Source organism: Mauremys mutica, unplaced genomic scaffold (genome assembly GCF_020497125.1).
Source record: "Mauremys mutica isolate MM-2020 ecotype Southern unplaced genomic scaffold, ASM2049712v1 Super-Scaffold_100113, whole genome shotgun sequence".
NCBI lineage: Eukaryota > Metazoa > Chordata > Testudines > Geoemydidae > Mauremys > Mauremys mutica.
Window position 1 is genome coordinate 105,986 of NW_025423271.1, and position 72,089 is coordinate 178,074.

Below are 72,089 nucleotides of genomic sequence, written 5' to 3' on the forward strand. Positions count from 1 at the left end.
GATGTTGATATTTTATCACATATATTTTAGTTACTACTGCGAAGTAAATAACCAGTAGCTTGGCATCTAAAGCATGTACCCTCTCTTCTGCTGAAGGTGAGATATTGTCAATCTTTAAGTGAAGAAGAGAAGAAGGAACTACAAATGTTTAGCACTCAGCGTAAGAAGGAGGCATTGGGACGAGGAACTATTAAACTGCTCTCAAGAGCAGTAATGCATGCAGTCTGTGAACAGGTAACCTTGTGGCAATAGCGATGAAACTAGCTGTACCAACACTGTAGACCTTATACGTTTGTTGATGCTACCTATAGGCTCTTGTCTGTCTGTGCTTGTACTCAGTAATACTGATAAAATTCCACATAAGAAGAGAGAAGATAATGGTTTATTTTTTAAAAAGTTAGATTTAATTCTTTCACATGGTGTGGATATACCAAACAATTTTCAGAGTAGGCAATAAGTCACATTGTAGCTATCTGGCTGTTGTACTAAATCCATACCTATTTAATACACAGAAGATTTAAGTGTTTTTAAAACACCAAGTAAGTGCATAGGAGTAAAATTTACTTCTGCATCAGAATTGTGTACAATCCAGGATTATTAGAATTGCCCCTTTTGCTATATAAAATAGAATAAGCACTTTAACAATGTATTGGGCTTGGTGTTTTGATTTAACTAAACTAACACCAAAGGCTGGTATTCCTTCAGTGGAAGCTTATTAACTTTTTTTGGTTGTTTCTAGTGTGGTACAAAAGTAAATGGAGGTGAAGTTGCAGTGTTTGCTTCAAGAGCTGGACCTGGAGTGTACTGGCATCCATCATGTTTTGTGTGCTCTACATGTAATGAGCTTCTTGTTGACCTAATCTACTTCTACCAAGATGGAAAAATTCACTGTGGTAGACACCATGCTGAACTTCTCAAACCCCGTTGTTCAGCATGTGATGAGGTAAATACCACTTTTGTACTAAACCCATGTTTCCACAGAAGCCACCATTAATAGGATAAAATTGTCATGTCCCTTGCTCAATTAAACAAACAACTTTTGAATACTAATATGTACCCTTTGGCAACAAAGACTGTATTCTAGTATCACATATGTAGATGTGAACAACCTCTCCAGTCTCCAAACAGATCTTGTAAAATCAGATACTGGACAAGGGTGATACACAGCTGTGTATCTGAGATTAGAATTGAAACCTAAAGACTGAGTTACAAGGAAAACTTGTACACATTCCAGAATAATGGTTTTCTTATTGCTGACCTTATCAGTCATACCTCAAATACTTGGAAACATCTGTCTTATGCACTAATTTTAGTTACTTTTAAAAAATATATATTCATTTTACTTAGCAAATGTGACAGCCTTCTGTCTACCTGTAGCAGCATAGCTAAAGCTTGTATTTTTAACTATTGAAACTGATCAGTTAATACTTCAGATTGACAGTACTGCTGAATTAATATATAGTTCTTTAAATGTAATCGGTGGTCTGTTAACTTTATTCCTTTGGTACAGTTCCTTTTTTACATGCAGTTTTCATGAATCCAACAAACATTATTAATGCCTGCCTAAAAATTTACTTTTATTTTTTAAGATCATCTTTGCTGATGAGTGCACAGAAGCTGAGGGTCGCCATTGGCATATGAAGCATTTCTGTTGCCTTGAGTGTGAAACTATCCTTGGTGGACAGAGATACATTATGAAGGATGGGTGTCCATTCTGCTGTGGGTGTTTTGAATCTCTTTATGCTGAGTACTGTGAGACCTGTGGGGAACACATAGGTAAATATATCCTTCTTAAGTATTAACATTTTACAAGGGTGGTGAGTATTTTATTGAATAAACATGATAATTCACAAGCCAAAAAAGCTTCAGGTTTTGCATGTGTAACTTCTTATACTATTTTAGCCATAAACTAAACAGTCCCTCTTTGACTCTCTTTACTAGGTGTTGACCATGCTCAGATGACCTATGATGGACAGCACTGGCATGCCACGGAGACTTGTTTTTCTTGTGCTCAGTGCAAGGCCTCTCTGCTGGGTTGTCCTTTTCTTCCCAAGCAAGGACAAATTTACTGTTCAAAAACTTGTAGTTTGGGAGAAGACGTTCATGCCTCTGACTCATCTGATTCTGCATTTCAGTCTGCACGATCAAGAGACTCCAGAAGAAGTGTTCGTATGGGAAAGAGCAGCCGATCAGCTGACCAGTGTAGACAGTCTCTTCTACTGTCACCAGCACTGAATTACAAATTCCCTGGTCTTTCTAGCAATGCTGATGATACTCTTTCTCGCAAGATGGATGACTTAAGCCTTTCAAGGCAAGGAGCAGGCTTTGTGAATGAAGATTTTTGGAAAGGAAGAGTAGAGCAGGAAGTGACCGAAGACCCTGAAGAGTGGGCTGAGCATGAAGACTACATGACTCAACTCCTCCTAAAATTTGGTGATAAAGGCCTCTTTCAGCAGCCTGCTGAAGTAGATGTTACATCAAATGAACACTGGATTTCTGATAATGTTAAAAGCAAGTCAGATTTGAAAAAAAATAATCAAAGCCTGGCAAGTAAAAAATATCAGGTAGACATGTATTGGGCTCAGTCACAAGATGGTTTAGGGGATTCTGCATATGGCAGCCATCCAGGGCCTGCCAGTAGTAGAAAAATTCAAGAGTTAGATATGGAACATGTGGCTTCAGGATACAAACATGACCAGACACAATGGTATGAAGGTTCATTGGAATGTTTGTCTGATCTGAAACAACAAGAACAAAGTGTTCGAGATTCAATGGATTCCTTGGCTTTGTCTAACATCACAGGTAATTGATTATAGGGAAAAGTAAGCATTTTCCTAGGATTTTTTTTTTTTTTTTTTTTTTTTTTTTTTAGAATTCCGAATTAGTAGTAATGTATGTGAAGACTTCAGGGAAGAATTTGACCCTTAACTATCTTTTTTTAATTGAAGTATACACCTCCAACCTCCCCTTAAGAAAGAGATGCATAGGTATCTGAGGGCAGGATCTGGCTATGTTATTTCCTCCGTTACTCACAAGAGAAACACAGACCACTTGAGGTGTTAGAGCTGACATCAACTTTTGCTGGAGGAACTGTTTTTCACTCTATACTTATTAGGTACACAACCTGCCAATTCAAATAATTTTTGTATCAATATATAACAAATTCATAACACTAAAGAAAAATATAAAAAACCACTTTTCAGTCTATAATGATGGTATTAAAGGTTAACTGCAAATAATATTTTTAAATGGGTTTATTTCATGTTTTGCTTTTATATGTATTGAGAATGTTTGAATGGATGATGGCCTTTTAAAAAAATAAAATTTCTGAATGTTAGTTTTACACTGTAGATGTTTTGAACAGACTAATTAAAAATTCCTTTCACTCTTGATGTCCTAATGTCACTAGTTTTCTACTAATCATAGTTAAGACCTGAACTGCTAATGTAAATAATTTAAAAGACTTTTCAGGCTGCCTTTATATATCTCAAAGAAACAAATTGGCACAAGAACATTTTTTTTACTTTTAAGTTCACCTTTTAAGGCAAAGTCACAAAGAATCAGTGATAAGTCATGTTTACTCCATAAACCTTTATTAGAAGTTTAATATTTTGAGTCAACACCACTTCATTACAAGTTCACAGATTACAGTTAACTGATTTTTTTTCCCCCTTCTTAGGGGCCTCAGTGGACGGAGAAAGCAAATCAAGGCCATCTTTTTATTCTTTGCTAACTTTCCAGGAGCTGGAGGCAGAGGACTGTGAGAAAATGAGCAATATGGGAACTCTAAATTCTTCAATGCTCCACCGGAGTGCAGAGTCTTTAAAGAGTTTAAGCTCAGAGTTATGTCAAGAAAAGGTGTTGCCAGAAGAAAAGCCAGCACACATGCCTGTACTTAGAAGATCCAAATCCCAGTCTAGACCACAACAAGTAAAGTTTTCAGATGATGTTATTGACAATGGAGATTATGAGAGTGTTGAAATTCGCCAACCTCCAATGAGTGAAAGGACTCGTAGGCGTGTTTTTCATTTTGAAGAACGTGGGAATCGGCATCAGCATCGTCGCAGGAGAAGTAGGAAGTCTCGTTCAGATAATACACTTTATTTAACTACAGAAAGAAGATGTTCTCCAAAAGAAAGACTTCACTTTTACTCACCTCAGGATTATGGCAAATTTATCCAAAATAAAAGCCCTCATGAGGTTCAAGCTTACATTCAAAACACAGAACTCTATGGACAGTATGCCCATGCTATGTCTGATTATGCACTGCGGAACCAGGCAGTTGATAAATTTTTTGGACTGTATGGTGAGGAAGAAGACTCTTGGTGTTCAACTTCATCATCATTATCATCTGATTCTGAAGAGGAAGGATATTTTCTTGGACAGCCAATTCCACAGCCACGATCACTGAGATACCCATACTATACAGATGACCTTTCCAGTCCAAGCACTGCACTCGCCAGTTCTCAGTTTGGGCAAAGGACAACCAAATCGAAGAAGAAAAAAGGACAAAAAGGCAAAAACTGCATAATTTCTTAACTCATTAAGACTAACAGCCGAGACGACACATTCATATAAACTTTGTAGTTATAATCTGTAAATGATAACCTTACTGGTGTTTACAGTGTAAAACTAACATTCAGACATGTCATTTCTTCCAATTATCAGATATTGCCAGGTTTTCATAATATATGCTGTGGTTATCAAAACATCACAGTTTTACTTCCTTATTACAGTTTACAGTCTTTCATACAGACTTTGTGTAGACATAAACATTGTTTTGGAAATTCATTCCTGTTTAAACATATGAGAGAGGGTGCAATAAGAGTGAACTGAAGTTAAAAGAAATGCTTGTTCTTCACTGTTGCTTTACGTATTCAGATGGCCGCAATATCTTTGTTTTTACCTTTTGAGAGGAAAAGAGAGGGTTCTGTGGTGTGTTCCTTTTCTGCAACCTCCCAGTTTCATTAGAACAATCACAGCCTGGCTTGCCTTTCTTTACACATCAAACTGGAGTTTTAACCTGTTGCTTTTATTTTATTGAACCCTGATCTGCAGCTTTCCCATTCTTCATTTGTGTGTGCGCCAGCCCTTTAAAGGAATGGAACCTCCAGTAAAAAGAGGCAAATCAGAAAATGACATTTCAAATATCTGCGGCCATCGTCCTATCGTACAGAAGCAGTAAATGGCCCAGACTTCTTTAAAAGATTAAGAATTCCAGGCACCCTTTCAATGCAATTTTTTATTAACTAAGGTAATCCAAGGTTCAGCTGGTTTAGAACTTGACTGGCATTGTTTCACTGTAGGACATGCACGTAGCTATAACTGACATTTTAATACAAAGTATGGTTTTCCTTAAAAACCCCTTTTAAAAAAAAAAAAGGGGTGGTGAGGGGAGAAACACAGTATCCTAACACTGGAAACCCTTACACATGCAAGTAACTTCTTTTAAGTCAATGAAACTACTTCATGTAAAGAATACTTGCAAAAGGGTTGAAAGGATTAGGACCATATTGTATCTTTTGGAACTCATTATTCCAGATTTTAAATGTATTATTAGCTGCAATTAGAAATTGAAAACACATTGATATTTATAATGTAGTATTCCATAGACTAAAATGTATTCATAATTTAACAGTGAAAATATTAATGTACATATTGTACAGTTAAGATTTAAAAACTGACTATTTTTATATCCCTGAATTCCAAGAAGTTTGTTATAATACAAAACTAGATTTATTAGGTGTTTTAACAGCAACAGTATGGATGAAAAGATTGTTTGTATTTTAGTCAGGGGTTTACATTTAGAAACATTCAAAATTTTATTACTTAGTGAGCCAAAGCTTAATTTTCTCTTCTAGATATTAAAAGCTCTGTATGCACGGCAGGGCTGTGTAAATGCTCTCTAAACTATGGCCCTTGTAATCTTACAAATGTCTGTCTATGGGTCAAGCAAAATGTAAACTGTATAAATGTAAAAAACCACACAAACCTGGAATATATTAGTACAACAAATATGCAACTTCTGTGGATTTTTTTTTATAACCTTTGTTATTGCCCTGCATTAGAGAACAGTTAATGTTGGGGTTGTGTATGGAACAGGATTGGCACAAAACTTTTAAAAGCTGCTTCTTTCCATCAGTGAATTTTAAATGTACTGTATGTAGGAAGTCTCCATTTCTGCCCTTCAGCTAGCGTGTATATCAAGAGCAATTTTGATTTAGTTATAATAAACATATATACCTCTTACAATGCTGCATGCCTTAACAGGCAGAAGTTTTTGTTGTTGTTGTTACATGAAACATAAAAGGGTAACAAGAAAACATTCTACAAATACCTTAGAAGCAAGAGAAAGACCAAGGATAGGGTAAGGTCTGTTACTCAATGCGGGGGGCGGGGGGGGAACAGAAAATGTGGAACTGGCAGAGGTGCTTAATGACTTTCTTGTTTCAGTTTTCACCAAGAAGGTCGGTGGTGGATGTCTAACATAGTGAATGCCAGTGAAAATGAGGTAGGATCAGAAGAGGCTAAAATAGGGAAAGAACAAGTTAAAAATTACACGGACAAATTCATCATGTTACCAGGGCCTGATGAAATGCATCCTAGAATACTCAAAGAGCTGACTGAGGAGATATCTGAGCCATTAGCAATTATCTTTGGGAGAGATTCCAGAAGACTGGAAAAGGGCAAATCTAGTGCCCATCTATAAAAAGGGAAATAAGGACAACCCAGGGAATTACAGACTAGTCAGCTTAACTTCTGTACCCGGAAAGATAATGGAGCAAATAATTAAGCAATCAATTTACAAACATCTAGACGATAATAAGATAAGTAATAGCATGGATTTGTCAAAAACAAATCATGTCAAACCAACCTGATAGCTTTCTTTGACAGGGTAACAAACCTGATTCTCTAATTCTGTGTGAAAATTAATATTTTACTAGCAAATTTCAATAAAAAAACATTATACATAAAATGCCAATGCCTATAGGTTTGACCACCTAAACAATAAAATAGGGCAGGTGCTCCTAATACCCCTAAAAATGTGGCATGTTGAAAACTAGAACCAGTCTTGCATTTCTTCTGAGGATATGGAAGAATGTTGATTTTCAAATCAGTTAAGCAAATTATTTGACAATTAGTATGCTAGAGTGGTCATCTAGGCAACCATTTGTGTTGCATGAGTCTAAGACTACCACACTGCAAGCAAATGCATTGCTACTTTAACCAAGCAGTGAACATTTTTGGTTTAAATCTTTTGCAGAACAAAACAAAAAGACACTAACAGAGCTACAAAATACATAGGAATGACAGAGTAGGTCGTGGTGGGGAAGTAGCACTATATGTGGAAAAATATAGTTAAATGTAGTAAAAATCTTAAATGACTCAAACTGTACCATAGAATCTCTCTGAAGAGAAATTCCATGCTTTAAGAGTCTAGCTAAGGGGTAGGCAACCTATGGCACGCGTGCCGAAGGCGGCACGCGAGCTGATTTTCAGTGGCACTCAGACTGCCTGGGTCCTGGCCACCGGTCCGGGGGGGCTCTGCATTTTAATTTAATTTTAAATGAAGCTTCTTAAAACATTTTAAAAACCTTATTTACTTTACATACAACAACAGTTTAGTTATATATTATAGACTTATAGAAAGAGACCACCTAAAAACATTCAAATATATTACTGGCACGCAAAACCTTAAATTAGAGTGAATGAATGAAAACTCGGCACACCACTTCTGAAAGGTTGCCGACCCCTGGTCTAGCTGTAGGAATGTACTGGCAATTACAGGCCAGTAAGCCTAACTTCAGTTCTAAGCAAATTTGTTGAAACTCCTGTAAAGAACTTTTGTAAAGAGAAATCATGCCTCAATCTAATAGAATTCTCTGAAGGTGTCAACAAGCGTGTGTACAAAGGTGATCCAGTGGCTATAGTGAACTTGGACTTTCAAAAAACTTTTGAGAGGGTCCCATGCCAAAGGCTCTTAAGCACAGTAAGCAGCCATAGAATGAGAAGAAGGTCCTCTCATGGATCAGTAAGTGATTAAAAGACAGGAAACAAAGAGTAGGAATAAATGATCAGTTTTCACAATGGAATGTGGTAAATAGCAAGGTCCTGCAAGGAGCTGTGCTATTCAACATTCATAAATGATCTGGAAAGACTGGTAAACAGTAAGATAGCAAAGTCTGCAGATGATACTAAATTACTCAAGACAGTTGAGTCCAAAGCTAACTGAAGAGTTACAAAGGGATGTCACTAGATGACAAAAGGGCAGATGAAAGTTAATGTTAAGTGCAAAGTAATGCATATTAGAAAACATAATCCCAACTATACATGCTGTTACCACTCAATATTCACTCAATAGGCTGCAGCAGTCAAAAAAGCTAACTATGTTAGGCACCATTAGGAAAGGGAAAGATAAGACGAAATATCATAATGCCACTATATAAATTCATGGTATTCCCACACCTTGAATATGGTGTGCAGTTCTGGTCACCCTGTCTCAAAAAACATACATTGGAAAAGGCACAGAGAAGGCAACAAATATGCTCAGCTTCCATCAGAAGAGACATTAAAAAGACAGACTGTTCATCTTAGAAAAGAGATGACTAATGGGGAATATGATAGTGGTCTATAAAATCATGATGGGTGTTGAGAAAGTGAATAAAGAATTATTTACCCCTGCCCAAAGTAGGAAGATGGGGTCATCCAATTAAATTAATAGGCAGCAGGTTTAAAACAAACATTAAGTACATCACACAACACCCAGTCAACATGTGAAACTTGTTGCCAAGGCCAAAACTATAACTGGGTTCAAAAAATAATTAAATAAGTTAATGAAGAATAGGTCTGTCAATGACTATTAGCCAAAATGGTGAGGGTTGCAACCCCATGCTCTAGGTATCCCTAAACCTCTGACTGCCAGAAGCTAGGACTGGATGACAAGGGATGGCTCACTTAATAATTGCCATGTTCTGCCACTGGCCACTTTTGAAAAACAATTGATGTTACTCCATTCAAAGGTTAATTGAGACTTTTTTCTAGTTGGTTTGGAAATACTTTAAGGGCAGCCTGGCTGTTGCAGTGTCACAAGCATTAGCAGTTCAGCGTCTGAGTGCTGTGTTCAAGATATGTCTTAAATTTTTGCATTGAAACAAGACTTTCAGCTTTGTTCCAGGGGGTAAAATCTTTGTAAAACCAGATAACTTTGTAAAATCAGTGTTTCTTCTTTCAGGAGTGGAATTGTACTTAGGGCTTGTCATGCTGACAGTGTCCTCTTTGAGCAAGTGTCTACATAAAAAAATGGAAAGATATATTTTAAAATCTCTGCAATCATGTTGCTTAGAAAATGGTGTAAACCAAAATGGAGAGAACAATTTTACTTGGTGTAGTATCACTCTGTGCGCATATGTCTCCTGGGGAAATTCTGTGCCACTGCAAAATGCAGAATTTGAACAAAAATTAATGTTCTGCATAAAATTTCCTTTCCCCCTCCCCACAGAAATGGGCTGCAGAGCTGCTATCTGCCACTAGGGGCCGCTGGGCCCAGCTCACAAATAGAAAACACTGCCAGGGAGAGGGGGGCCAGAACTGGAGGGTTTTGGGCAGCTGCAGTTCCCAGCATGCCCTGAATGAAGGAGGTGTCATACAGGCCCGGGACCCAACATCAGACTGTTTCTCCCTCTGGATCCCTAGGCTCTGGAAGAGTAGGGGGTTGCGAGTATCTGTGCTGGGGGAGACCCTGCAGCTGGACTCTCGGGAGCAGGAGGTGTGTGTGTCTGGGCTGGGGGTGCCCTGCCTATGGGCTCTTGGGGCAATGAGTTCGGGTGTCTGGCTGCGCAGCTGGGCTCTGGGGGAGGGGAAAGAGAAACAGGAATTGGGTTGTTTGTAGGAGTTTCTTTAACTCTCTACTCCTGTGAGAATTTTTTTTTACATAAGTATTTTGATATAAATTACCAAAATAATTGAAACTGACATGATTATATAGTGTTATTTTGACAAATAAAATATGCAGAATTTTAAAATATTGTGTGCAGAATTTTTATTTTTTTGGCACAGAATTCCCCCAGGAGTAATATACTAATGTAAGACTTCCTAGAGGGCCAAAGCAATCTTTGGAGCATAAGGAGACATAAAGCCTGTGGAGGATGTTGCAGAAGTTTGCCAAAACTCTCTTCCTTTGTTTTTTCATTAAAGCTAGGGCTTAATTTCTGGAGATTTTGAACTACTTTCTACTACAGGGGTAGGCAATCTATGGCATGGGTGCCAAAGGCGGCATGCACGCTGATTTTCAGTGGCACTCACACTGCCCGGGTCCTTGCCACCGGTCCGGGGGGCTTGGCCTTTTAATTTAATTTTAAATGAAGCTTCTCAAACATTTAAAAAACCTTATTTACTTTACATACAATAATAGTTTAGATATATATCATAGACTTACAGAAAGAGACCTTCTAAAAATATTAAAATGTATTACTGGCATACGAAACCTTAAATTAGAGTGAATAAATGAAGACTCGGCACACCACTTTTGAAAGGTTGCTGACCCCTGTTCTACTAAATACTACATGTGCTGAGGTCAGCCACTCAATCTGGACAATGATTAAGATAATCCTACATGGAGACAAGGCCCCATATCCACAAAGAAACTTGGCATTGCAGCACCTTACTTTTTAGAAGCTAGAAAATAACTGGAACAACAATGGTATCCATAACGCGCATGGGAAGAAAAGGTGCATAAGAATGCAGTCCATAAAAGCACACCTCAGCTAGCCAAGGAGAGGGGTATATTCTAAACCCTTCCTCCCTGAGTTAGGCACGTAAGTGTGGGCTGCATTGAGGTATCTAGCTCTACTTGAGATCCACACCCAGAAACTCCTCTCCTGGAGTCAGGTGGCTTAGGCACCTAAGATGTTTCTTGCGAGACTGAGTCACTTGTCTTACTCCACACAAAATTGCCAGGGTGAGTAGAGAACTCACTTGGGATGTGGGAGTACTGGCTTCAATCTCCCCCTCTGATGGGGAAGAAAAGGTTGAACGGGGGTCTCCCACCTCTTGAGTGTTTTAAAGCAGGGTTTCTCAGCCTGAGGGTCAGGACCCAAAATTGGCTTACCACAATGATTCAAAGGATCACGTGACAGCTCCTGTGGTTCCTGTCCCCTGGGACTGCCTGATCTCGCTTCCCTGCTCCAGGCCCTGCAACCGCTGGGGTCCCAGCACCACTCAGGTTTGGCCCAGCTGTCATGATGACGAGCTTGGGTAGGCCCATGAGCCAGGTCACAACTCCACTCACAAATTTGGTCCAGTCTGAGGGGGCGGAGTCAAACCCAAGTGGTGCTGCAACCCTGGAGGTTGCAACACCTGGAGTGGAGAGCCAAGCCCAGCCAGCCCCACAGCACAGGAACTGCAGGAGCCGCTACTCTGGGTTGAGTGCCAGGCAGGACCCAACAACCCCTGGAGGCTGGCTACAACCGAAACCACCCCAGGGCCTCCATACCCTACACTATTTCCTGGGTCGTGACAGGGTTCACAATGGAAATTCACAATGGGTCCTGAGCCCAAAAAAGTTGAGAACCACTGACCTAAAGGAAAGTTACTTACCTTTAGTAATTGGAGTTCTCTGAGTCATGGTGTTTGCATGTATTCCACTTCTAGCATGCATGCACCCCACGCACTGGAGATTGGAATGATTCAGCCAGCAGTATCCATTGGTGGAATCTGCTCCCCTGCTGACCTTGAGCCACAGCTCCCTTGTGGGTGTAAGGGAGGGGGCGGAGCAACCAGCCGACCCTCATTTCTGATGCCACTATCAAGGCTAGGTTATCGGACTCGACAGATGGGAAAAGAGAGTGGGTTGTAGAAGACATGTAAATACCACATATCGAAGAACTCCATTTACTAAAGGTAACTTACTTTCCTTTCTTCAAGTGCTTTTTTACATGTCTTTCATTTCTGGTGAGTCACAAGTAGTATGTCATGGTTGGGGGATAGTACTGCGAGCCTAATTAAATCATAGAATATCAGGTTGGAAGGGACCTCAGGAGGTCATCTAGTCCAACTCCCTGCTCAAGGCAGGACCAATACCCAGACAGATTTTTACCCTAGTTCCCTAAATGGCTCCCTTAAGGATTGAACTCACAACCCTAGGTTTAGCAGGCCTATGCTCAAACCACTGAGCTATCCCAGTGCAACACAGCCCTCCAAAACTTGGCACCTGAATGAGATGCCTGAACTAAAGAGTAATAGCTAATAAAAGTCTGTATACTACTCCAAGTAGCATGCTCCCCACCCTGCAGGTGTTCCCGGCCAATGAGAGCTGGGGGGGGGGCAGCGCTTGGGGCAGCGTGCAGAGCCCCCTGCCTATGCCTAGGGGCAGGAGCCGGAGGGGGCACATGCTGCTGCTTCCAGGAACCGCGCAGAGAGCCCCTGACCCTGCTCCCCAGCAAGAACTGAAGGGTCCGATTAAATGTTCTGATGGGCTGGACGTGGCCCACAGGCCGTAGTCTACTCACCCCTGCCCTAACAGATACTACAGAAGTAAAGTGACCATACATACTGGTTTTACCAGTACAGTACTGGTTTTTTGGACATTGGTCTGGTTAGTTGTGAGATGTAACCAGTACAGTTTAGGACTACAAAATCAAAAATGATTAATTTATCAAAAGATTGAGTACATCAAATCAATCCTTGATAAACCAGCCTAAATCAGTTTTATTAATTTATCCTAGTTTTAGTTTTATTTTACACAACAGTTCTCGTCGTTGGATCTCGGCAATACTCGGCATTCAGCACACGCACTCTCACTATATTGTGTCCGCGGCGACTCTTCGATAATACTCCCGCGCATTACATACAGCCCGACCGTGGGAACTCGATGATGACGTCATCACACAGAGCCCGCCAAAATCGACCAATTCGGTGTTAGCTTCGGACTATAAAAGGCCCTCCGCAGCACAGGACAGGCACCAGTGATCTGGCATCTTCGGACCGTGACACTGGCCCTCAGAGCTCCGCGCTCTCTCGGTTACTCGAGCTTTTCGCTCCACCGTTTTCACGGCGTACCTCGCTGCTTCGCCAGGACCCGATGACTTCGCCCCCTTGGACCAGGACCGGCGTCTTCGCCCCTCTCGATCCTGGACTGGTGACTTCGCCCCCTTGGACCAAGACCGACATCCGACGAAGTTTGTAATAATTGTTTATTTTTGGACACCCATGGTGCCAAAACGACGAAAGTGCGTCTTCAATGACGAGTTAAAATCGAAATATACATTCATCAAAGCAAGTACTAATAATGACAATAGTGAGGTGGAATGTGTAAAATGCAGAAGTATATTTTCTATTGCAAACAGTGGAAAAACCAATATTGAAAACCACATACAAACAGTCAAACATAAACGGGCCGTGTCTGCAGCAATTGCAAGTACGAGTGTGACATCATATTTTAAGAAAAAACAATTTGAAGATGCTGAAAGAAAACTAGCTGCAGCTGAAGGTTTATGGGCGTACCACACAGTAATGCATAATCACTCATTCCGATCAATGGATTGTACCTGCAAACTGATTAAAACATGTTTTGATGCCAGGTTCACATGTTCTAGAACAAAATGCGAGGCAATAGTTACCGATGTGCTGGTGCCTTATGCGAAACAGTTATTGGAAGAGGATTTAGATGCTGCAAATTTTATTTCTATTTATTCGGATGCATCAAACCACAAGGAAGTAAAGTTGATTCCCATAATAATAAGATATTTTTCATACCAGTCTGGAATACACGTCAAAATTTTGGAAATAAGAGATTTGCCAGGCGAAACATCTGACATAGTTACTGATTATATTTTGGAAGTGTTAAAAAAGTATCGTTTAGATACCAAGGTACTTGGATTTTGTGCTGACAACACCAATACTAACTTTGGAGGAATGTGAAGAAGTGGGAAAAATAACATTTTTACCAAGCTGAAATCAAATTTGGGTGGCAGAGAGCTTGTGGGAATTGGTTGTGCCGCTCATATTTTGAACAATGCTATACAAACTGCAGCCGACTGTGTACCAATTGATGTGCAAACTTTCATCACCAAGATTTATTCATACTTTTATATATATATATATATATACAGTGCGCGTTAATGAATTGAAAGAATTTTGTGAATTCGTGGACATCGAATATAAGAAAGTCTTGGGATACAGTGCCACACGATGGTTGGCGTTATAACCCGCGATTGAGCGCGTCCTACAAATATATCCTGCCTTAAAATCATATTTTGCCTCAAACGAGAAGAGCCCCACAATTATCACAAATTATTTTGATAATTCAGAGACAGTCTTGGCTTTACTTTTTGCATAACAAGTCATCAATGCTCCACAATGCTATTTTGAAAATAGGACAGGAGATTTCTATTATAGAAACTAGCAATATTTACAGTGACTTAAAAACAAAATTAGCTGACAGAAAAGCAAACGTTTTCTTGCCGTTACAGGTGCGGCAAAATTTGAAGCAGCTTGAGGAAGAAGGCATATTAAAACCTGCTATTTTCAAAGAAAAAGTGGTAGAATTTTATGACACATGTATTCAATATCTAGAGGAATGGGAAGGACCTATTAAGCATACCGAAAAATTCAATTGGGTTTTGTTAAACACTAAACTCACCCATGACAACATTCAAGTTTGCAGTGATTACATTCTTCAGTATTTTTCTGAAATCAATTTAGTAGAAGATGAACTGTTTGATGAAACCTGCTTTCTCCTGCGCTACATTACAGATGAAAAAATTACTCACTGGAGACAAAATTCTGTACCAGTATCGAACAGATGGATTGAAATATTCAAAGCCTTCAGTGAAAATGATGTTTCCCACAAAAATATTGGCAAATTGGTAGAATATTGTCTCTGTTTACCAGGAACCAATGCACCTGCCAAACGTCTTTTTTCTTTGATGAACAATATCTGGTCCAGTGATAAAACTCAATTACATGTTGAAACTTTGAAATGTTTGCTAATTACTAAATATAATTTTAACCAAACTTGCATGGAATTTTATAAAAACATCCAGGAAAACAAATTATTATTAAAATCAATCCACTCTTCACAAAAATATAAGAAGTAAAATTAGGAATGTAGATTAAGTACTTTTGTACCATTTTTTATTAAAACCATTTTGTTTTACTGCTACACTTGTTTCTTTATTACTTGGATCCCAAAATCCTAAGTATACAATTATGTACTAATCTACCCATATCAAATATTTGTGGGTTTTTTTTTGCAAAATTACTTTCATAATATATAATATAAATAAAAGAAGTACATTTTATTGTATTCTTTCACTTAAAGAAAAAAAGAGACAAGCATACTCCGCAATATTTTTTCAACTTATATTCTACGACAGCGACTATTACTCATGCTGGCTGAGCTATTTTAAATGTCCTGGTTTTAAATTTGAAAAAAATGGTCACCTTACTTTATGCAGAACACGAAGGTCACGAAAAGAGAGGTTTTAAAAACTCACCTTAGACTTTTATTCCCCCCCCTCCCCCAGAAACAGAAATGCGCTTTTCATTAATGGTCCAAAGTCGCTCTTTCTTCTCTCCAATTTGTGCCTTGTCAGCACTGCTGGAACATTAGTAGCGCTCGGGGCTAGGAGGAGAGTCAGCCTTCTCACCCGAATAGTCACACGCTTAAAGAGAAACCCAACGACACTACTTTGCTTTCAGACAGTGACTAATCCTGATAGAATTTCAGGCAGACACAAGCTGATCATTGCCCCCACGCAGAGAGTTGGGGAATGTCTGTGGAGGGGGCTGCGCCTTCCACACTCTGCAACCACAGGTTCATATATCAGCTCAGCCATTTATCTTTTCTTTTAAGTACGTAATTGAAGGTCCATGCAACGTTTGGCTGGTTGACTTTTGCACAAGACTTTAAAAACCATGGTCCTATATGGACATTCATGACCCCATGGCAGTTCTGTAGGGATAGTGGGTTTGTCTAGGTGTCCATCCACGTTTCCTATCCTGCCATCCCTACTATAGTGTGCTGTCCATCTGGGTGCTCTCCCTAGCTCCAGAGGTGGCTGAACACAAGCAGCATTCTAGGTATATCATTTCTGTAGGGTTTTGAGATCCTTGCATTTGAAAGGTGCTGTATAAGTATAAAATACTATTGCAACCCTTGAATTTACCACCTGCAAAATTTAGTAGTACTCTACTCACCGCTTCTTTTGAGATGGCTAAATCAGATGGTTTGGGAAATTCTTATCAGATGATTTGCACCACTCTACAATCAATACCAGACTTCTTAAGTGTATACACTTAATCTGGGGACCTGTCTGCTGAATTTGTTGCTCTGATAGCTTCATATCTGGTGAAATTAGGAATCTACAGAAACATTACATTTGTCTTAAGAAAATAGGATACACTGTACTGGCGATAAGAGAGAAATGTAGGCAAAGTTGTTCCAACCCTCGTCTACTTGGTTCAAAGTTCTTTGTTATCAAACTTTTGAACATCAGCAATTAGTAACCACAGCACCTTCTCCTAGTTGCTTTTCCTCCAACTATGTATGGTTTGAACTTTTGAAAGAGTGCTCTACTATCCTGAATAAACCACGTCCAACAATTCTTACCTCAGATATAGCTCTTATTATTGCAGGAGAATAACTAACCCTTTTGTGGTGTGAAGGCTGACTCCAGTCCTTCCGGTGCCTGCTCATGTCCATTGCACATTGTGTGAGTGCTCCCCACAAGCACCGGTGCGGGACGTTTTTCCACCAGCAGTATCCATAGGGGAGCTGCTCCGGCCCCCTCTGGAGTGGCGCCCGCATGGCATGGTATAGGGGGTGCTGCCGGCTCCCCCCACCTTCAGTTCCTTCTTGCAGCCAGTGGCGGTGCATGGGACGTTTGCCGCTCTTACTAGCGTTGCTTAGGCTTTATTCGTGTGAACTAGAGTTCTTGTAAACGGAGTGTTTTATGAGGACAAGGTCCAGCTACGGCCCCACCCAGCCTTCCTACCAAAGGTGGTATCTTCCTTCCACATGAGCCAGGACGTATTCCTGCCTGTGCTCTGTCCCGGGCCACACAAGACTGGACGTCCAGGGGGCCTTGGCTTGGCAGAGCTGTATTACAGTCTGTGTATCTGTGCACTCCTACCTGCCTCCACAGGAACTGCTGGGTCACCTAATGTGGAATGGACATGAGCAAGCGCTGGACGAAGAAAAGACGGTTACCTGTTCCGTAACTGGTGTTCCTGGAGATGTGTTGCTCATGTCCATTCCACGACCCACCCTCCTTCCCCTCTGTCAGTGTTTCCGGCAAGAAGGAACTGAGGGTGGGGGCAGCTTCCAAGTTTACACAGATCCCTGTGTGGGCAGTCAGGCCATGCTCCTGTCTCAGGGATCCACTCCGGCTTGGGATCCTTGCTGCCCTGCTGTTGTCCTCCCCATGAGGTGATCAACTGAGGTCTGTGTGGTGACAGAATCAGTTTGTAACAGGCTTGTCTTTCACATTCTCCTCTCAGGCTTGCTGGCAGACTTGTCTGAGGATCTGACAGAGGTGAAGCACAGGGACTACCCAGAAGAACACAGGCAAATCAGAATCAGTCCTCTTCTGCAGCAATGGGTTGGCTGGAAGCATCAAACTGGCAGCTTCACGTTTCCTTGATCTTGCTACTCTCCATGCACACAAAGGGTAAGGAGAAAAAAGTGTTCCGCAATGTAATTCTGACAGGGTGGTGAGCTGAAAGATAACCGCTAACTGTTCAATTTTATTAGGAAAGGAAAAGTTCAGTGTGGAGAATCGCAGCTTAAGAATCTCCAAACCACAGTGCAGTCTGGGAAAGTACAGCATTTTAGCTGTCAGTACGGCGCTCCTGCAGCGCACCCCGAAGGATCCTCTTGCGCACCCCACTTTGGAGACCGCTGTATTAAACAGTTCAACATTCTGTGACTCACCTACAATCCTTCAGTACTGGACATGTGGTTTGTTTTGCAGGATTTTTTTTTTTTTTTGGTGCTTTAGGGAATCGTACTCTGGCTCCCTAATAAGACATGATACAGTTAAACCAAATGGCCAGAAGAAACAGCAGTAGTACCTTTGTATAGTCAGTTTGCTCTCAATGATTTAATGTGTGGTAGGAAGGTAGTAATCAGTAGGAGAAAATTAACTTCATGAGTCTGCTCTGTGCACTGAGCCCCAATAAAACTTTGGATCCCAACACCCTGAACAGCTCAAGGTCCCACCTTCCCTATTGACAACTATCTTGGAATATGGTTCTTAACTTAGTGATTCGGACCCATCTCTCAACTAACATAACATTTCTTTGGTTTTAGGTGCCTTGGCTGGACCAGTTGTTGATTCACATGTAACAGCAGTTTGGGGGAAGAATGTCACCCTGAAATGCATAATTGAAATAACACAAATCTCATGGGAGAAGATGCATGGTAAAAGTAAACAGCCCATTGCTGTTTGGGGGAGGGATAGCTCAGTGGTTTGAGCATTGGCCTGCTAAACCCAGAGTTGAGTTCAATCCTTGAGGAGGCCACTTAGGGATCTGGGGCAAAAATTGGTCCTGCTAGAGAAGGCAGGGGGCTGGACTCAATGACCTTTCAAGGTCCCTTCCAGTTCTAGGAGATTGGTATATCTCCAATTATTACCTATGCTCCGGGTGGCCCATATGCAGGGGCGGCAGGGATCCAGCATGGGAGCTGAGAATGAACAGGGGGCCTGGGAGCTGTAGTTCCTTCGTTAGCTCCCTACCTATAGAGCCAGCCCTGGAGCAGGGAAAGAACTACATTTCCCAGCATTCCCTTGGCTGCTATCAACAGGAAAGGGAGGGGGGAGTGAGGTACTGAGACCTCATGCTGCAGCTTGGTGTGAATGGAGAGCTACACTGGGAAGGGCAGGGAGACCCCAATTCCCACCCCCTGACTGCCCCCCCCCAAACCATCCAACCCCCTGAAACCCTGCCCCTGACTGCCCCCCCGGGACCCCACCCCTTATCTAAGCCTCCCTTCTCCCTGTCCCTGACTGTCCCCTCCTGAGACCCCCCCACCTTAACTGTCCCCTGACTGCCCTGGCCCCCATCCACACCCCTGCCCCCTAACAGACCCCTGGGACTCCCACACCTATCCAACCACTGCCTGTCCCCTGACCCATCCAACCCCCCAGCTACCTGTCCCTTGACTGCCCCCGGGACCCCCTACCCCTTCTCCAACCCCCCGGTCCCCTTACTGTGCCGCTCAGACCAGTGTGTCTGGCTCTGTGCAGAGCCCACCACTCTGCCGCAGACACGCTGCTGCGCTCCCCTGTGGAGTGCACAGCCCCGCCCTCCCCAGAGCGCTGCTGGCGTGGTGTGCTGAGGCTTCAGGAGTGGGGGAGCAGAGGAGGGGCACTGGATGCTGCAGACCCCGATGCAAGCGGCTCAATCTGGCTGAGCCACCATGTCAGCCGTGCTGCGCTCTGCATTGGGAGGAAAATCCCGGACCTTCTGAGAGTTTGATCACTATTTAAAACCCCCAAAGCCAGACATGTCCATGAAAATACGGACGTATGATAACCCTAGTCATATGCTCAAGGAGTAGGCTTTGGCCCAGATATCCCCTTCAGAAGACGTCACCAGACTGGATTAGGGATACTGGTGTGACCTCGCCTTGCAGCCCCCAAAGAAGGAATTGGGGGGACTAAATGGACAGTGCCCCTCTCTATCTGAAGCCTGGCAAGGGAGGTACATGGATCCCACTAGAATTTAAAATGAAAAGTAGGGGACGGGAGGCTCTGGACCTGGGCAGCTTTAGATACAGTACCAAGCACTTAGAAAGCAGCTGCTCTACCCCATGTTATGCTCTGCAGAAATAAGCCCATTTGTTTTGTGTCTTTCACTTCTCAGGTGCTCCTTATTGGACCCATTTAAAAAGGATGGAGAAGAAGCTGCTAGCTGTGCCGGCAGCAAGTACTGTTCGCTTCCGTTGCCCTGCAGCAGGCAACCCCACCCCATCCATATACTGGGTGAAAAATGGCAAAGAATTCAAGGGAGAACATCGAATTGGGGGCATCAAAGTAAGGCATTGTGGGTCTAATCTTGGCTATGCTGTGTTCATTCATCTCTGGAGCTATTATTGATGGCTCGATCGGAGCCAGCGTTCACTGAGCAATCCTGATAGGGGCAAGCAAGCATGAGATCCCTGGCTTTACATAGTAAATATTTCCATGACCATTAGGGCTTGTGACATTTTTCTGCTCAAGATGTTTTTTCTATGATATGTACAAATTGCATTTCCCGTAGTACTGCCCATAATCCTGGCAACTTTATCATAAGTGAGAGAGAAGGATATCAGTGTGTATCTTCATAAACCACAGTCACTGTGGTTCAGAATGGGGGTATTTTTGATAACCATACTAATTGTTCAAATAACTCTTAAAATTAGCTGCTGCCCGTTCTGGTGGAATTCCAACTCTGAGCATTTGCTCATGTTGCTAGTCTCTTTTAAAAGTAACCTTGAAAAAAATAGATCAGGTGTATTGCTGTGCTCGCTGCAATAACTAGATGCAACAAGGTACAAAGAGACTGGGTTTACATTTTTGTAACTTGCATAAAAACCTGAGTGATACCACTGAAATCAGTGAAGTGATTCCTGACTTACACCCATGTAACAGAGATCAGCATCTGATCTAAGCTCTTAAGCAGACCTCTCTCTGTCATCATTCAGACGTGTAACACGAGCCCGGCAGAAATACTGAGACTCGGTTCAGTAACATTCTTGTGGTGAAATGCTGGAAGCCCCTTTGCCCTGGATAATACCAAAGAGGGACCGGTTGGCAGTGTGATTTTGATGTCTACAAACAGAGCCCACAGACACCGAAAACCAGTAAATGAATGCCTAACCAGGCGACTTATCTGACCACAATTTCTGTGCCACCTTGTAATTGTACATCAAAATAAGGCAGTAACTTAGCAGGAAAATCAGTTGCTCTTGATTTTTTTCCCCCTCTTGTACTATACAAATGCCTTCCTGTTTACCATTTTGGGGAACAGAATAGTTGGTGGGATGGTTATAAACACAGCAGAGTCATAAGAAAGAAAAATCTCTCTCTTTCCAGACTGTTTCCTCCTCCTTCACTCAGGCTCCTCCTGGAAGAGCTGAATATGTTTGTTTCACTTAAACCTTTGAAGCTTCCTAATCAGCACATTGTGGTTTGTTGACAAGGTTGAGGGCACACAGGCAGTTCTAGATCTTTGGAGAAGTTAAGGAGAGGAGAATCAGGGAGGTAACTCCTCTCTGCAACTGATCTGATAATAGATAACATTTCCAAGTCACCCAGTGCAGCACAAACATTTTGTACTAATTACATGTAAATACTAATGTACTAATTACATGCTCTTTCAGGCTTGCATGTGCATTTATACAAAAATGTGTGACGACAGCTGCACTAAATTATGCTTGCAGAATTAAACCTAAAGGTAAAAGTAATTCCACTTCCCACTTTCCTGTGGTGTGAATCTACCCTTGAGTTCAGATAGAAAAGTTTCATCCTCTGCATCACAGTCACATCTCTTGCACCATAGCACTTTATTTTCTCTAGAGGCACCTTCCAGCAATAAGTAAATGTTTAAAAAGCTATCGGAGGCAGTGTGTGGTCTGTTAAACCAATAGGAGTGTAATCCCTCTGTCTGCCTAGAAAAAGATCTCTCTCTCTCTAGATACAGAAACATCGCTTTGTTTCTCTCTTTCTTGCCTCCTACCCTTGTAGAGCTTAGATAGATAGATATGCCCATTTATATCAGGTGAGGATCTGCGCCAGAAAGAAAGTAAAAAATAAATCAGTTCAGTGTATCATTTATTGAAGATTAAACTCTTCAGGTACGATGGAGTTTCTATCCCAGGATTTAGGCCCGGTAAAAGTGAATGGCCAGATCAACAGCTGGTGGAGCTTGGACAGTTTACACCAGCTGAGGATCAAGCCCAGTGGATTAACCTGCAAAGACCAGAATCACAAATTAACATTTCCTCTTTCTCTTTTTCTCCAGAGTTCAGAGTAGTTTAGACTTTGCTCTTTGGAAATCCGTGGCCAGCAGAAGAAAGCTGGAACTTGCAACATGCAAGTTTGGATTTTTTTTTTTAATATCCCATCCTAACCTCTAATTTTTACCTCTGGTAAAAGGCATTTAGATACCCCCTAATGTGCATCAAAACTCAAAACGGGGGAAGAGAAGACTTCCAAACATGGCTGAAATAAATTATATACAGTTCATTCTTAAATGGCAGAGGAGTGAAATTCATATGACTTATCACATGAAATTTCCCAAAGAGAATTAATATTATAGAATCCTTGCTGGAATCTATAATATTGTAAGCCTGTGTGTGTTAAATGACCCTAGAAAGGAATGGGGGGCTGGAAGGGGGAGATTGAGGATTATCCCTTCCCCAGACCATTGCACCGGCTTGCGTATCAGTCTAGCAAACACAGTCTTAGTTTCTAAGTGTGTCTGCAAATGTTTGTCTCTCAAGGAGCCAAGAGTGACAACCAGGGCCACCGAGAGCGGGTTCGGGCCCCAGTCAAAAAAAAATTTCAGGCCCCCCAGCAAGAGTGGACTGGCTAAATAGGGCCGATGAAGCTGGGGAAGCCAGGGTCCCATTCTAGACTGCCGGGCCCCGGTAATTTGTACTGGCTTCCCCCTACCCTCTCGTCAGCCCTGGTGACACCACCAAATAAACCAGAGGGATTTCCAGTGTCTCACTGATTTGATTAAAGTCTGCAACGAGTTACTTCATGTTTCTAATGGTTTATCGAGTACACTGACTGCCCAAAATTGGGAACATCCTTCTTGTGATCCCCTGGGTCTGGACTCAGCTTTCGACTAAAACTTTTCCTTAGTTGTTTTTAAAAAACCTTTCCAGACACCTTCTGTGTCACAGGAACAGAGCTCTGACCCACAGTTTGAATCTGTATTCAGAGCCCACTTCCCCAGAGCTCAAGTCCCATACAATGAGGTGATGGACACTTTATATCTAGAATAGGCAAGACACGTGGTTGGATGTTTGGATCTAGGTTTATGACACATGCTTCGTATCTGGAGCCAAGCTTTACCAGAGTTCAGATCCTAGATACTACCATGATGGGTGCTTTACAAATGCCTAGGAGAGAAGGATAAAGAGGGGTGTGAAGATGCAAGGCTATGATATAAGCCACTATAGAGACAGATCAGTAACAGGTTTAGATCGAGACACCCCTCTCCCCACCCCAAGTTCTGGCATCAAATCTGGTCCAGTTTCACCTGTAAATTACATGACAGAATGCCCAGTGAAATCTCCAGGAAGAGCATCAGAATTGAACCCATCATCGTCAGCAGCCAAAACCTTTCTTCAGTCAAAACCTTTCTGTCTTTCTATTACGTATACATTTAAATGCAGTGACATGCTTTGTTGTCAACACTTAGGGTACGTCTACACTACGGGACTATTCCGAATTTGCATAAACCGGTTTTGTAAAACAGATTTTATAAAATCGAGTGCGCGCGGCCACACTAAACACATTAAATCGGTGTTGTGCGTCCATGGTCCGAGGCTAGCGTCGATTTCTGGAGCGTTGCACTGTGGGTAGCTATCCCGTAGCTATCCCATAGTTCCCGCAGCCTCCCCCGCCCCTTGGCATTTCCGGGTTGAGATCCCAGTGCCTGATGGGGCAAAAATCATTTTCGCGGGTGGTTCTGGGTACAGCCTCACCCCTCTCTCCCTCCCTCCCTGAAAGCGGCAGACAACCGTTTCGCGCCTTTTTTGCTTGGTGAACCGTGCAGACGCCATAGCACAGCAAGCATGGACCCTGCTCAGCTCCATACCGCAATCGTGGATGTTTTAAACACCTCGCGCACTCTCGTGCAGTATATGCTGAACCAGGACCTTCGAACCGTGGCAAGTAAGAGGCGGATACGGCAGCGCGGCGATGACAGTGATGAGGACGTAGACACAGAATTCTCTCAAACCGCGGGCCCCTGCGCTTTGGAGATCCTGATGGTAATGGGGCAGATTCTATCCATTGAACGCCGATTTTGGGCCCGGGAAACAAGCACTGACTGGTGGGACCGCATTGTGTTGCAGGTGTGGGACGATTCCCAGTGGCTGCGAAACTTTTGCATGCGTAAGGGCACTTTCATGGAACTTTGTGACTTGCTTGCCCCTGCCCTGAAACGCCATAATACCAAGATGAGAGCAGCCCTCACAGTAGGGAAGTGAGTGGCGATAGCCCTGTGGAAGCTTGCAACGCCAGACAGCTACCGGTCAGTCGGGAATCAATTTGGAGTTGGAAAATCTACTGTGGGGGCTGCTGTGATGCAAGTAGCCAAAGCAATCACTAAGCTGCTGCTACGAAAGGTTGTGACTCTGGGAAACGTGCAGGCCATAGTGGATGGCTTTGCTGCAATGGGATTCCCTAACTGTGGGGGGGCGATAGATGGAACCCATATCCCTATCTTGGCACCGCAGCGCCAGGGCACCCAGTACGTAAACCGGAAGGGGTACTTTTCAATGGTGCTGCAAGCACTGGTGGATCACAAGGGACGTTTCACAAACATCCACGTGGGATGGCCAGGCAGGGTTCATGACGCTCGCGTATTCAGAAGCACTACTCTGTTTAAACGGCTGCAGCAAGGGAATTACTTCCCAGACCAGAAAATAACAGTTGGGGATGTTGAAATGCCTGTCGTTATCCTGGGGGACCCAGCCTACCCCTTGATGCCATGGCTCATGAAGCCATACACAGGCAGCCTGGACAGTGGTCAGGATCTGTTCAATTACAGGCTGAGCAAGTGCAGAATGGTGGTGGAATGTGCATTTGGCCGTTTAAAGGCGCGCTGGCGCACATTACTGACTCGCTCAGACCTCAGCCAAACCAATGTCCCCTATGTGATTGCTGCTTGCTGTATTCTCCACAATCTCTGTGAGAGTAAGGGGGAGACCTTTATGGCGGGGTGGGAGGCTGAGGCAAATCACCTGGCCGCTGATTACACGCAGCCAGACACCAGGGAGATTAGAAGAGCACACCAGGAAGCGGTGCGCATCAGAGAAGCTTTGAAAATGAGCTTCATCAATGGCCAGGGTACAGTGTGACTGCTGTGTTTGTTGATGAACACCCAACCCCCTTGATTGACTCAGTCCCTGTAAGCAACTCCCCCTCCCCCTTCGAGTACAGCTTACTTATGCAAATAAAGTCACTCATTTAAAAAGCATGAATTCTTTATTGATTCATTATAAAAAGAGGGAGAGAAGTAAGGGTGTGCTTTGGGAGGAGGAAAGGAGGGATGGAGAAGGCCATTAAAAAAAAATTCAGAGTAACGACATCCTTCTGGTTGGGCTGTCCACGGGGGTGGAGTGGGCGGGTGCACGGAGCCTCCCCCCACGCGTTCTTACACGTCTGGGTGAGGAGGCTAAGGAACATGGTGAGGGGGGAGGGTGGTTATACAGGGCTGCAGCGGCACTCTGTGATCCTGCTGCCGTTCCTGAAGCTCCACAAGACGCCGGAGCATGTCAGTTTGATCACGCAGCAGCCCCAGAGTTGCATCCCGCCACCGCTGATCTTCCTGCCGCAACCGCTGATTTTCCTGCCGGTCTTCCTGCCGCCACCTCTCATCTCGGTTGTCCCTCCTGTCCTCACGTTCACTGGCCTCTTTCCTGTAATTTGAAACCACGTCCTTCCACTCATTCAGATGAGCTCTTTCATTGCGTGTAACTTCCATAATATCCGAGAACATCTCATCTCGCGTCTTCTTTTTCCTCCGCCTTATCTGTGCTAGCCTTTGGGATGGAGGAGGGATGGTTGAAAAATTTGCAGCTGCATGAGGGAGATAAATATTTAGAAAGATACATTTTACAGAACAATGGTTATACTGTTTCACAGTGAACATCACTATTCACCTAGCACATGTGATTTCCCTACAAGGTCGCATTTTTCATCTTAATAGTGACTGCTTGCAGCTCTGGGGTTACAGATCTCACAGACACATCAGGTCCAGGCATCAGAATTCAGCTTGCATGCGGCCATGGTAAGCCACTGTCTCAGTGATTTACCCCTCCCCCCCAACGCATGGCTAATACCACGCTAGCTCCCTGCTAATCAACAACCTTCCCCCCGCCCCCACCCACTGCTTGTCCGGTAGCTTGGGGAAGATCGCCTCGCCGGTGACCAAACAGAAAAGATCATCGGCATTTCACTCCTCCCCTCCCCCCGCTTCGCTACGTGCAGGAAAGTGTTTTTTTTAAGCTGCTGCATTCCACGAACCCAGTAGAAAAATGGCCACCCCCCTTACTTAAATTCCTGATTTTTAACCAGGTTATCCTGAACGATATCACTTTGCTGAGGATAACAGAACAAGATAAAGAGCGGATGCTTCTTGAATGCCAGCAGTCACCGGGACCATACGCTGCTATGCTTTGCCACGCAATGATCCCTGATTACTTGCTACATGCATGGCATGGTAAAGTGTCCTACCATGGTGGGCGGAACAAGGATGCCTTGCCCAGAAACCTTCTGCAAAGGCTTCTGGAGTACCTACAGGAGCGCTTCATCGAGATGTCCCTGGAGGATTTCCTCTCAATCCCTGGACATGTTAACAAACTTTTCTAAGTAACTATACTGTCTGCGAATGCATCCCAAGACCTCAGGGCAAATCAATCATTAAAAAAGGCTTGCTTAAAAAAAAATGTTTGATATTTGCAAAGGTACACTCACCAGAGGTCCCTTCCATGGCGTCTTTGTCTGGGATAGTGGCTTGTGAGGGCTGGGAGGACGGTAATTCCGTCAGGGTGATAAAAAGCTCCTGGCTGCTGGGGCTCACGGAGTGCTGTGTGCTCTCTGCTAGGTCTTCCTCCTCTTCTTCATCTTCCTCTTCCCCGTCTGCATAATCCTCAGCCATGGCAGAGATTACAACCCCCACCTCGGAATCCACGAACAGGGGTGGGGTACTTGTGGCGCAGCCCCCTAAAATTGCATGCAGCTCAGCATAGAAGCGGCATGTTTTTCGACCTGCCCCTGACCTTCCGTTTGCTTCTTTGGTTTTCTGGTAGCCTTGTCTGAGCTCCTTAACTTTCACTCTGCACTGCACGGAGTCCCTGCTGTGGCCTTTATCCGTCATAGCCTTAGAAATTCTTTCAAATACTTTTTCATTTCGTCTTTTGGAACGCAGTTCTGTTAGTACTGAATCCTCTCCCCAGATAGCGATCAGATCCAGTACCTCCCGTGTAGTCCATGCTGGGGCTCTTTTACGATTCTCAGCAGACTGCATTGTTAACGCTGATGAGCTGTGCGTGGTCACCTGTGCTGATGAGATGAGATCTCCACGCTGGGGAAGCAGGAAATGAATTTCAAAAGTTCGCGGGGCTTTTCCTGTCTACCTGGCCAGTGCATCTGAGTTCAGAATGATGTCCAGAGCGGTCACTGGTGCACTGTGGGATAGCTCCCGGAGGCCAATGCCGTCGATCAGCGTCCACACTAACCCTAATCCGATATGTTAATACCGATACTAGCGTTACTCCTCTCGTTAGGGAGGAGTACAGAAACCGGTTTAAAGAGCCATTAAAATCAATATAAGGTGCCTCCTAGTGTGGACGGTTGTGGCGTTAAATCGGTTTTAGGAGCGTAAAACCGATTTAAACGCGTAGTGTAGACCAGGCTTCTGAAACAAGTTAGGAATGTAGGCCAGTCAACACTGTTACTTGAGCAGATGCCGAGATACAAAAGGTGGGGGGAAAGTATAGTTTTATGGCAAGAGCGTGACACCCTCTCCATTAAAACCAAGCCATATTTGCTTCATAGCCCTTACACCCAATGTCCAGTGCAGTAACGCTGCTTTTGACAGGTTAATTGTGCTCTGATCCCTTTCAAACAAGGCATGGGGATCCAGATAACAACTAGGGAAAGATGGTTACAGTGGCTCCGTTTGAATTCACCTGCTGTAGCTAAAAGTGCTGACAGCTGATTAACCACTCATTTTCTGCATCAGCCCTTGGTTTTCTGTAGTGTGCAGAACTGGCATCACTGATGCCAGTTGATTCTGTGTACCAAGAATCCGCTCCAAAACGCGTTGTTAAAATACTGTTGACAGCTGTATGGGGGCAGTTGGCTTCTAACTGATGTCCAGAGGCTTGGGAAGGTTAACTAACTCTGCTCACGGGGATTATGCACACCGAGCACGTGTGCATGTGCGCGTGCATGAATCACTTTGAGGCAAGGACGCCAACATTCATTTTCCGCCCTGCAACTGATGGGCCCCCTGTCACCTTGGCCAAGTCACTTAAAGTGGACACCACTGGTCTGAAATCCAATCAGTTAAAGAAAAGACAGGGTGTTCATGTACTATACTCGAGCCATTGTCGGACACCCTGGCAGTTTTGTGCTTTACACTCATGGTTTTCCTATGGTTTTTAATGTTTGTCTCTCACCTTTTACCCACTGGAAGACATACCCATTGAGAAAGGGAAACAGATAACTATATAAAGGAACTAGTGAGGCTGACTGTACATAAAGTGCTGCCTAATACCCAGAGTAAACAAACTGTAAAAAATAGAATATTTTTTCTCACTGGTCTCTTTCAGTTCTAGTGATCGGCAGGTAGGTGTTACTGGTAACACATGTAGGTTAAAGATTTGCCAAAAAAACCAACCCCAAAGGTGTGGTTCTTTAAACTGATGGAGTCCATTTAACTTCTCTGGCCCTCAGTTGACTGGAGTATGTGATGCTATCTTATTTAATGTCTTTGAAGCTGTCATAGGTCTCACCCCCACTTAGAGCTTTTGGGTTCCAATGTTGGGACCTGCACTGGTTTCCCTCTAAACTAAAATCCTAGTTTAGATCTAGTAAAAGCTGCCACCACCCAATCAGGAAATGTGGATTGGGACACAGTCCTTCCCCAAAATCCTTGGGGATCCCAAGAGCCCCAAATCCATGGAGTTCTTACACCCAGGAGAAATAAGCCATTCCCCCTCCCCTTTCCCTGAGAATCCACCCAAAGAAAGATCAACCAAGTCCTAAGAAAAGAAAAGAATTTATTAAAGAATAAAAAGAAAAGTCACTCTCTCTGTAATCAAGATGAAACAATACAGGGTCTAAACTTATCAATCTCTGGAGAGAATTCCCCCTCCCTTCTTTCTCAGTAAAAGCAATCACAGTACAGACTTAAAGAAATTCTATAGCAAAACACAGAATTGCAAATACAGAAATAAAAGTATAAGAATACTAGTTCCTTGCTAATACTCACTAGCTTGAATAGAAGAATTTATTGCAGAAACCTGGGAGGACTTGATTAAGATGTCTGGACTCTCTTAATTTCCAAGAGAGACTCTCCAAGAAAACAAAGAACAGGGGAAAAAAAACTTCCCTCCACACGGATTTGAAAATAATCTTGTCCCTCATTGGTCCTCTGGTCAGGTGTCCACAGGTACTGCTTGTTAACCCTTTACAGGTAGACAAAAAACCTTAACCCTTAACTAACTGTTTATGACAGAAGCACTTTCAGTTCCTCAGATGAAAGGCACAAGATAGAAGTGCAGCTAGCAATTATTTGTTTTACCTTAGCTCCTGTGAGCTCTAGCTGTAGACCTGGCCCTCATTGTGCTTGGTGCTGTACAAACGTAGAACAAAAAGATGGTCCATGTCCCAACGGGCTTACAGCCCATTATTTATATTATGGGAGCATCTACAGCCCGCGGCAGGATCAGCGCCTGTAATACAGCCCACTGTACAGTTGATTCATTGGGCTTGATTCTCACATAAAGACCACTTTCCACCAGGCAGGCAGCGTAAATTGTCCTTAAAGTGCTCATAACTTACATTTACAGACGTGCTGCAGCCCTAGCACGCTGGCAGAGTGGGGAGCGGGGGAAGAGGCCTGGAAATAAACAAGAATGAGGCCCATTGTGTTTTGCCATTTGTTCATTGATTATAATGGTCCAATGAAATATTAGCTGGTGATGTCTTATGATTGGCTGATCTGTTTTTTCCTCCCTCTAGTTACGGCATCAGCAGTGGAGCCTAGTGATGGAGAGTGTGGTTCCGTCAGACCGAGGGAACTACACGTGCATTGTAGAGAACAAATATGGCAGCATTAGGCACACTTACCAGCTAGATGTAGTAGGTAAGATTTCTCTACTTCCTCTTCACTTCTGATACACAGTCGTCATCAAGATGGCTTATGTGCAATGATGATTTTGGGCTTAATCATATAGTTCGTCCCCTGAAGTGAATGATGCGGGTCCATAACCACAAACCCAGCTGGCCCTCCTTCTCAGCAAGCGTTCAAGGAGTGAATGCACTATCCTGGACATAATGCTTCCTGTTCAGGACTGAGGCACGCTGATTGGGGCAGTGTCTGGGAAGCCTACGCTGCAGCTCCCCAGGCGTACCCTTTCTGTGGGTAAGCAAAGAGCCGTGTTCTCAGGGGTTGCTCATCCAGCACCTTTCATGAGCCCTAGCCCAAGCTCCTGTGCAGACATTGGTAGTGGCGCTGAAAGCCACAGACAGGCATGTTCAGTGGGGAGAGGTGTTAAAAACGGGTTCCCCATTTTCACTTCAGAAAGGTTCCGCCACCGGCCTATTCTCCAGGCTGGACTGCCTGCCAACCAGACTGTGGTGGTAGGGAGTCATGTCGAGTTCCACTGCAAGGTGTACAGTGATGCCCAGCCTCACATCCAGTGGCTGAAACACGTGGAAGTCAACGGCAATAAATATGGATCCAACAGGACGTATGTCATGGTGCTAAAGATTGGTAGACTAATTATAAAGTGAGAGGCAAGTCAGCCAGTCTAGCTCCCTGATAATGTAGGAATGTTCCCTAAAGGACGCTTTGTAATGGAGATCCAGAATTACATGATAGCATCAAGAGCTGTATTAATAGTGTGGAAGCCAATTAATAATTAACAAGGATTTGAAGGATCTTAAATGTATGTTAGCTAGTTAGCATGAGTTAGGGCTTGGCTACACTTACAAGTTGCAGCGCTGGTGGAGGCTTTCCAGCGCTGCAACAACACCCCGTCCACACTTGCAGGGCACAACCAGCGCTGCAACTCCCTGGTTGCAGCGCTGGCTGAAAACCCATCCCGGCAGGGGTATAAGGAGTGCAGCGCTGGTGATCCAGCGCTGCCCAGCAGGTGTGGACACTCACCAGCGCTTTACCTGTCCTCCAGGGAATAAGTAGTTATCCCAGAATTCCTGTTCAGCCACTCTGCACATCAGTTTGCACTCTACTGCTCTTGCCTCAGGTGACCCGCCCTGTAAATGCCCCGGGAAATTTAAAAATCTCCTTCCTGTTTGCTGCAGCCAGGTGTGGAGTGCAATCAGTTTTAATCAGTTACAGGTGACCATGCCTCCACGCGGCAAACGAGCCCCAGCATGGAGCACTGGTGAATTGCAGGACCTCATCAGTGTTTGGGGTGAGGCATCTGTTCAGGCACAGCTGCGCTCCGGCCGTAGGAATTACGATATCTTTGAGCAGATATCAAGGGCCATGCTGGATCGGGGCCATGATCGGGACGCAGTACAATGCAGGGTGAAAATTAAAGAGCTGCGGAGTGCCTATTACAAAGCCCGAGAGGGGAATCGACGATCCGGAGCTGCTCCCACGACCTGCCGTTTTTACAGGGAGATGGATGAGATACTTGGGGGTGACCCCACTGCCAATCCCAGGATAACGATGGACACTTCTGAGCAGGCTGGGGGACAGGAGGAGGAGGCGGAGGAGGCGGCGGAGGCGGAGGCGTGGGGTGGGGAGGAAACCGCGAGTGAAGCTCCTGGCATGGGGGAAGAAACCGCAGATTCCCTGGAGGCATGCAGCCAGGAGCTCTTCTCAAGCCAGGAGGAAAGCACCCAATCGCAGCAGCCAGCAGTTGCAGAAGGACAAGCAGAGGAGCGTGTTACCGGTAAGCGGCTTTTATTTTCTGGGTGAAATGTTTCTGGAGAGGAGGGGGGGTTATGGATGCATGCATGCCAGCCTCTAGATGTGGAATAGCCCGTTGATGTGGTCTATCACGTCGCGGTAATCTGCCTCAGTTATCTCAGCAAAAGCTTCATCCAGAGCGTGGGCAATATGCCTGCGCAGGTTTATAGGCAGAGCCACTGTGTCCCTTGTCCCAGTGACGGTGACGCGTCCGCGCCACTCTTCTGCCAGTGGTGGGGGGACCATTTCTGAACACAGGCAAGCCGCATAGGGTCCCGGGCGGAATCCACATTGCTCTAAAAGAGCCCCCCGCTGTTCCCTAGTGACTCGCAGTAGGGAAACATCTTCCAGGATTAAGTCCTGTGAAAAATGTTGGGAGACTCTTTAGTGAAGAGATAGGGAGATAAGATCACCCCTGCATCTGCATCTTCATTTCACTCAACCCCTCTAGCACTCCAGATTACCCGAAGCAACCAGCTCCCCTCTTACACCCAAGCCCCACTTCTCCCCATATAAGCACTGCTCACTCACCATGTCGTGGCTTCTGTAGTGTTATGTGTGTGGGTAAAAGAATGCTTAAATAAGAACTCACTCCCTCAGTGTAACAATTCATGTCTGGAGATAGTGGATACAATGCTGCCCGTGTTAAATGTTGTCATTTCTGTTTCTACAGTGACCTTGACTACTGGACTGCCCAGATGTTCAACATCACAGAGGCTTCAAAATTTGAGAAAAAATCCCCGAAAGAGCAAAGAAGACATGCTGAAAACTGTTCTTAATCAGTCTGCTCGAGAGAGTAAGGACTTGAAGGATTGGCGAGAGAAAGAAAGCAGGACACGCAAGAGAAATGCAGTGGCCAAGAGGAAAACCACGGAGCGGCTGCTAAGCATCCTGGAGCGCCAAGCGGAGTCTATAGAGTCACTCGTTGCCATGCAAGCAGAGCACTACCGTGCTACTCCCCCACCCGCCCCGTCCTTTGTGCCTTGTGCCCCAATGTCAGCTCAAACCACCTTTCCCCAGCATCCAGGTTCTTACCACCACCAGCTGCCTCCAACACCTGTATGTTCCCCAACCAGCCCTGATACCTACCACCACCCTTACCCTCTGCATTCAACCCCCATCACCATGCAGTATATGAACCCTGAAGTGCAGGATTCATTAAACAGCAATCCAGACAGGGCATATGCAAACTTGTGACTGTACAGTTCACCAACCCACACCCCTGCCCTCTTGTGTTCATGAAATGTTGTGTGTCTGTCTGTCTGTCAAGGAAGTTTTTTTCTTTTCAATAAAACAATTCTTGGCTTTGAAAACAGTCTTTATTATAGCAGATAGTGAAAGATACCTTAGCCCAGTAAAGAAAGAGGCACTACAAATCATATTATTATTATGGATAATAGAATAACAGTGTAAGCAGTGCAATTCACTCCCATGCAAGGCAGCAAACATTATTGTTGGCTTTCAGCCTCAAATTCTTCCCTCAAGGCATCCCTAATCCTTGTAGCCCTGTGCTGGGCCTCTCTATTAGCCCTGCTCTCTGGCTGTGCATATTCAGCCTCCAGGACTTGAACCTCGGTGGTCCATGCCTCACTGAATGTTTCACCCTTCCCTTCACAAATATTATGGAGGGTACAGCAAGCGCATATAACCGCGGGGATGCTGCTTTCCCCCAAGTCTAGCTTCCCATACAAGCAACGCCAGCGGGCTTTTAAACGCCCAAAAGCACACTCCACAGTCATTCTGCACCGGCTCAGCCTGTAGTTGAACCGGTCCTTGCTCCTGTCAAGCTTCCCTGTATAGGGTTTCATGAGCCAAGGCAGTAACGGGTACGCGGGGTCTCCAAGGATCACAGTGGGCATTTCGACATCCCCTACTGTGATCTTCCTGTCTGGGAAAAAAGTCCCTGCCTGCATCTTCCTGAACAGGCCACTGTTCCGAAAGATGCGTGCATCATGCACCTTTCCAGGCCAGCCTGTGTAAATGTCAATGAAACGCCCGCGGTGATCCACAAGCGCCTGGAGAACCATAGAGAAATACCCCTTACGATTAACGTACTCTGATGCCAGGTGGGGGGGGGCCAGAATAGGAATATGCGTCCCATCTATCGCCCCTCCACAGTTAGGGAAACCCATGTGTGCAAAGCCATCCACAATGTCCTGCACGCTCCCCAGAGTCACGGTCTTTCTTAGCAGGATGCGATTAATTGCCTTGCAAACTTGCATCAAAACGATTCCCACGGTCGACTTTCCCACACCAAACTGGTTCCCGACCGACCGGTAGCTGTCTGGAGTTGCCAGCTTCCAGATTGCAATAGCCACTCGCTTTTCCACCGTCAGGGCAGCTCTCAATCTTGTGTCCTTGCGCCGCAGAGTGGGGGCGAGCTCAGCACACAGTCCCATGAAAGTGGCTTTTCTCATACGAAAGTTCTGCAGCCACTGCTCGTCATCCCAGACTTCCATGACGATGTGATCCCACCACTCAGTGCTTGTTTCCCGAGCCCAAAAGCGGCGTTCAACGGTGCTGAGCATTTCCGTAAATGCCGCAAGCACTTTAGTGTCACACGCGGCAGGCAAATCCATATTGATATCATCGTCGGACTCCTCACTGTCACTTTGGAGCTGAAGGAATAGCTGGACTGCCAAACGTGTTGTGCTGGTGACACTCATCAGCAGAGTCCTCAGCAGATCGGGCTCCATTTGCCACAGAAATCGCGATTCACACAGAGAGTAACAGAAAGACACTCACAATGGCGCCAAACGCTGCTGGAAAGAGTGAATGCTGGGATGTGAAGCGATGCACCACGGGGCGCTGGCAAACAGGAAGCGGAATGACCCGCACACTTCCTTCCCCTTCCCACAATACTCAGCGCCAAAACGGCGCCAAAACGGGACGAGGTGCTCTGTGGGATAGCTGCCCGTAATGCACCTCTCAATACAGCGCTGGAAAGTGCTGCAAGTGTGGCCACACTGCAGCGCTGGTAGCTGTCAGTGTGGCCACACTCCAGCGCTGGCCCTTCCACAGCTGCATGACCAGCGCTGTAACTCCCAGCGCTGCAACTTGTAAGTGTAGCCAAGCCCTTAGACTGGCTGTGACCCTGTGAGATATGTAGAAATAAGATAATGTGGTACAGAGTGAATTGTGTGAAAAGTCATTACGACCTTGTAAAATGCAGTCTTGTTTTTGTTCTAGTATTGAAGACAAATAAGACAGCGAATAGGCTTATGTATAAACAAATGCAAATATTTTCCTTAAATGTCTCCAGGATTGCTAGCCATTGTCTGTAACAAAGGTATAAATGATTGCTATGATTGTTTACTAATTGAGAGAGATCCGTCCGGGACAAGGGGCAACCCAGTTTCCTATGACACTCTCTCCCTCTTGTGATCACTAGAGAAAGTAATAAAGTATTTGATTTTGCTGTACCCAAACAAAAAGCGAGAACTGAGTTTTTCTTCGACAATTGATAGGCTTTTGGTGTTGAAATTGACATTAAAACAATGTGTCCCTCCGTAAATATTTTTTCTGTATTAAGTCACCGTTTATCTGGTCAGCACTTTACCCTTTTCTCCCCCACACTCACCCTACTAACCAACAGTCAGTCCTGTTGTGGGGGCAATTTTTCCTTTTGATGCTGTTGCTTGCATGCTTCATTAGTGGGACAGCGTAAGAGCCTGGCGAAGGGAACCTTTTGCTTTTACGCCAGGTTGCAAACGGGAATGAATAAATAAATGTGGAAGATGGGCCACTGAGAACAAAGAAACAAAAAAATCTTCATCTGCTTTTGAAATTTGCCTGTAAATCTGTGTGGTGTCCTCAAACGTGCTGGGAATGTGGCTTATCCTGTGTTTTTCCTCTTTCTATATATGTGTATTTTTCCCCCTTGTAGACGTCAGGTGTTAACACAGCGGATGAGGAGCCAGAAATTCTGTACTTGCGAAATGTTACTTTTGAGGATGCAGGGGAATATATTTGTCTCGCTGGGAATTCTATGGGGTTTTCACATCATTCTGCTTAGCTGACGGTTCTACCAGGTATTTCCTTCTGCGCTGTGCCCTTTCTTTCCTCTTGGTGATGCTTCAGTGTTCAATTTAGAAATGCCACAGCTCATCTGCTAAGCTGGCTCACAGCCATGTAGCTTGCTGCACAGTCTGTACGTGTATGTATAGACAATAGCCATGCCCTGATTATGGGTGGAACCCCCGTTTTTCACATTGCTATGTTCCTTCATGGACGCAGTCACTGAGAGCCTGATCCAAAGTCCAATAAAGTCAGTGGAAAGACTCATTGAAATCAATAGGCTTTGGGGTGGAGCTTGAGTGGTTCCATATCCCCTTTGCCCACAAAGGATTAGTGTTCCCCCGTGAGTTTTCTTCATTACTGTGCCCACGAGTGCAGCTGTACAACTGCTTTCAAGTCACGTGCACCCAGCTTACCCAGCTCAGCATTTAGCCCAGAGTGAAGTGACTGTGTGAAAAGAAGCAGAGTAATTTCACTATAAGGAGTTCCACTGCTGATTAAAGAATCATGGGGCATCCTCTTTCTGTTAGTATGTTTTTGGTTTTGCCTTGACCCCTTGTAAATTCAGAAGTGCCTGGACTGAAGGGAGCAGGTGGGGAATCATTCTTGATTTGCGCTTTGCTTGAGGGGGGTTGCAGGATTGAGCTCTGAGTGCATGATGCTAATTATGTTCTAGCCATCAAAATGATTGCGCTCATGCCTGTTCAAGGGGCCTACGGGAAGTTCCGACTTTCTGGAATCCTGGGGTGGGATTTTTGCTAAAATTATTGGGATCATCTGTCCTTCCTTTACTTGTCCGAACAAAATATTTACATTATGAATTATAATATAATTAAGCCAAGTTTCCCATTTATCCTCCCCCAAGTATCGTGTTTTTAACCTCACCATACTTTGGAGACAGGCGTGATTCAGGTGGGATAAACTGAAATCTTAGCTTGAGTTGCCATGTTAATCCCTTGTCTGGGGCACATCTGTTGCCAGCATTGGAGTCAAAACTGATGAGTGAAATAGAGGAAGGGCCCGATCCTGCATTGTTTGCAAAAGTAAAACACCTGTTGTAGGCATTCAGAGTTGTGGATTTGGGAGGGCTCCTGGGTCAAGTCCAACGGGCTTACGCATAGACAAAGAGGTGTCCAACCTAGGCCTGATCCAATTCGCACTGAAGTCAATGGGAAGATTCCCATTGGTGACAGTGAGCTTTCGCTCAGGCCCTACCTGAATTTCTCGCACTACATGTGTACATGTTGGCTGCTGTCGCCTGTCCTCACTTCCGTCTCTTGTTACTCTACAGAGCTAGTAGAGGCGGATGATTCTGGCTCCGTTTTTGCTGTGATCCTCCGCTGTGGGGTTGGCTTCGTTTTCTTCTTCTTGGTGGTTGTCATCATGATTGTCTGTAGGGTGAAAATGACCAACAAAAAAGCCATGAACACCCCTACTGTACAGGTAACAGAAAGTAGATACAAGATTCCTATAGCCCCAACCTACCTTTACATTTCCTTTCTACGTTAGGAACGTGACCCTATGTTTTTACTCAGGCAACAATCCCATTAACATCAGCAGGCCCTTTGCCTGCATGAGGGTCAGGCCCCGTGTCTCAGTTTGTTTCACTTATTCATTTATTTTTTTCAGTGAAAACGTAGTGAGTGGCAGTTAACTCTCTTTTTAGTTTGCAATTATTGTTTGTCAGAGGCCAGCAATTCCCCAGAGCCCTGGGCTTACCTAGGACTAGTAAAACAGACCCTTAAACCAGCCCTGCTAGCCACTCATAACAACACCCCAGGGAAAATGGACCTTCCAGAGAATAGCCTACAGTCCTGTGCCCGTAGCCAGCATGAAGGGGAGGAGTGGGAAAAGAAGTGCAGTCCTGGTCCTGGTCCCACTGAAGTCACTCGCAAAACTTCCACTGATTTCTGTGGGTCCAGGATTGGGCCTTCTTTCCGCAAGGGACAATGATGGCACTCTGTACAATAAAAATCCCATCCAGTCGGGCATCAGGGACTGGCACTGCAGAGCAGTAAGCGTAGGAATTGAAAAGGACTGCAAACCCTGCTGGTTCAGCCTCTCTGGCTGTAAACCACCTATTGGGACTGGAAAGCTGGGACTGACTCCATGGACACAAACACGCTCCATGCATATAGGCCAGAACTTTAGCTGCTCTAAACTGATGTAGCTGGTGTAAATCAATAGAGTACTGTCTTCAGTGAGGCTGCTCTGGTTTACACTGGCTGAGGATCAGGCTCTGCCTGCCTAGATAGATACACTCCCATAATATGAGACTGATATTTTTAATTTCCAGGTTACAATTGATTGTAAGTCTTCAATAATCAAAGATTAGTTCAAAGTGATTTTCTTGGCTGGTTCCTTTTCAAGCACCGCTGCGTGTATCTGACACAGAGGCAGTTGGCAATAACATTTTATTTGCTCTATTGAAGCCGGTGTCATTGGAGTCAAACCCTTCCATGAATTCCGGTACCCCGCTGGTCAATCTCACCCACCTCTCATCCAGCGATGGGCTGAAGCTAGCAAATGTCTCAGAGCTCGAGCTGCCTGCTGATCCCAAGTGGGAATTAACGAGATCTCGGTCAGTTAAACGTGTCGTTCTTCTCTCTTCATTCCAGTCCTCAGCCCGGTCACACATTAATTCATTTGTTTGTGTCTGTCACTTCAGCCTGACTCCGGGGAAACCTCTGGGTGAAGGTTGTTTTGGTCAAGTGGTGATGGCAGAAGCGACTGGGATCGATAAGGACAAACCAGACAAGGCCATCACTGTAGCTGTCAAGATGTTAAAAGGTACAGAGAACGGCACCATGAAGGAATGGCAGGAGTTGGGGCTGTTAGGCATTTCCCCTTGGCATTTATCTTGGTTTGGGGTTCATTTTTTATTTAAAAAATATGACTACATAAGAAGAGCAAACCTAAGGCCAAATTCTCCTTTTGGCTTCCATAACTGATGCTTGTTTCCACAGATTTCTGTTAGGGTGGGTCACAGGAAGTGGTGAGTGTTATCTTAAGGGCAGCTGAGTAGATACAGCATTGGACTTGGCTACAGGAGACCTGGGTTCAGTTCCTAGCTCAACCACAGGTTTCCTCTATGATGCTGGACAAGTCACTTTCTTTACCCTTTGTCAGAGCACCTGGCCTTTAAAATAGGGATAATGCTTCCCGATCTCATGGGGGTATTGAGTATAAAATCCATTCAGGGTTGTAAAGTGCTTGTCTACTTGGGTGATGAGGGTCATATAAGCACTTCAATAGATCTTCCTATCAAATTGAACCCTGGCCAAGCTCCCTGAGATTACATCTCAACAGCTTAAGAAGAGGCAAAACAATGAGATTGGTTGGGCTCATCCAGATTCTCCTGTTTTCCCTGCCTAAAGCACTGAAGCTGCAGTGACTTGACTAGCTGTGGAAAACACCTGGAGGGGAGTGGCATGGCTAAGCCAAAGCAAGAAGTGCTGAGGTTCTGCACAGTATTAATACTAACACCAAATGAAAAATTTTTCCATGAGAAAGTGGGGTTTGACAAAACCTCATTGATCAATTTTGATTAAACTTTTTTTGATGGGGAAGATTTCAACATTGCCAAACTGAAACATTTTGATGTTTTGTGTTTTGGTTTGATTTTGAAAACTAAAAAACAAAATTGGTTTTCCAATTTATTCTGGGGGCTTTTACCCCACGATTCCAGACATATTTTACCTGCCCCTGATTCTTTTCCAGTACAAAAAAATGGGAAAAAGTTTGTTTGTATGGATGTAAAAAGGTGGGGTAGAGTGGCGGTGAAGCCCAAAAAATCCTAAAACTGAAGTTGACAATCCAATTTTTTTTTCAGTTTCTAAACATCAAAACAAAACTCACAATGTTTTATTTCCGTGTCAAAATTTTTCAGAACTTTTTGTTTGGCAACAAGTTTTGATGTTTCAAGTTTTCACCCTGATTTGGGACAAAAGCAAATAGAGTGGTTAAGCACTGGAATAAATTGCCTGGGGACGGGGGGGTGGAATCTCCATCATTGGGGATTTTTAAGAGCAGGCTGGACAAACACCTGTCAGGGATGGTCTAGATAATACTTAGTCCTGCATGAGTGCAGGGAACTGGACTAGATGACCTCTCAAGGTCCCTTCCAGTTCTGTGATTCCTGATTAACATTTCCTGCAGGATGACCAGCTCTCAGAAATGCTCAGATGGCCACATGGCCAGCCTCCGTTCACTGAGTGTATAACATACTGTATAGTACTAATGCAATCTAGTTATGCTTTTACTCTCTAGACTCTAAGAAACACCTATTCCCTTCCTAACAGTTTCTTTCTCTTTTTTCCCCCCGTCTTCTCCAGATGATGCTACTGACGAGGATCTTTCTGACCTGGTGTCCGAAATGGAAATGTTGAAAATGATTGGGAATCACAAAAATATCATTAACCTCCTAGGCGCCTGCACGCAGGATGGTATGTTTCAGAGAAGGCCATATGCTACCATCGTACTTCATGATTTCAGTGGGAAGCAGTCCCATTCTGCTCTGTGGTGCACACCGTACTAGCTCAGCCTTATGTGTACACAGTTGCTTTTCCATACCTCTACTGCAGGTTTCTGGCCCAGCAAGCAGAGGGGTTTCCTCCTGTAATGTAATATTGTGCTCCTGGAGCCTCTTATTCAGGCTGTGTAGAGGCCAGGAGGATTTCACCCTTTCTTCATGCATCTGAATTGGCCCACAAGATTAATTGTGTGCACAGACATAACTAACTGCTTTGCTCAGTGAGAAGTTGGGTGGCTTTTAGATGTTGGAGCAAATATATATATGGCTCTACCTGTTATCGATACTGGTTTTTCAAAAGCTTTTCCTTATTGTCCTCCTTTTTTGGGAAAAAAATGGAGCTGGAAGCAGAGAGAGTGGTGGTTTGACTGTCATTTATTATTATTTACTCCCTGAATGCCCAAAATATGCTGGCTTTGAGTCCCAGCCCTGTGGGTTTAGGCAATTCACATAATACTCTCTATGTCTAAGCCTTCCCAGCCATCAAACGGAAAGGATAATGCTCGCCCACAGGGCAGTGAGGCAGTTGAGTACCAGCAGAAGCTGCTGCAGAACTATTACTGGCCTGGGGTCTTTGCCCATGTCCGGCAGCACTGCCGCTCCTGTGACGTCTGCCAGAGGGGGAGGAAGGCCCGGGACAGGGGGAAGATGGTGGTAAGACCCTTGCCCCGCCCCGAGGAGCCTGTCCAGAGGGGGGCCAGGGTCAGAAGGGGGGCTCTGAACCGAGAGAGCCCGAATCACAGCCCCCCAGACTGGAACGTGGGGAGAAGGCCCCAGCCCCACGTGCACCCCAGGGGTATTGGGGTGGGGAAAGGGCGCGGGCGGCATAAGGCTTCCCCCCTGCAACCTGCAAGTGCCCTCGAGTCCCCCCCAACCTACAGGGGGACAGGAAACTGGAATGACCTGGGGTAACTCTTCCCCCAGAACGGGGGGGACTCTGGGGCAGCCATGGGAATGTAGGTGGGTTCGAACTTCCCCAGGTCACTGGCTGGAGTGACCCCGCTCAGTTCAGTTTTGAAGGGGGGAGAGGGGAGTTGTCACGGAGTGTAGGGGAGTCAGACCCTGCACCCCCGGGCTCCCTGCCGATTCACCAGGACTCTCAGCCAGCCAGTAAAGCAGAAGGTTTATTTAGACGACAGGAACACAGTCCAACACAGGTCTTGCAGGCACAGATAACAGGATCCCCCCGGTTAGGTCCATCCTCACAGCCCCCCTCGGGGATCAGAGCCCCCTCTCCCTGCTTCCCCTCTTTTCCCAGCCAGCTCCAGTCTGCCCAACCCCCTCCGGCCCCTCCTCTCTCCTCCGCTTCTTTCCCGGGCCAGGAGGTCACCTGACCCCTTTGTCTCCAACACCTTTAGCCAGCACCTCTGCAGGGAGGGGCCCGGCCATCAGTTGCTAGGCGACAGAGTGTCAGGCATTTGTGCTGCTAGAAACTTAGGATCTGTACCCAGCCCCCAGTAAGACCAGTCCCACTTCGTCACAGCTCATATCTCCATCCGTAAGCATGTCCTAGACACTTCAAAGCAAGATCTGTAACTCCACCACCATCAGTTAATATAGCACCTTCCATCCTCCAGAATCCCAAGCCAGAGGAACAACTCACCACTTAGATGGCGCGTCTGATCTTCAAAGAACTTTACAACCTGGAGTTAAGTTAAGACTTACAACCCACCTGGGATCAAAGCTAATGTTCCTGTCCCCATTTTACAGATGGGGAAACGGAGGCACAGAGAGACGCGACTTGCCCACTTCTCACTAACACAGTCTGGAAAAGGGCCCAGGAATCCTGTCCCTTAGTCACTTGCTGTACTCACTAGATAACACTCCCTCCTAGAACTTATCCATTAAGCCACGTATGCTAGATCAACCTTCTCCACTGTGGACTGAGAGGCGCTGAGAAGAGAATCTTACCTCAGCCACCTCTGGGGCTGAGTGGATCAGATGCCAGATGTAGCCATTCAGCTCCTCTTTCCTCCTGTCGGCCATTGCCTTGCCGCGTGACCGGCCGATCACAAACCTACTGGGGAAACTGACCAGTTGTGTGTGTGCAGGAGAGAGAGAGAGAGAGAGAGAACAGTTAGCAAGTCCCCAGGGCAGCAGAATGCACTGCTGAAGCAGTAGTGCCCCTAAGCGAACTGCTCTTGCCCGAGACAGCAAGTGTTGGTCTGAGGCACATCACACCACAATGGTGCTGAGTCGACTGTTTCTCAGTAACAAAATCTAGAGGACTTTCCAGGCCATTCTGGACAGGTGCTGCCAGCAAACACTGGTGGGCAGGGAACATGGGCAGGATGGGAGGGCCCTAAAGCCAAGGATAGCTGGAGCCTGACCGGTGTCTCTCAGCACCAAGAGGATCGAGACGGGCTCAGTCTGGGTGGGTGCTGTCTGGAGTCAGGGAGAGCTGTAGTGGGCTGAGTCAAGTTACAGTGGTCAGGGGAAGTCAGGAAGCAGCATGGGGGGCGGGGAGGTGGAACAATAGGGGGAGACTTGTCCTCGTGGGTGCTGCCTGGAGGCAAAAAAGCAAGCCAGGGAGGTGCATCCTCCCTCCCAGCATGCACCCGCCCAGAGATGAACCAAGCCCCAAACCAGCTGCAGAGTAGCCAGCCCCTTTTCTCCAGGGGTGGGACAAGGAGCAGGGCTGAGGAAGAGAGGAGGGGCTACCTGGGCAGGTGAGAGGAGGGGAAGATGAAGCGTAGCTTGTTGTGCAGCTCCTGGAACTCCTCAAAGGTATGCTGGACATAGGTGACCTCGCAGGGGCTCTCCCACTGCACCTTCACGATGTACGTCTGCAAGACAGGGAGGCAGAGCCTGGTATCGCTTGCATGCCTGAGTCTGATCTCACGTACACCAGTACAGATCGGGAGCAGCCCACCTGACGTCCAGGTTAGCTCAGAATCAGACCCACCATGCATGCACTGAAATGTAAGAAGTTTGGAAATCAGACCAAGGTTAAATGATTTATTTTGGCATCACTTCAGACCAAGTTAAAGACGGGGGAAAGTTTTCAGGAACATGCGTTGAAAGGAGGCAGACATTCAAGTCACCTTTGAAGGCGTCATGGAAGGGTAAGTGGAAAGCACTGGGTTCTAGTCAAATCATACAGTGTGAGGGCAGCCGTCCAATGACAGGTCCCACATTTCCCTTTGCCAGAGAACAGGGTTTCCCTCCTCTAAACCACTAACTATTCCTAGCGAGGCCAGAATCAGGAAATCGCTGCAGCAGCAGCCTTCATTTGGTTTGTGTCTCTGCCCCTGGGTCTCCACTGAATGGCCTTCCTCCTAACCCACCCCCCGGCACAGAATCCCTCTCCCAGATTTCTCATCTCCCCCCCGGCACATGTCCGGCAGAAGCAGAGCTGCAGCGCTCACATAGCCTTTGCTGGGGTTGAAGACTTTCTCGCGGCGGCAAAGGAAGACGTCACGGATCCAGCCGGATGTCTTGAGCGTGTGCAAGGAAAGCACGGGGCGGGTGTCTGAGCCTGTGAACTTCATCTGTGCCAGGTTGTGGATGAAGAAGTTGAGCTTGGTGGCCACGCTGCCCAGGCTGGACTCAATCAACCTGCAATGAGGAAGGGCAGCGTCTCAGTGAGGGAGGGGGACTCCACCCTGGGCCAAAGGCAGCTGCCATTCATGGCACCCCTGGCTCCTAAACTCTGAGTGCACAAGGGCCCCTCAACCAGGGATGCTGGGACACAAAGAGCCTGGCTCCTTTCCTAGGAGTGGGTGTACAGCCACTGAAGGCCCTTCCATCTCTCCCTGGTGACAGAGGGGTGCCCCCTTCCCCATCTGTCACCCAGCGCCAGCTGCATCCTTTTACCTGGTGAAATAGGTGGTGGCGTCGGCTTCGGAGTCCTGCGGCCGCAGGGCGTCATAGACGCACTTGAGGTCCTCGAAGTCGGAGAGCTCCGGGATACCACAGGACAGCATCTGGAGAGCAGGGCAGCCAGGTCAGTGCCAGGAGCCCAGAGGTGGGGAAGGAGCAGGGAGAGGGAGATGGACCAGCCAGTCCTGGGGCCTCTACCGTAAACATGGCTCAGGTGCGGGTCAAGATGGCCTGTCCAGCATCCCCCCCGAAGACTCCTCCAGCGGAGAGGGACGGGGGCCCTCTCCCCATAACACACATCCACACCCCATGAGATGTACTTCGCGAGCCCAGCCCAGCGCTGGGTGTGTCTGCCTGGATCCGAGTCACCCACATGGGCGAGGACGGCTGGGTGAGCGCCGTATGATTAGGCAGTCAGTGCTGCACTTCAGACAGCCAGAGGGGCGCTTGCGTGACACTAAGCACACGCCTCCCCCCAAGGGTGGAGCACGCTGCTTTCATAGTGCTGTCAGATGGGACACGAGAGCCCAGAGTAGGGGGCAGAACCAGAGAGGCCAAGAGGCAGCTGCAGACTCCGAGGGGGAAGGGAATTTCCCACCACTGGGGGTGGGAGGCATCTCAAGGCCTGGGCGTGGAGGGTGGCCCACTCTTTGGAGATCCAGCGAGAGCAAAGTTGCCCCGGTGCCTGGATCAGGGCAGCCCCCCCGTGTTCTCACCAGGCCCAGCAGGTTGAGGAAGAGGTGGGTGTGCTTGCGGATCAGGTTGTACGCCTGGCAGCAGAGATCCACAAAGTCATGGAAGCGGCTGGAGGGCTTGTCACCACCATTAATGACATAGGCCATGTCCGAGGTGAAGACGAACGGGGCCCGGTCCCTGCACCATAGAAAAAGAGACACGTGCCCAGATCAGCACAGGGAGTGGAGCAGAGGGGTCGACCACGGGAAATGGAACAGACAGCCACTCCAGTCTGTCCTGCATCCATCACAACACAGCCAGGCTCCCTGGCAGCCGCACAGCAGACCTTCCAAACCGCTGTGCCCACAGTACAAACTGTAGCCCTGTAGTCTCACAGAAACCTGGCCGTCCCCAGCACAACAGCTGCAGGGAGATGATGTTTGGTCAAGGGAACCAGGACTAAGCTCTGCTCCAGCATGTAGTACAATGGGAGCAATCTCACCCCTCTGCCATGCTCCTGTGGGTGACACCCACCTTTTGATGTTGCCAAACATCTGGGCATGGCCCAGGAACCTGCCGAAGCCAATGTGGAACATGTGGCCGGTGGTTTTGAGCATGATGTTGTCGTTGTGCCGGTCGCAGATCCCCAGAACGTAGGTGGCCACACAGCAGCCGGCGCATGAGTAGATGAAGTTCTCCACCGCCTGGGAGAGGGAGAAGGGGTTAGAGCAGGCGAGGGGGGAAGAGAGACTTCAAAAAGGAATTGAGAGGAAGGGGAGAGAGCATGGGAATGTTTAGTCCCGCACTCTCAGGAGCAAGCCTGGTCTGTGGGGTGGAGGAGGGCACTTAACGATGCTCAGCGCCCCCACCCGCCTTCACCAGTAACAAAGCATTACCAAAAAAAACAAAAACAAAAAACCTTGCACTCTTGCTGTAGGTCGTACACATAAACAAATCTGTGGGTACAGAATCACAGGGCTGGAAGGGACCTCAAAAAGCCATCTAGTTCAGGCCCCTGCGCTGAGTCAGGACCTAGTATATCTAGACCATCCCTGACAGGGGGTTGTCCAGCTTGTCCTTAAATGTAGGCACAATTCAGGAGCACAGGTGCACCTGGCTGGCTTGGTTTATGCAAAAGGTCAAGATCAAGTTCACTCACTGAAGGTCCTAAACAAAGCTAAGCGTGTGGCCAAGCCAGGCTCAGGATGCATCTGTTGGCCGTTGTTTACGTGGAGGGCTTACAAGAAGTGAAGCATATTGGCTGAGGCATTCGTTTGTGCATCATCTCAAGCTGCAGAGGCTATTTGCCTCCCTCGGACCCCTGCTCCCTGCCCTATAGAGGGATTTGTATGGCCCCTTTCCATTCCAAAGTCACCCCGCTGCATCCCACTTCACTACCTTCTCGTACTCATCCTCCGTGGGGTTGTGCTTCTGCAGCCCGCCTGCCAGGGGGCGATCCTTGAAGGAGCCCGTCACCCCATGCTCCACCTGGATCTTGCGCAGAGTCTCTGTGTTGGGGATCATCTCCACCATGCCTGGAAATGGAGGCAGCAGGTATAGGGTCAGCACCCAGAATTGCCACTCGCTCTGTCCATTCAAACCCCTCCCCCTGCCCTGGGTGGCGCAGAGAGATCCCAGCCTGGGTCCCCAAGGTCTCAGCAGCCCCTTGAGGGGCCAGCCGTCACCGATTTGCATGCCTCAATTTGAGAGCCTGACTTGAGGCACCTTGGGCCTGATTTCCAGAGGAGCTGAAGGTCAGTGCAGCTGCACTGACCAAAATCCGCCTCTGAAAATCAGGCCGCAAGAGTCTTCCACAGCGTCTTCCTCTGGTGGCAGGGATGTAAGGCAACTCCCATGGATAGGAAAGACTCTGGGAAGGCAGGACAGTCCTTGGCAAGGTACATCCCTATGGATTTAACTGGTGGGGAGAGATACAGGAGGCCAGAGGGTCCTGAGCCCTTATGCCAAATTTACCCCACTCATGAACTGGTACGTGGGCAACAGCTCAAGTCTGGGATTATCCAATTCTTGCGGAAAGCCCAGGGTATATCTACCAGCTCCCGTGGCACATCCCTTAGAGCCTGCTCGGAGGCACAGGGTTATGAAGCCTTGAGTCCCTGCCTCGCAGGAGGCCAAGGACCTTGGCTATGTCAGGTGGCTCTGACAGCGGCTCAGTAGGCGATGGATGTGCAGGCACCGATGCCCCAGACCTCTGCAGAAGCTGGGTTTCTAGGCGGAGTTAAATACCATCCAGTTAGCTCTGACTACTGAGGGGCAGCGAGCCACCTGTGCTGCCATCCTGCCTTGTGGGATGCCTCGGGGCACACCCAGTAACAGGTCCAGGGGGCAGAGCTACCCTCTTCACCCCCTGCACCTGCTGACTGATATTAGCCTGTGCTGTGGTTCTCTGGCCCAGGGCCGGCTCTAGCTTTTCTGCCGCCCCAGGCAGAAAAGAAGAGCGCCGCCCCCCCCGAGCGGCGCCGACTGCAGCCCGAGCCCCCACCCCCCGAGCAGCGCAGCGCCGCCCTAGCCCCCCCCCCCCAGGGAGGTGGCCCGCAGCTGGCTACCGGTTGGTCTGGAGGGTGGGGGGTGGCCGCTGCCCGCAGGAGAGCAGCGCGAACAAGCTGAGGAGCGGCCCCTCCTCTGCAGCTGGGGCAGGGCCGCGCTACCAGCTCTGCCTGGGGGGGGGGGTAGGGGGGGCTTACTGCGGAAGAGCGGCGGGAGCTGGTAGCGCGGCCCTGCCCCGGCTGCAGAGGAGGGGCCGCTTCTCGGAGTGCACCGGCGGGGACAAGCGGAGGAGAAGCGGCCCCTCCTCTGCAGCTGGGGCAGGGCCGCGCTACCAGCTCCGCCTGGGGGGGAGGGGAGGGGAGGGGAGGGGGGTTGCTTACCTTGGAAAGGCAGGAGCCGGTAGCGCAGCCCTTCCCCGGCTGCAGAGGAGGGGCCGCTTCTTGGTGTGCGCCCGCGGGGACAAGCCGAGGAGCGGCCTCTCCTCTGCAGCCGGGGAAGAGCTCCCGCCGCTCTTCCGGTAAGCGGGCACATACACGCCCGTCATTTCGCCGCCCCCTAAATTTCGCCGCCCTAGGCACCTGCTTGTTTAGCTGGTGCCTAGAGCCGCCCCTGCTCTGGCCACAGCTGCACAGCGGTCTTCAAGGGACGCCATTACAGCAGCCAATGGATGCTACCTCCAGAAAGTGCTACTTGAAGCACCTGCCTCACCTTCCTCCAGAAAAGGGGGTTTGGGCTTAAACACGTGTCAGAGCCCGCATCCACACTGCAGCAGAGACATACCCAAAGGGACAGTCGCTGGGTTCGCGCTGTTCACCCTAGCTCTGCAGCCACTGAGTTCCCTACCGTGTCCCCCTGCCGATGTAGGGATATTAAAGAAGGTTTACATTATATGAGAAAGGATTTATTGATTTATGGTTTTATTATTATTAACTAATACTTTATAACTTAAGGTTTATGTTAGAAGTAAGTTTGTAAGGATTTATTGTCAGAAATATCTATGTCTGTACAAGCCCGCTCAAGGAGATACTTTGTAAACGTCAATTAACTCCAAGCGCCTGTGTTCTAAAATGAAACTTTGAAGTCGCTACTTTGCTTTGTAACTAGTTAATTGACGTCAATTGACTCTAAGTGCCGGTTTTCTAAGTGAAAGTTTGCAACTGATACTTTGTTTTAAAAATGGCCGCTGTAAGCTGCTGATTGGGTAATTGACTCAGCACACCGCGCAAGCTGTCAATTGCCTCTGTAAGTGCTAATTGGGCAATTGACTTTGTTAAACCAGCGCGCAAGCCGTCAATTACCCCTGTGCCTCAGGCAAAACTATGTAACATACAAATAGAGACCCCCACCTCTGTTAAAGTCATTTTTTTAATTGTTAAAAGACAAGAAGTCTCACACCCCAAAAGGATAAAGAAACTGTAAAATAAATGTAGTTAAGATAAAAAGTATATGTGAATGAGTGTTTAGTTTGAATGGTGAATGAGTGTCTAGGGAGTTACCAGCCTGAAAAAAAGTCAATGTCGGCCGAAGAAGGTGTCAAGTGGAATCAACCAGATGACCCCCGGAGGGCGAACTGGAATCCACCCCGGCACCTCAAAGGAAACAAAGGGCAGAATGGAACCAGCTATCTACTGATTGATCTGGCAACAGCAGAATAAAGACCTAGCATAGGGAAAAATCCCTATAAAACTGAACCCTGGAGAATAAGGACTTTGAGTCAACGGTTCTGCTGCCAGCTTCTAGGAACATCAGGTGCACCTGACACGGACTCGGCTCCACTCTTGTGTACAGGATACCTGGCCAGTATTCTGTCACAAGCAACTTTAGGCTGGTAACTATAATATCTACGCAGAACTTGTATGAATGATTGTGTGAATGGATATACATATATACATATATATAAGTAATCATAGGAATAAGTAGTCAAACAACGTTGTTTGCTGTTATCTTCTATTTTATTATAATATTTACAATAAATGTGACAAATGTCTTATCCCTCTTAATAAGATCCTGCAGGTTTTTATTATATTGGTACAACACCGAGAGCATCACAGCCCCAGAGGAGCAGAAACCCCCCAAGAGATCTCCTGGGAGGAAAATGGGAGACCGTCACACCCGGGCTCCGACTTACCCCGTCCCCGGCCAGTGGAGAAGCAGCGAAAGATGACCATGCGCATGTCCAGCCCCTTCTGCACCCAGATCTTATTCATAATCCGGATCATCTGAAGCGTCAGCATGTCCTGCCGGAGGTCGTCTCCACACTGGCAGTCACAGGAGGGAAGGCGCATGGTCACAATTGGGGCATTTCCATGAAGCCAACAGTTCATGGTTCCCTCTCCCAGGGGAGAGCTCGCACACCCTCCCCACAGAGGCTCTTCTCAGATTTAAAGAGGGCACTGCCAGCTCTGCCTCTGCCCAGCACAGCCTTCACAAACCCCACAATTCATGAATGCAGGATGGGTCTCTTCCACAATGTGTCTGGGGCTAAAGGGGGCTCACTTTTGGGGGGACAGATGCGATTCTGTGGGAGCCGAGGGAGTGGGAACATCATGGGAGAGGTGCCAACAGTCAGGTCTGGACTGTGGAATAGGGAAGGGGTGGAAGCCTCCTCACTTGGGACACTGAAAGTGGAACTGAGCACCAGACCGGGGGAATAGATTGTAGAGAACGACACTGCCCATGAGCTACATGATCCAACTGGCTTTTTAAACCTTCAGCTTCTGTGGCAGGGATTTTGTGGGTGAAGAACTGGACTCAAGTGCCTTCTGTTGATGGCCTCCCGCCCCCCCATCCTGCTATTTAGTGAGAGCATTTCTAGGGGAACTAGGGTTTGTCACGCAGCCATGGCTTGCAGTGGAGCTGGTTCCCATCACAGTTCGGAGACTTTTGCTCACTTTTTGTTTGACAAGCACTTGGTCTCACAGCTGCTGCAGAGATGGGAGCAGCCCGAGAGGAGGAAGTGTCCTACTGGCTAATATTCTGCAATGAACTCCTACCCGCTTTGAACCAGAAGCCTCGGCAATGGCTGTTTGATCAGAACCGCTTGTGCCAGAGGCGCAGGCACAGAGCCAACCAGATAAGCCGCAGCAGCAGCCGGGCTCACCTTAAAGATAACACGGATGTTCTTCCCGAGGGCATCCACGTTCTGGAAGGAGAGCTTCAGGGGCACGGCCTTGGAGTTGAAATAGGAGCAGTCCTGCCACCAGGGAGGGAAGGAGGAGAGTGTCAGGAAGAACCAGAGCTACCCGGGGATATGAACACCGCTGCAGGCCTGAGCATCCTAGGGTTATGATCTCAGTCTGCCAGGGGACACAGGCCCCCTCTGGTCAATTCCCTGTCAGTAGGACAGCGGCATCAACCAACCTGCCCCCTGCAGGGATCACCAGCTCTGGGCCCTGGCTATTTGGGATGTGTACAGCCACCAGGCCCAACACTCAGGCCAGGGGATTTGTGCACTAGCCAGTCACCAGGCTTCTCTCTGCCTAGCTCACGCAAGGCCCTGGGGGGCATTTGACTCACGTCCCCAAACCCACGCCGAAGTTCAGCTAGACAGGCACTGCAGCTCAGGGGAGGCAGGGAGCTGGATGCATCGCATCAAGGTGGGTGCAGGTGGGTTCATGGGGATGGGGTGCAGATCAGGAGCCAATCTGGAGTGTTGGGGCAGGTGGAGAGGAGACAGGGCTGGGGGTCAGGAGCACATGGGTCCGAGGTACGCAGGCTGAGCACGGGTGCTCTTTGCGGGGCAGGTAGATTAGGGGGAGTCTGATGGATGGACGATGCAAAAGGTCTCCTCATAAGAATCCATCGTCTTGGCATTCTGTGCCCCGGGGGAAATTAGCCTACTACAGCAGGTGGACCAGCAGTCCTGGTCCCGATTCCCTTCTCGCCCCGGCTCGGTCACTCACCCTGGGCACGATCCCCTTCACCAGCAGGCTGGGGCTAAGCGGCAGGCGGCAGGAGCCATTGGTGCTGAAGAACTGTTTCACGTCGACCAGCCCGTCTCGGAGAATGGCCTGCCGGAGACGCAGGGAGGGGTGGGTCACAGCCTCGCATGCACATCCCCACCCACAGCCCTGCCAGCAACCCACTGCCCCCGGAGGGATCGACTGGCTGAGGGGGAGCTGCAATCCCTTCCCAACCACAGCTTCTCACTCTCCAGCTGCAATGCATGCCTGGGAACCCTGCCTTGCTCAGTGACCCCTGAAGAAACAGCACTAGGCAGGCCTGCCTGGTCACCCTCAGCTGGAGGGAAGTGCCCGTGACCTCAAGGAATTATGGGCGAGGAGGTTGGGGGAGCCTCGGCACGTGTGTGAGGTATGGAAGGCCCCTCAGTGGGGGATGGGAGTTGGGATAGGAGCATTGTTCCCCCTTCTCCTCCATGGCCCTTCAGCAACTCCTGAAGTGCAGCCAGCACTCCTGCATGGCTCCCAACAGTGCCTCCGACTGGACGAGGCGGGAACTGGAGCAGCTGGGAGGTCCCCTGACAGCCAGCGCTCGTGGCCTGCTCTCTGCAGACAGAGGAGCACTGTCCGTAACCAAAGCGAGCAGCCAGGGCCGGCTCTAGGCACCAGCGCTCCAAGCATGTGCTTGGGGCGGCACTTTCCAAGGGGCGGCACTCTCGCCCCCCCCTTTTTTTTTTTAACTTGGGGAGCAAAAAGCCGGGAGCTGGCCCTGAACCAAGATGTTCCCCGTCAGCGGAGGCTTTCAGACTGAGCGGGTACTGACACTGCAGTGCAGTTATGGCTTCAGTAGCTAGATGGCAATCATGGCAGCCTGAGTTGCACAGGCTGGACTGCAGTTCAGGCTGCCCTGCCACTGGGGAGCCCGAGCATCATCCCCCGGAGCTGGGCCTGGGCTGCGGCGGCGAGAGGGGCTCAGCTCCGGGGGATGATGCTTGGGCTCTCCAGCAGCAGTCCAGCCTGGGTGTGAGGAGCCAGGGAGGGAGGGAAGTGGGGCCTGGGGATGCAGAGATGGGGTGGGGGAGGGGTCCTGCTGCCGCTGCTGCTCTGCTCTGAGTCTCCCCAGGGCGGCGTGGCGTTTCCCCACAGGAGTGGGCTGTGCAGAGAGCTGCCGCTGCCCCTGGACCCAGCCCGCTGCGCACCTCCCCCGCCTCAGCCCCGCGCTGCCTGCCCTGGGCGGGGAGGCAGAGCCCGGCTCCGAGCGGGGGATACTGCCCCGCCAGGGGACCCCCGCAGGTCGGGCACCTGGGGGTCAGTGTCCGTCCTCTCGGCTCTGCCTGCACGGGGCTGGGGAAGCAGCTGTCAGCACCTGCCCCTCTCAGCCCTTGCACCTCCTATCCCGTTCGCAGCCCCTTCCCCTTGTACTCTCCCTTCACTCACACCTCTCCCCTTGTACCCTCCCCCAGCCCTGTCCTCCCGCACCTTCCCCTTCCCCTGCACTTCTTCTCCCGCAACCCTCCTGATACCCCCTCTCCTCCTCCACCCTCCTCTGCGAGTACATCACACCCCACTTCTCTGCCAGTGTAGAGCCCCCAAGCACCCCCACACCCGCTCCTCTGCCTGAACCCTCTTTACTAGATCCCCATCCCTTTCTGGGTACAAGGTTTGAGGGTTAGTCCCTATGCCTTCCATGTGCATTTGGAGCACTAAAGATGGGGTTGCGGGGAACGGAGGGGGGTGAAATTTATACTAAAGTGAAATAAAAATAGGAGAAACATTTTGATCCCCACTGCAAGTGTAAACGGGGATTGCTGTGGTGAACGAGGAGGTCACGTTTGTGGGGGGGAGCCCAGGGCTGGGTGGCAAGGGGTGCGGGTGGGGGAGGGCATTGGTGGGGGGAGGAGCGCCCAGGGCTGGGGTGGTGGGCAGCCAAAATATTTTTTGCTTGGGGCGGCAAAAAACCTAGAGCCGGCCCTGCGAGCAGCCCCTTGAGTTTTGTAGTTTCAGTCTGACTCCCCTGCCCCTCCCACAGGTACAGGCTAAGCACCAACCTGTGGCGAGGACGGAGCAGCCTCCCGAACCTGCTGGGCCAGCTTGGCCAGGGTGTTGACCAGGCAGCACTGCCGGTCGAACTCCTCTCGCAGGCCTTTGCCGCAGCAGCAGAGCAGGGCCTCCAGCAGGTACTGGTAGCGGATGCTGAACTGGGAGTCCTTGAGTCCATCCTTCAGCAGCCTGGGGGAGGAGGGCAGCATGGAGAGGTCAGGACAAGGGGCTCCAACCCTTCTCATTCCTACTGTCCCCGGTTCAGGAACTCCAGGGCGGGGAGCTGAGGCTTGTACCTCACAGGCTAAGAGGGGCACAAGTCATGGCTGGTGATGCTAATGGTGGGATGCCCACTCCCCCGGCACCCCTCATCTCTTGGGCAGGCCCCAGCTGAGCACAGACCCCTCCCAAAGGCTGCAGCACACACACCGACATTACCAGAAGAAGTAGTGGGTGATTCTCAGGTCACAGATGGCTCGCTTCATAAGGAACCGTACCAAGGGGCTATCCAGGTAGCACTCATACTTCAGGGCCTGGGAGGAGAGAAGCAAGGACATTTCTCCATCAGCAGGCCGGACAGATGGACAGGCCTGGCACTAACCATAGGCCATGCTGTTCACTGAGTCATTCAGACCAACGTGCCTCACCTGCACCAGCTGCGGCAGGTAATCCAGCAGCTCTGCATCTGACATGGAGTTGATCCAGTGTACGGCTGTCCTCCGCACCTCCTGATCCGGGAACCTACAGCCACAAGCCACACATCACTGGGAGGAGGTCACAGCAGGCTCTCTCCAGAGGAACCCAGCCCACCTGCCTGCAGACGAGACCACCGGGTTCTCTGCAGAGGGTCTGCTGCTGCTGCTGCCATCACAGCCTCTCATAGGCGCACTGCGGAGGTGCTGAGAAAAGCACAGCTGCAGCCTCCCAGGCAAACCACATCATCCCCCTGGGAATGCCACAAAGCATGGGAACAGAGATGTCTGTCCTGTCTCCAGAAAGTCTCCTGGTTCCCTTATCGACCCTTTTTATTTTCTGGGTGGGTTCCTGTTGGATCAGTTCCCCCAGCTCCCTACTGTGCTCACTACCAGGCAGTAGGTCGTGGTTGCAATATTAAAGGGAATACTAGTAGGCGATAGCCAGTCTATGTCCACCTCCCCCATGCCCAACCTGTGGGCAAAGATTCTAAACCCACGTATGCCCAGCCTGTGCCCCTGTTCCTCCCCCTCCCCTCCACGGTGACACAGCGCAGTTTTAGGATTGTTTGGGGTTCAGATGTTCATAGGATTTGGATGCATCTTAATGCGGCGACTGGCTGAGAGGCAGAAGCCACAGCCCCCAGTGAGTGGCTGGGGCGAGGAAAAGGAGCAGTCTTTGCCCACCACACGTCCACCCCCCAGGACGGACTCCCCAGGCAGCGGCTTACGTTGCATGCAAGAGCCCGAGGGCATCCTGGTGGTTCATGCAAGTCCATTGCTTCAGCAGGGCGTAGATATCAGGCAGGCAGGCCCACTCCCAGCTGGGGGCACTGGTGAGCAGCAGAGGCAGCGATCCAGGCTGCTCGTGGCAGTAATAGCGCTTCTCCCACAGTCTTTTCCGGTCCGTGTCCGTCAGCCTAGGGCAGCAAAGGTCACAAGACACAGACCTCAGTCCCTTGGGAGAGCAGTGCGTTTCCATCCCTGCTGTACATACGGGGGCCCTGAGGCCCAGAGTGGGGGCGTGACTTGCCCAGGATCAAAGAGCCCTGAAGAGAGGGCTTGACACTGGCGTTACTGGGAACAGGGTCTGGCTCTAGGAATCTCAGGAGCTGGACAAGAAATAAAAGGGTCATTGCTCTGAATGGCCACAAGAGAGCAGGAAAGTCAATCCTGGGACACGCACTTTGGCTCCTGTTACTAGAACTGGGTAGGGCTGCCTAAGAGAAGACCTGAAGCTTGTCGCTTTCACGATGGAAACTGGTCCCATAAAAGATATTACCTCACCCATTTCGTCTCTCTAGTATCCTGGGACCAATGTGACGTAGTGGCTTATGAATCAATCCCATTTTCTGAGGAAGGCAGCTGGATCAAGTCCTGATCAAGCAGCATAAACCCTTCCACCTCAAGCCTGACACATTCAGGGGGTCAGCTGGCCGGGCAGAGGCAAGTGACTTTGATTCCTCTGGACACATCTTAGCTGATTTTCAGCTTGGATTGAAATTGAGGAAGATGAGGCAAGGAGAATTTCAAACACGCCCCCACTCCGTTCTCTCCCCCTGAAAATCCTGATCAGCACTGTAGCAACCTGGAGCCCCTGGGCTGCACACGATTTTCCATTCCAGTGTCTGCAGGGAGTGACAATCCCTCACTCCTGGGCCTGGCTCTTACAGAGGCAAATGACACTAGTGCATTGTAGCCCCAGTGAAATGAGTTTGGCAGGTCTCAACTTAAGGTGTGTCTACACTATAATCATGGGGTGTGCTTGCAGCTCTCGTAGATTTTCCCAAGCTAGATTTGATCTAGTTTGGGTCCTGGAGCAGTGAACCTGCAGCAGTGTGGGCTTTGGCCCGGGCTAGCCACCGGAGTCATTTTCCACAGTTGCTGTGGCTTCAGCGCTCTGTTACCCAAGCTAGCTTGTAGACATAACCTTAGTGCCCAGCGGACATTTCTCCACATCACAGACCAGTGCACAGTTCAATGTGCTTGGCAGCTCCGGAGATCTAAGAGCTGCAATAGGGGAGGCTGGGTTGGCACTGAGGTGCATTGGCAGACAGGGGCGGCTCTATAAAATACGGCGCCCCAAGCAGGGCGCCGCGCTGCGCCGCCCTTCCCCGGTCCCGCGGCCGGGGCAGAAGTGTCTGCGGCGGGTGTGGTGGTCCCGCGGCTCCGGTGGAGCATCCGCAGGCATGCCTGCGGGAGCTCCCTCCGAGCCGCGGGACCAGCGCACCCGCCGCAGTTATGCCTGCGGGAGCTCAAGCGGAGCCGCGGGAAGAGGGGACCCGCCGCAGTCATGCCTGCGGAAGGTCCGCCGGAGCCAAATGCCGCCCTGCCCCGACAACGCCGCCCCACACGCCTGCTTGGCGCGGCCCTGTTGGCAGAGCTGGTAGGGAGGAGCTCAGGGCTGGAATAGCAGGGCTGCAGATCGGTACTGAGGGGTATCAGCAGAGCTGAGTGTGTGGGAAGCCGACCCACCCAGCTCCCAGGCCTAGGTCCATTCCCAGACACTCCCTTTCACGATTACTACAGAGCTCGCCCAAAACAAACAAAGGCAAAGGAAAGCGAAAGCGCTGCCTGCGTAGGAGAAGGTGGGAACGACCCACCCTGGCAATGAACCTGACGAGCTCTGGAGCAGGCGGGCCAGACACTGCCCTCCCAGAGCACAATGCCAGGAAGAGCTGGGTGCCTCCTGCCAGTTCCCAGCACTGCGCCCTGTCCCTCTAGGAAGTGTCACGTTTCAAGCCAACAGCTGCAGCCTGTGTGAGGTGACCACGTGGCCTGGATCAGCTGGCAAAGGAACAGGGACAGCAAGGCTCCTTATTCCCACTCTACCGAGACTGGAACATACCTGGCTGGCTGCATTCGGGCCAGCAGGAGTGGGCTCAAACGCCTCCTCTCCAGCCCGCCACCTGTTCTCTGCTGAGCCTCTGTCTCTCTCCTCTGCCAGAGGTGCAGCTCCCAGTGCCACCTGGAGTCGGGACTCCGGGGGTCTTTTGCAGGGGCTGGGGTGGGAAGTGCTCTGCCTGTGGGTTTGGGACCCAGATCCGCAGCCCCAGCTGGGAGTGACCAAGATGGAGGACTGAGCTTGCCCACTTCTGGCTTTTTATTGTTCTTCTAGACCCAGCGGCTCTGGGAGGCTCATCCCTGCACCAAGGCCCAATCCACCCAACAGCTGGGGAACAGGGCACAAGTAGAACTTGCCTCCCCCTCCCACTTCTCCCGGGCCTTGCTTAGATCAGAAGCTCCGTGAGCGTCTCTCTGTTTGCAGAGCACCCGGCACTTTTGCCACGCCGGATACAGCGATGGTAATAAGGATCATTCCGGAGAAGAAGAAGAATGCTGAAGCAGATGCTGTACCCAGCATGGGAGCAGCTGACAGAGAGTTTGTTGCAGGTGCCAGCAGGGGGCACTCTCTGCCCCAGAAGCAGAGTGTGTGGCTGTAGGGCAGATATCACACCTGGTGACCGGGATGTGCCTGTGTTCTGGATTTGGCCTTAGGGGGTGGGGCTATTATAGAGGGCACACAAAGGCAGGGGCAGGAGCTGGAGCCAGGGATACATGTCTACATAAGACTGTGGAGAGGGAGCGAGGATGCAGAATGGCCTCTGAGCTTGGGGAAGAGTCAGCTCCCCAAAACCACAGGGGTTGGGGGGGGCAGGAGAGATGAGATGGGGTGGGGGTGCCAGGGCTCTGTGGTGCTTAGAGATGGAGAACTGGAGGAGAAGGAGGGTGAGGTGGGCCAGGTGCCACATGAGACAGAGGCTGTAATGAACCTTAGATTGGGGGTGGACCTCCCCGCTTCAGCAGGCACATGCAGGGCAGCCTGGCAAGAGGTACGGATGCCCTGTGGAGCCATGTGTGGGGCTGAATGAGTGAGAGGGGGAATGTTGCCTGCTGGTTCTTCCCAGCCGGTTCCAAGAGACTGGGCCCTAGCAGGTCCCCTGGGACCTTTCCGTTTCCCACTGTCTATTAGAGAAGAGGGACAGATACTACCCCCTGCCCTGCTGGTCGGGATCATGCCCTAGGAGTCAGCTCAGCCTGCAGTGAGCTGCCTTGCATGTGGCCAGCGACACCTGAGCCTTCCTGTTTATAGACATGTCTGTGATGCAGAGGCAGAGGCGTAGGCTGGGCTAGCCAGCTGCCCTGGGCAGAGGGGGAAGCGGGGGTGAGGAGGCTGGAGACACCTTCTTTGTACACACATCTGGAGAAGGCAGTTTCTTCCCGCTCAGCCATCTGCCAGAGCGCGAGGCCGGGGAGCTCAGGGGAAGGACAGATGAACAGCCTGAAAACAGCTGCCTTCAGACAGGGAGCATGGGGGGCAGAAGCATCAGGACCAGCACTGCCACTATTGGGGCCCCAGCCTGCCAGAGATGAGGGTCAGGCCCTCACATGACTCCCCTCTGGTCCTGCTGCTGACAGACAGCACATGTGTGCAGGGCAGGGACGGGGGCAGAGCGTGAGATCGGGTTGGCCTGAGAGTCACAAACCTGCCTGGCCACAGACCCTGATCCAAAGGCTATTAAAGCAGAGGGAGTTTTTCTGTTGCCTTCAGCTTTGGATCAGGGCCCAAGAGACCCCTTCTCCCACCGACAGACTTCTGAGGAGAAAACCCAATGGAGATCCACCCACACCAGCCAGCCCCCCCACATGTGACTGCTTCTTTGTGCAGTGCCCATTGGCGAGCTACAGTCCAGGGCAGGAGAGCTGGAGACAGCATCTGGGCCAAGGTCTCGCCTCCCCGTGAGTCATCCCTATGGTGTGTGCGTCCCCCCACGCGGGCACGGCCTCTCACCAGTACAGCGATTCCTTCTGCATCACCTCCTTCAGCTTGCACTGGTCCTCTTTGCCCAAGCTGTGGAACTCGTACTTGGGGCTGCACTCGGCAGCCGGTGGGCTCGTGAACGTCAGTTGAAGGCAGAGGCTGGGAAATCGATCTGCAGGGCGGGAGGAAGAGCAGGTCAGAGGTCACCCAGCAGGCTCTGTTAACATGCTACTGCCCTCCTCAAGGGTACGTGGGGCACACAGGATGCTCTTGCCTCATATTACAGACCCAAGGCACATGGTGGTCTCAGGATACCTGCATCCCCCACCCCACGTTACTGTTCCCCCAAGGCAGGTGGGATTCTGGGAATGCCGACATCCCCTCGCCTTGTGCTTCTGCCCTGAGGCAGGTAGGGTGCCCAGGCTTCCTGCAGCCCCACGTGCTGTGCAATTGCTGTGTGTTCACTCACCTGGCCATTGCAACGCTCATTACTCGTCACACATGGGGCCCTCCCAGAGGGGAACGTGAAGCCGACGAGGGCGGGATTGCCTTGTGTCCGCCTCACGGCCAGGCCCTACCGCCCCCGTGAGCCATGAACTGGGAAGTGCTGGGAAACTTCCAGGCCAGGTGCACTAAGGGCCATTGGGAATAAGGACTTGTGAGAAGAGACTCACAGCTCACCCCGCCCTGCGCAGCGTCCCAGTCTGGAGCCCAGCTGACTCAGCCCCTGCCCCTCCCAGCATTCCCTACTATGGAGCCATCAGAGCAACTGCTTCCTCTCCCCCTCAGCCGCCTGCATGTTCTGGATGCCACAGGCGGGTGAGGGGCACCCAAGGACGCACAGCAGGCTGCCCCCTCTGATTCGCATGACCAGATACAGAGTCCCAGCTGCATGGCTAGTGACCGGCTGGTGCAGTGAGACGAAGGGCCAGTCCTCTCACCCCTCTGCTGTGCTAAGACCTTGCCCTGGATTTGAGGGGTGCGTATACTCCAGAATGCGATCCAGTTAATTGTAACCATACACCTCTACCCTGATATAACGCCACCCGATATAACACGAATTCGGATAGAACGCGGTAAAGCAGCGCTCCGGGGGGGCGGGGCTGCGCACTCCAGTGGATCAAATCAAGTTCGATATAACGCGGTTTCACCTATAACGCGGTAAGATTTTTTGGCTCCCAAGGACAGCGTTATATGGAGGTAGAGGTGTATTATGTGCATTCGGCCACCCTTAAGTAATGAAACAGAACACCACATAGTTAAGGGTTAATTTGGAGACAGGCTTTCAGACGCAAGGTCATCTCTAGCTGACAGTTTCTGCTAATCAGAATGGGAGGAGAGGACAGAAGTAAACAACTGAGACTAAAAACCTTGGTGGTTAGAAAACCTTGGTTCTAGATGCCTCTGATATGAAAAGTTTATTGAAAGTTAGAAAAGTGATGACACGGTAGGAGTCATTATGACCTATGTGTTTTGTAGAAGTTAGTTATACAAGATTTGCTAACAGAATGTATTTGGGAGCAGTCCTCTGAAGCCATCTTGAGAGACATTTTCCCTGACACCCTTTTTCCCCAGTGGGTGAGCAACAGGCCACTGCGAACCTGCTCTTAATTACTCAAGACCGTTCCAGGTAAATATCTGGAATGTTCTAAGCCTAATGCTCATGTTTGTGTGTGCTTAAATCTAATAAACTGCAGTTTTAGATAGAGCACACTTACTTGCATGAATCTTATCAAAGGGAAGTGCTGTGTTCCTGTTGATTTATTCCTTACACCTCCTGGAGTGAAATAGTTAAGATGCCCTTGTTGGGAGTTCTGAAAACCCCAGGTAACACTGCCATTATCTGTTGGGCTTGGTCAGGGTAAGGGGAGGCTCCTGCTGGAGGAACCTCTCCTTCCTGGCCTGGGAGAGTTTGGAGGGAGAGTCCCACTTTCACTACCCTCTAGCACTGAATGCTGGTTCACCCCAAGGCCAAGCTGGGACAAACTGGGCAAGTTTCCATTCTGATCCTTCCTCGGCGAGGAAGAGGAGGAGCTCAGGTTTCCCCAAGCCCTGGAAAGCCGCAGCCTCACCCTGCCATTCCTCTTGCCTGCAAGAGGAACTGAGGGGGAAGAGCAGGAACGTGCTACAGCCAAGTTAGACACTTCCAATGACAGGTCATTCTGGACCCTCTACCCACCACCCAGGCTGATTTTCAGTTGAAACCGTGATGGATTTGTCAGTGACTTTGGGGAAGCCCCAGTCACTTGGACACGTATCAAGGGGATCAGTGCACAGAAACGGTAGCAGCGGAGCTGAAGCAAGAGAGAGGGAAAAAATGAGTGGTAAGGACAGACAGAGCAGAGAGAAGGCAGGGCTGAGTGCTATTGGCCAGGGCTGCCCAGAGGGGGGGGCAAGAGGGGCAATTTGCCCCAGGCCCCGGGTCCCGCAGGGGCCCCCACGAGTGTTTTTCGGGGCCCCTGGAGTGGGGTCCTTCACTCACTCCAGGGGGCCCGGAAAACTCTTCCTCTCCCGTCTTCGCTGGCGGGGGGGGGGGGGTGTCGTTCCGCTCCGGGGCAGCCGGCGCGGGAGAGGGGGCGCCCGAGGGCCCCGACAGGGAACCAAGCGCGGCTACTGCAACCGCGGGGCCAGGAGCCGGGCCGGAGCACCAGGGGGGCGGGGCCGGTGAGTCCCTGAGGGGGCTGCGGAGCGTGGCGGGAGCGTGAGCAGGGAGCCCCGGGGGGGGGGAGGGGCAGCGCGCGCGGCCGCGGTAGGCGGCAGGGAGCCCCGGGAGTTTTGTCCTGGCCCCGGGACACTGATCAGGGAGGACGTGTCTCCGTTAGCTGAGGTACAGGGCGGGCGGGGAGCCGGGCAGCCCGGGGTCTGCTCCCAGCATGGACCCGCTGGTTGCGGGGCCAGTCTCGCTCTTGTGCCCGACGTGAGACCAGGGCCAGCCAGAGGGGGGGGGGCAAGAGGGGCAATTTGCCCCGGGTCCCGCAGGGGCCCCCACGAGTGTTTTTCGGGGCCCGTGGAGTGGGGTCCTTCACTCACTCCAGGGGGCCCGGAAAACTCTTCCTCTCCCGTCTTCGCTGGCGGGGGGGGGGGGGGGGGGGGCCTTCCGGTCCGGGACCCGCCGCCGAAGTGGCCCGAAGACCCGCGGCGGGCCCGCTTCGGCGGTAATTCGGTGGCGGGGGCCCCCCGCCGCGGGTCTTTGGGGCACTTCGGCGGTGGGTCCCGGAACGGAAGGGCCCCCCGCTGCCGAATTACTGCTGAAGCGGGGGCCCCCCGCCGCCGAAGACCCCGGGCCCCCGGAATCCTCTGGGCGGCCCTGCTATTGGCACTGCAATCCTCCCCCTTTAAGGCCAGCCCCAGCAACCCACAGATTCTCAATCCATCCCAGCTGGAATATTTGTCTTTCAAAGCTGCCTCTTTCCCACTCTGCTCTGCTCCACTGCCGGCTCCTTGTATGCAGGGCTGGTTTTACCGCTGAGTGCTCAGCCGAATCCTTGCCAGCACTCGCAGGAAAGAGAGAAAGGGAAATAAAGAGGCGCAGTTGAGGGAATGCAGACGCGAGCTGGAATGGGGGGGGGGGGAGCAGAGGAAAGGGAACAGCCCAGGGGGAAATACAGAACATCTATGGACCTGTTGTTTTTTAATTAAATGGATGATCAGCTAGTAGGTGGGCGGCTCCTATCACAGGTGACACTTATGTTTTGTATCTGACTATTGACTTGGGAAAAGCTCACAGTAAAGCATCCAATTCCCAGCCCACCCTGTGATTGGGACGCCACCTCCAGGTCCCTGACCAGGTCTTTGGGTTGAGCAAAGAAGAGACCAGCCCGGACAGCATCCACCCCAGGTTTCACACCAAGCCCAGTGTGACGGAGCGATTCTGGCGGGACCCAACTGAGAGTGCCAAATCAGGACCAATTGCTCAAACAGGGCAGTCACAGCCCTAGGCTGGGGGTTTTCCACCTCTAAGGCAAACCAAACCAGCCGGACAAAAGGGACTTCAGTCTCACCCCACTGGCTAACCACAAGTCACACGAGCAATTCCCTTAGACACTCCAGTTTCCCAGTATCACCACCAGTGCACTCGTCCTGGGGATGAATGGTTATGAAAACCAACACCCCAATAAAAGAAAAAGGTTCTCTCGATCCCAAAGGACCAAGCCCCAGACCCAGGTCAATATACACATCAGATCTTACCCACAAATCACGCTGTTGCCAATCCTTTAGAATCTAAAATCTAAAGGTTTATTTACAAAGGGAAAAAGGTAGAGATGAGAGCTAGAATTGGTTAAATGGAATTGATTACATACAGTAATGGCAAAGTTCTTAGTTCAGGCTTGCAGCAGTGATGGAGTAAACTGCAGGTTCAAATCAAGTCTCTGGAGAACATCCCCCGCTGGGATGGGTCATTCACATCCAACCCCCCCCCATGTTCCTTGACAGCCCCCACCCATGCCCTATCCACCCCCTTCCCTGTCCCAACTGCCCCTTGCCACCCAATCCAACCCCTTCTCTGATTCCTGATGGCACCCTGGGACCCCTACCCCATCCAACCACCCCTTCTCTCTCTCCCCTGACTGTCCCTGGAATCCCTACCCCTAACTGCCCCCCCACTGCCCCATCCAACCCCTGCTCCTTTCTGACTGCCTCCCCCCCGACCCTTGCCCCGTTCAATCCCCCTGTTCCCTGCCCTCTGACCGCTCCGACACTAATCCACCCCCCCCAACTCCCCTGCTCTCTATCCAACACACCCTCCCTGTTCCCTTACCGTCCTACCTGGCCCCGGAGCCAGCCCCAGGGGCCGGGCAGGCAGGAGCCACCCCCCTCGGCTGGACCCGGACCCAGGCAGGCAGGAGCCGCCCCCCCCCGGCTGGACCCGGACCCGGGCAGGCAGGAGCCGCCCCCCCGGCTGGACCCGGACCCGGGCAGGCAGGAGCCGCCCCCCACCCGCTGGACCTGGGGGCCGGGCAGGCAGGAGCCGCCCCCCACCCGCTGGACCCGGACCCGGGCAGGCAGGAGCCGCCCCCCCGGCTGGACCCGGACCCGGGCCGGCAGGAGCCGCCCCCCCGGCTGGACCCGGACCCGGGCAGGCAGGAGCCGCCCCCCACCCGCTGGACCCGGACCCAGGCAGGCAGGAGCCGCCCCCCCCCGGCTGGACCCGGACCCGGGCAGGCAGGAGCCGCCCCCCCGGCTGGACCCGGACCCGGGCAGGCAGGAGCCGCCCCCCACCCGCTGGACCTGGGGGCCGGGCAGGCAGGAGCCGCCCCCCACCCGCTGGACACGGGACCGGGCTGGCAGGAGCCGCCCCCCCCCCCGGCTGGACCCGGACCTGGGGGCCGGGCAGGCAGGAGCTGCGCCGGCGGCTGGACCTGGGGGCCGGGCAGGCAGGAGCCGCCCCCCACCCGCTGGACTACTGTCTTCCATGTAGCAGAAGTAGCAGAGTCCAGTGTAGCAGTGGCTCGTTTGTGGATAAAATCATCACCGCGTTTCACCGGCGCTCAGAGCTGCTGGGGGGGGGCTCGGCTGGCTCCACGCGGGGCTAACCAGCACCAGCAGCCCCCCAGACTGTGACCGTCCCCCCCAGCCCAGCCCCTCCGGACACAGATCCCAGGGGAGGGAGCCTGTGCCCGGCCCCCGGGCTGGGACGGGGCAGCCCCAGATCTGTGGTGAGAGCTGGGCCGCTTCCAGGGCCGGGAGCCAGGAAACCTCGTGTGACGATGCGGTTCTGGCGGGACCCAACTGAGAGTGCCAAATTAGGACCAATTGCTTAAACAGGGCAGTCACAGCCCTAGGCTGGGGTTTCTCCACCTCTAAGGCAAACCAAACCAGCCAGACAAAAAGGACTTTGGTCTCACCCCACTGGCTAACCACAAGTCACACAAGCAATTCCCTTAGACACTCCAGTCTCCCAATATCACCACCAGTGCCACTCATCCTGGGGATGAATGGTTATGAAAACCAACACCCCAATACAAGAAAAAGGTTCTCTCGATCCCAAAGGACCAAGCCCCAGACCCAGGTCAATATACACATCAGATCTTACCCACAACTCACACTGTTGCCAATCCTTTAGAATCTAAAATCTAAAGGTTTATTTACAAAGGGAAAAAGGTAGAGATGAGAGCTAGAATTGGTTAAATGGAATCGATTACATACAGTGATGGCAAAGTTCTTAGTTCAGGCTTGCAGCAGTGATGGAGTAAACTGCAGGTTCAAATTAAGTCTCTGGAACATCCCCCGCTGGGATGGGTCCTCAGTCCTTTGCTCAGAGCTTCAGTTTGTAGCAAAGTCCCTCCAGAGGTACAAGCAGGATTGAAGACAAGATGGAGATGATGCATCAGCCTTATATAGGCTTTTCCAGGTGTAAGAATCTCTTTGTTCTTACTGTGGAAAATCACAACAAAATGGAGTCTGGAGTCACATGGACAAGTCTCTGCATACCTTGCTGAGTCACAAGGCGTGTCTGCCTTCTCTCCATGGGTCAATTGTGTAGCTGATGGTCCTTAATGGGCCATCAAGCTGGCTAGGCAGGGCTACCACCAACTTGTCTGCGGTGTTATCCAGCAGCAGAACACGCTACAAAATACAGACAGTACAAAGCCAATACTTACAACTTCCACTACAAAATGATACACAGACATACAGACAGCATAATCATAACCAGCAACCCATAACCTGGTCTTAGACACCTTATATGACCCCCCTTTACCTAAGATTTGGTGCCACTACAGGACCTTGGTTGCAACCCATGTTCTATATGGTCCCCATTTATATCAATAACGTCACACCTCGCTAGGAGGAAACAGGATGGACGCAGGGGGCCGGGTTCAGTCCCTGCTCCGGAGGAATCATCTCACAGTGACCCCGATTCCCCCACTCAGACTCCGCTGGACACAGGAGCAGCCGTAAGTCCGGGAGGCTCCGTCCCCAGCTTCTGACCCCCGACCCCCTCCAGCCCAGGGCTCCCCCCAGCTCTGCTGGTGCCCCTCACTCCCGACCCGCAGCCTCCTGCCCCGCCGGTGCCCCTCACTCCCGACATGCAGCTCCTGCCAGTCCAGTCCTTGGATCCTCCCAGCTCTGCCGGTGCCCCTCACTCCCGACCCGCAGCTACCTGCTAGCCTAACCTAGCTCTGCATGGGGCTGCAGGTCGAGAGTAAGGGGCACCGGCAGGGCTGGGGGGGGCAGGGCTGACTGGCAGGGGCTGTGGGTTGGGAGTGAGGGGCACTGGCAGAGCCGAGGGGGCGGGGGCAGGGCTGGGCTAGCAGGAGCTGTGGGTCGGGAGTGAGGAGACCCCAACCCTGTGCCCAGCTCCTCCGTTGCCCTGAGATGCCACCTTTACCCGCCCTCCCAGTGCCTAATGTACCAGGACAGGCAGAGCCAGAGAAATGGACGAGGGCCCCGCCTCCCTGTGTCTCTGGCCAGGCGGTTGCTGTTTCTAAATCCCTCAGGGTATAGCCAAGCCCCCCCGCACTCCCCTGGTCGCCCTTAGTCAAGGGTAACAGACTCCTCCTGGTCTCTGTCGCCCGTCGGGGCAGGGGAGGAGAAACGGGCTTGTGGAACCGTGGAGCGATTCTGCAGGGACGGGCCTAGGCGGAGTCAGGAAGAGCAACTGCGTTTCACGTTTGCACCCGGACTTAATTCAAATTGGGCCTCTGGTGTAGACAAATCCTAACAGGACCCAGGAGTCCTGGCTCCCAGCTCCCCCATCCTTCCCTGCTCTAACCCACCAGACCCCCCTGGTCTTCCAGAGACAGGTTAGAACTCAGGAGTCCTAGGGATGGAGATCAGGGCCAGATTCGGATCTCAGTGACTCTGGTGTAAATCGAGAAGCCAGTGGAATTGCTCCAGTGTAGCTGAAATCAGACCCAACGTTTCATTTTCCACCAGCTCCATTCCCCCAACAAGGCTGAGTCCTCCACACACTCATCTCAGCTGTGCCTCAAAGGGAGATCTCAGACCCCATGACCTGTTTCCTCTCCCACTTTCAGAGCTTGTGAGTTTGTTACCAAGCCTCCATCCACACCCAGTGTCCACCGGCACCTGGGACCGGCACGAGGGACCGATGATGGATCCCTGTGCCTTGATTTCCACCCGCCCGGAGGTGCTGAGCGTGGAGAACATCGCCAAGGTGCGGAATCGGTTGGCGTTCCTGGGTGGCCTTTCTCGCCCCATGGAGGAGTGTCTGGACCACGCGCTGCTGACGTTCATCCGGGAGGCCGGCTGCCTGCAGGAGAACGCCCGGCTGGTGACCCGCTGCGAGGGGCAACAGCTGGTGTTTGTCTCAGGCCAGGGCGAGAGCAACATCCAGGTCTCCTACGGCCATGGGGTGCCCTGATTGGCACGGTAAGGGGGTTCGGGGGTTGGAGAAGGGGTAGGGAGTTACGGGGAGGGGGACAGTCAAGGGACAGGGAACAGGGGGGAGTTGGATGGGGTGGAGGTTCGGGGGGCAGTCAGGGGCAGGGAGAAGGGGGGGTTGGATGGGTCAGGGGGGCAGTCAGGGGCCAGGCAGCGGTTGGATCGGCATGGGAGTCTCAGGGGTGTGTCAGGGGACAGGTAGGGGGTGGGGTCCTGGGGGGAAGTTGGGGGGTCTCAGGAGGGGCAATCAGGGGACAGGGAGGAGTGGTGTTTAGATAGGGCTGGGGTCCTGGGGGGGAAGTTGGGGGCAGGGGTCCCGGGAGGTGGTGATCAGGGGATGGGGGAGTTGGATGGGTTGGGGTTTCTGTGGGGGGCAGTTGGAGGGAGTGGATGGTGGCAGGGTGGGGCTTCCCCCCCCCGGAGTGTCCTGTTTTTTTAATGTTAAAATATTGTATCCCTCCCCATTCACAGCGCGACTCTCCATTCACAGCACGGGCTGCAGCATAAGGTCCTCCCCTTCCTTTCCAGTGGGCCGTGGCCAAGGGAATGCTGGGAAATGTAGTTCTTACCCTGCTCCAGGGCTGGCTCTATAGGCAGGGAGCTAACCAGGGAACTACAGCTCCCAGAGCCACTCAGACCAGCGTGTCTGGCTCTGTGCAGCTCCAGACACGCTGCTGCATACATGCTGCTGTGCTCCCCCGCGGCACCCACAGCCCCCCGCCCCCCCCCCCACACACCCAGGACCTGCCTTCCAGGTTTGAACCCCTCACAATTCAGGAGGGCTCAAGCTCAGTTCCGGCAGCTGTTACTTCATTTCTCCCCAATCAAATGCACTGATCCACTGTAACTTGCTGTAGAAAAAGTAGGATAAAATAGAGCAAGAAATGCTTCCCAGGGGTTCTCAGGACTGGAATTGCTATTTTCAACAGCCTTTGTTTCTTTTTCTCTGTACTTTTCCCACTGTGGGGAGTATTTTCTCATGCATATAACCTTGATGACAGCATCTGCTTTCCGCCTATCGTATCTAGTATTGGCTGCATCTAGTGCCAACCGGCCTTGCAGCAGCTGCCAGCAGTCAGCACAGAGCACGGGAGGTTACGAATGTTTAGTGAGGCGAACAGAAGCGCTTCACAGAGAGGTACTTGGGTTCACATAGGCCCAGAGCCATTCTCCCGAGTTACCTAGATTTATGCCTAGTGACACCAACACTCCCATCACTTCTTCTCCCCCCTCTGCTCCAGGGCCCATGGCAGTGGCACCTAATCAGTGGGGCCAGCCTGCATTCCCTCTTCGTCCCATCGCCCCCCCCCCCGCCCCATCATGTTCTACTGCAGGGGGCTCAAATTCCACCCGCAGCCCGCGAGCCTCCCCAATGTGCCCCGTGGGGCTCCAGCAGTTTCGGGGCCAAGTGCCCCCCCCCCCCGCTGCCCCCCCAGTGCTCTCCCCCGCCCCCGGGGGCCCCAGCTCCATGTGTCTTCTGGCCCCTCCCTGAGGCCCCGGGATGAGGCACCCCAAGTGCCCCTGCACCCAGTGGGAAGCTGCAGGGCTGTGCCTGGAGGCAGCAGCACATGGAGGCCCCCCTGCCCCGCCTTGGAGCCCCAGGTAAGCGCTGCCCCCCCAACCCCCTCCCAGAGCCTGCACCCCCACCCCACATACCCCCTCCCATCCCCCAACCCCCCCAGAGCCTGCACCCCCACCCCACATACCCCCTCCAAGCCCCCAACCCACTCCCAGAGCCTGCACCCCCACCCCACATACCCCCTCCCATCCCCCAACCCCCCCCAGAGCCTGCACCCCCAACCCTTCCCCACATACCCGCTCCCACCGCCAAACCCCCTTCCAGAGCCTGCACCCCACCCCACATACCCCCTCCCACCCCCCAAACCCCCCCCCAGAGCCTGCACACTCCCCCCACATACCCCCTCCAAGCCCCCAACCCCCTCCCAGAGCCTGCACCCCCACCCCATATACCCCTCCCATCCCCCAACCCCCCCAGAGCCTGCACCCCCACCCCACATACCCCCTCCCAGCCCCCAACCCACTCCCAGAGCCTGCACCCCCACCCCACATACCCCCTCCCATCCCCCAACCCCCCCCAGAGCCTGCACCCCCATCCCGTCGCCACATACCCGCTCCCACCCCCAACCCCCTCCCAGAGCCTGCACCCCACCCCACATACCCCCTCCCCCCCCCCAACCCCCTCCCAGAGCCTGCACCCCCACCCCACATACCCCCTCCAAGCCCCCAACCCCCTCCCAGAGCCTGCACCCCCACCCCACATACCCCTCCCATCCCCCAACCCCCCCAGAGCCTGCACCCCCACCCCACATACCCCCTCCCACCCCCCTACCCCCTCCCAGCGACTGCACCCCCACCCCACATACCCCCTCCCATCCCCCAACCCCCCCCAGAGCCTGCAACCCCAACCCTTCCCCACATACCCGCTCCCACCCCAACCCCCTCCCAGAGCCTGCACCCCACCCCACATCCCCCCTCCCACCCCCAACCCCCTCACAGCGCCTTCACCACCATCCCACGTTCCCCCTCCCACCCCCAACCCCCTCCCAGAGCCTGCACCCCCACCCCACATACCCCCTCCCACCCCCCTACCCCCTCCCAGAGCCTGCACCCCCACCCCACATACCCCCTCCCATCCCCCAACCCCCCCCAGAGCCTGCACCCCCAACCCTTCCCCACATACCCGCTCCCACCCTCCAACCCCATCCCACAGCCTGCACCCCACCCCACATACCCCCTCCCATCCCCCAACCCCCTCCCAGAGCCTGCACCCCCACCCCACATACCCACTCCCATCCCCCAACCCCCTCCCAGAGCCTGCACCCCCACCCCACATACCCCCTCCCATCCCCCAACCCCCCCAGAGCCTGCACCCCCAACCCTTCCCCACATACCCGCTCCCACCCCCAACCCCCTCCCAGAGCCTGCACCCCACCCCACATACCCCCTCCCAGCCCCCAACCCCCTCCCAGAGCCTGCACCCCCACCCCACATACCCCCTCCCACCCCCAACCCCCTCCCAGAGCCTGCACCCCCACCCCACATACCCCCTCCCATCCCCCAACCCCCCCCAGAGCCTGCACCCCCAACCCTTCCCCACATACCCGCTCCCACCCCCAACCCCCTCCCAGAGCCTGCACCCCACCCCACATACCCCCTCCCCGCCCCCAACCCCCTCCCAGAGCCTGCACCCCACCCCACATACCCCCTCCCATCCCCCAACCCCCCCCAGAGCCTGCACCCCCACCCCACATACCCCCTCCCACCCCCAACCCCCCCCAGAGCCTGCACCCCCACCCCACATACCCCCTCCCACCCCCAACCCCCTCCCAGAGCCTGCACCCCCACCCCACATACCCCCTCCCAGCCCCCAACCCCCTCCCAGAGCCTGCACCCCCACCCCACATACCCCCTCCCACCCCCAACCCCCTCCCAGAGCCTGCACCCCCACCCCACATACCCGCTCCCACCCCCAACCCCCTCCCAGAGCCTGCACCCCACCCCACATACACCCTCCCAGCCCCCAACCCCCTCCCAGAGCCTGCACCCCCACCCACATCCCCCCACCAACCCCCAACCCCCTCCCAGAGCCTGCACCCCCACCCCCCATACCCCCTCCCACCCCCAACCCCCTCCCAGAGCCTGCACCCCCACCCCCCCTACCCCCTCCCACCCCCCAACCCCCTCCCAGAGCCTGCACCCCCACCCCACGTACCCCCTCCCACCCCCCAACTCCCTTCCAGAGCCTGCACCCCCACCCCCACATACCCCTCCCACCCCCAAACTCCCTCCCAGAGCCTGCACCCCCACCCCCACATACCCCTCCCACCCCCAAACTCCCTCCCAGAGCCTGCACCCCCATCCCCACATACCCCCTCCCACCCCCACACTCCCTCCCAGAGCCTGCACCCCCACCCCCACATACCCCCTCCCACCCCCAAACCCCCTGCCAGAGCCTGCACCCCCATCCCCACATACCCCCTCCCACCCCCAAACTCCCTCCCAGAGCCTGCACCCCCCCCCCACATACCCCCTCCCACCCCCCAACCCCATCCCAGAGCCTGAACCCCATCCCCACATACCCCCTCCCACCCCCAAACTCCCTCCCAGAGCCTGCACCCCCACCCCACATACCCCCTGCCACCCCCAAACTCCCTCCCAGAGCCTGCACCCCCATCCCCACATACCCCCTCCCACCCCCAAACTCCCTCCCAGAGCCTGCACCCCCACCCCACATACCCCCTCCCACCCCCAAACTCCCTCCCAGAGCCTGCACCCCCACCCCACATACCCCCTCCCAGCCCCCAACCCCCTCCCAGAGCCTGCACCCCCACCCCACATACCCCCTCCCACCGCCAAACTCCCTCCTAGAGCCTGCACCCCCACCCCAAATACCCCCTCCCACCCTCCACCCCCCCCAGAGCCTGCACCCCCACCCCACATACCCCCTCCCAGCCCCCAACCCCCTCCCAGAGCCTGCACCCCCACCCCACATACCCCCTCCCACCCCCCTACTCCCTCCCAGAGCCTGCACCCCCACCCCACATACCCCCTCCCACCCCCAAACTCCCTCCCAGAGCCTGCACCCCCACCCCCACATACCCCCTCCCACCCCCAAACTCCCTCCCAGAGCCTGCACCCCCATCCCCACATACCCCCTCCCACCCCCAAACTCCCTCCCAGAGCCTGCACCCCCATCCCCACATACCCCCTCCCACCCCCAAACTCCCTCCTAGAGCCTGCACCCCCATCCCACATACCCCCTCCCACCCCCAAACTCCCTCCCAGAGCCTGCCCCTCCCCACATACCCCCTCCCACCCCCAAACTCCCTCCCGGAGCCTGCACCCCCACCCCACATACCCCCTGCCACCCCCAACCCCCC

General features: G+C 50.9%; 3 pseudogenes; 2 read left to right on the forward strand and 1 right to left on the reverse strand.

The window, feature by feature from the left end:
* Positions 1-5,674, forward strand: part of LOC123359386 — an 18,178-nt pseudogene extending 12,504 nt beyond the window's left edge.
* Positions 5,675-13,078: 7,404 nt separating this feature from the next.
* On the forward strand, positions 13,079-40,534 carry LOC123359387 (annotated as a pseudogene).
* A 187-nt stretch (positions 40,535-40,721) lies between these two features.
* On the reverse strand, positions 40,722-59,163 carry LOC123359388 (annotated as a pseudogene).
* Between the last annotated feature and the right edge of the window lie 12,926 nt (positions 59,164-72,089).